General features: G+C 45.0%; 2 protein-coding genes across 3 annotated transcripts; one reads left to right on the forward strand and one right to left on the reverse strand.

Annotated features, from left to right (window-relative positions):
- Positions 1 to 9,869: 9,869 nt before the first annotated feature.
- LOC141192385 (uncharacterized) lies at positions 9,870 to 29,519 on the reverse strand. The gene is made up of 8 exons (XM_073661903.1): positions 29,316 to 29,519; positions 20,216 to 20,365; positions 19,907 to 20,086; positions 19,704 to 19,824; positions 19,523 to 19,620; positions 17,587 to 17,677; positions 12,093 to 13,023; positions 9,870 to 12,025 (listed from the first exon to the last, which is right to left on the reverse strand). The coding sequence occupies exons 1-8, from the start codon at positions 29,517 to 29,519 to the stop codon at positions 11,497 to 11,499; spliced, it is 2,304 nt and encodes a 767-aa protein (XP_073518004.1). The 3' UTR covers positions 9,870 to 11,496.
- Positions 29,520 to 48,815: 19,296 nt separating this feature from the next.
- On the forward strand, positions 48,816 to 62,627 carry LOC141192331 (gastrula zinc finger protein XlCGF66.1-like). Of its 2 annotated transcripts, XM_073661836.1 has the most exons (7): positions 48,816 to 49,157; positions 56,481 to 56,653; positions 59,457 to 59,606; positions 59,733 to 59,912; positions 59,996 to 60,119; positions 60,202 to 60,296; positions 62,190 to 62,627. In XM_073661836.1, exons 3-7 carry the CDS (start codon positions 59,529 to 59,531, stop codon positions 62,241 to 62,243), a joined length of 531 nt encoding a protein of 176 aa, XP_073517937.1. In that variant the 5' UTR covers positions 48,816 to 49,157; positions 56,481 to 56,653; positions 59,457 to 59,528; the 3' UTR covers positions 62,244 to 62,627. The 2 variants fall into 2 exon arrangements, with proteins under 2 accessions (XP_073517937.1, XP_073517938.1); XM_073661837.1 differs by lacking the exon at positions 48,816 to 49,157 and having other exon boundaries at positions 55,846 to 56,653.
- Positions 62,628 to 72,089: the final 9,462 nt, after the last annotated feature.

Consider the following 72,089-nt stretch of genomic DNA (forward strand, 5'->3'; position numbering starts at 1 on the left):
GCTACATATTTTCTTTTCCCTATTAAGAACTGCCAAAAATAAGAAGGAGAAGGATCTCTGATATACCCTGTATTAGACATAAAAAGGTCCTCATACACATTCTGTTAAAATTGTTAGATAGTGCAAGGGCAGCCAAAAATTAGAAGGAGGGATTTCAATATGGCTTAGAAGAGACGTAGAGGAGGGCCTCAGAAAACATTTGTATTCCAGTTGAAAGGAGTGGGACTCCTAGATTGGTAAAGCATATTCACTAAGTGCAAGGGCTGAAAAACATTTCCCCCTGGGGATTATACACATAGATATGTGTGCGTGTAAGAGATTTTTAGAGGTAGGCCTCTCAAAATGATGACGAAGGGCATCATACACACCCTGTAAAAAAAATAAGAGCGAGGGTCTCACGATCACCCTGTTGATATGGTGGATAAGGAGGAGGACACGGAAAATAATAAACCATGAACCGTATACACTTGTTTGAGTGGAAAAGGGGTGTATGGGAATGCACCAGAAAAAAAGGAACATTTTAATTGGATTTATGTTCTGCTAGTGTCATCCGGTGGGGTTGAAAAGCCTGTGCCAATCTAGATCTTGTTCATTTTGATATGAGTCAACCTGTCAGCCTTTTCATTTGACAGAAGGATGCACCTATCAGTTATTATGCCCCAGCGGCACTAAAAACCCACTCTGACAAAACCCTAGTGTCAGGACAGGCCATCACCTCCAAGGCGTAGAGAAACAGTTGATGCCACATGTCCAGTTCGGATATCCTATAGTTGTATGGCACAGAGGAATCATGGGGGATGCTGTTCCAAAACGTTTCCCTCCTTGTTAGAGTATCCCGTGCATTAGGGCACTGGGAGGGTCTAATGATACTGTCCCAGACCTTTGATAGTCTCCCCCTGCCTCTGTGTGACCTGGTTTGAGTCTCCTTCATCTCTGCTCCTCGGTTGTCAGATGGTAATTTTTGTACTAATTGTTCAACTAGGGACTTCTGGTATTGCACCATTTTACTAGCCCTCTCCATTGCAGGAAGGAGAGATTGAAAGTTCTGCTTGTAGAATAGGTCAAGAAGAGTGAACAACCAGTAATCAGTGTTGGCTAAACTTCGTGCAACGCAAGCGTCACGGGAAAGCAGCGGGACATAAAGTCAGCCATGTGTGCCAGATTCCCAACAGACTTCCCTGTCCTCACCAGGAGGACTACTATCCATCTCCTCCTTTTCCTCCTCGCTCTCCTCCTCCTCTTCACCCCATTCACGCTAAACAGATAGGATGAATCTGGTGTGGCTAGCACCCTCTGTAGCATAGGCAATCATCTCCTGTTCCTCCACCTCATTATCATCCCATCCAGAGAAGTTGACATGAGGCTGGGCTTGGTAGTATTACCCTGTCTTCATTCTTCCTCCATCTCCTCCTGGTTCACATGCAAAGCTTCCTCTATAATTGTGAGCAGCGAATGTTTGAGTAGACACAGAAGCGGATTGGTTACCCTGATTATGGCATCTTTGCCACTCACCCTCTTTGTCGATTCCTCAAAGTTTGGTATAATCTCACAGATGTCAGACATCCATGCCTACTTCTCGGTTGTTATGCGCGGAGGCCGAGCATGATGTAGCTGGTATTCAACTACAACTTTCTTCTGCTCACAAAGCTTTGCCAACACATGTAATATGGAGTTCCAGTGCGTGGTCACGTTGCACAACAGTCTGTAAGCTCGAACTTGAAAGCTGCTGCAGCACTGCCAGTCCGGCAACAGCTATGGCTGCCTTGTGGAAATGGGCGCACATGCGGTGTACCGTCACAAGTAGCTCAGGCAAATCGGGGTAGGTTTCAGAAAACGCTGAACCATTAAGTTGAGCACGTGGGCCAGGCATGGAGCGTATACGAGCTTGCCAAGTTTCAGAGCCACCACCAGGTTAAGACCATTATCACACACAACCATACCTGGTTGTAGGTTCAGTGGCGAGAGCCACAGATCTGCCTGGTCTGTTAGACCTTTCAACAACTCTGCAGTGGTGTGCTGTTTGTCACCTTAAGAAAAGAGTTTCAACAGAACCTGTTGCCGCTTCACTGAGGCAGTGCTTCCAGTTTGTCACTGATATGGACGACAATTTGGAGATGGAAGATGAGGAGGTGCAGGGACGGTCAGTCTTCTTTGTGCAGGGAACCAGGATGAGTCAGTGTTCAGCACCCGGCGCTTGGGGACAGTGCTAACTGTAGCGCTGATTCCCAGGCGCCGGTCCGTGTGATCCTGATGCTGCACACAGGCGGCACACGGTTGCCACAGACGGACACACGGATATCTCAGGTACCAGTTTTTCCGGTCCCGGAAATATAAGGACATGTGAAACCGGCCCAAGAGAGGATTCACACTATTTAGGCCCTGGCAAAGAGAAACTCCTTATCATGGCTGCCGGGTACACATGAATTGGCCAATTTAAGCACTAAGATTTCTCAGTTATTTCTACTTTCTACAGCAGTAATGCAATTCAAATTTCATATTTTTCATATTTGCATACTTAGCGTTACAGAGTACTACTTTATTTGATTGTTATATATGGAGATGGCTACTCTTAGTAAGCACCTGTACACACCAGTTTTCTATTTTGATAGTGACGGTCAGTCTTCTTTGATATTTGTAATAGTAACGTCAGGCGGGGTGGCAAGGTGAGGTTTTAAAACACCATCTTTTTCTTGGTCTCATGGTCTGGTATGGAGGGGTTTCTATCTCTCTCGTTTTTCTGCAAACGATTGTGTGGAATCCAAAATGTACTGTGGGTAACCCTTATCCCTGAATCTGGTGTTCATGTATATTCGCTGTATATTAGAATCTGTGACATTAGTACAGTTAGTTCTCAACCGTAAAAATTGACCCATTGGGTTTTCCTTTTTTTAGGGGATGAGGTGGTGGCTATCCCACTTCAATAGTTTATTAGTGCTTGTAGGTTTATGGTAGAGTGTCCCTAGGGTCCAATCCTGTTATTTCTAAATTAATACATCCTGGAAAGGAAACTGGTAAAAAAAAATCAGATGTAAATCTCAGGCCCACTCTATTGATGTTGAGTTCCCTGACAAATTCAAGAAACTGTTCACTCGTCCCTGACCAGATGATAAAAATGTAGTCAATATATCTATACTGTACCCCAATATATGGATGCCACCACTTTATGATCATCCCTGAATATTATGGTTTCTTCCCACCAGTCCAGGAATAGGTTAGCATACAAGGAGGTACAGGGGCTCCCCATCGCAGTACCCCTGAGCTGGTGGAAGTACTTCCTGTCAAAAAGAAAGAAGTTTTGAGTAAGAGGGAATTTTAGAAGATCCTCGATGAAGTCATTATGTCTGCTACACTCTATTGATCTTGATTTCAAGAAATGTCTTACTCCTCTGATATCATCCTCATGCGGAATATTACTGTACAAAGCCTCAATATCTAGTAAGGCCTGCTCCCCTACATGCCTGTATACATGCTCGAGGGTATACATGGAGGGGAGTAGGCAGAGGGAAAACCATTTTCCAGAGGGATTATTCCAACTGTAAAACCTCAAGCGGTACTGGGGGAACATTACATTGTGTGGGGGGCATCATACATACTAAATAAGGGGCATAATTGGGGCATTAAACTGTGTGGGGGGCATCATACATCGTGCATAAGGGGCATAATTGGGGCATTAAACTGTGTGGGGGCATCATACATCCTGCATAAGGGGCATAATGGGGGCATTACACTGTGTGGGGGCATCATACATCTTGCATAAGGGGCATTACACTGTGTGGGGGCATCATACATACTGCATAAGGGGCATAATGGGGGCATTACACTGTGTGGGGGCATCATACATCCTGCATAAGGGGTATAATGGGGGCATTACACTGTGGGGGCATCATACATCCTGCATAAGGGGCACAATGGGGGCATTATACTGTGTGGGGGGCATCATACATCCTGCATAAGGGGCATAATGGGGGCATTACACTGTGTGGGGCATCATACATACTACATAAGGGGCATAATGGGGGCATTACACTGTGGGGGCATCATACATCCTGCATAAGGGGCATAATGGGGGCATTACACTGTGGGGCCAGTAAAGGGGTCCTGTACTATGAGAACAATACGTTTCCACCTTCCTGTCTCCATAGTTGGGTCGTATGTATCTATTACAGGAAACAGAACAAAAACCTTATGATTCTTATAAAGGGGCAACACAAGACCCCCAAAAGAGTCTCCGTGCTGAAGGGGTTAATGCCCCCTGCGCCCAGTAATGGGGTCTCCACATACCTCCACCTGCAGAGCCGCCACCACATATATGGCTGCTCTGTGCCCACAGGAGCTGTGATGAGGTCACAGGAGGGGAGGAGTCAGGGGTCACATGATCAGGGGCCTCAGTGGATGCAGGACTCTGCTGTGCTGGTTGTCATGGTGCTGGATGAGCTGAAGTTTATGTGTGGGGTCAGGAGGGGTTTACAGTGTGGATGTAGCAGAGCCGCGTGTGTACGAGGTGTACGGAGCGGAGCCGCGTGTGTACGAGGCGTACGGAGCGGAGCCGCGCGTGTACGAGGCGTACGGAGCGGAGCCGCGCGGGTACGAGGCGTACGGAGCGGAGCCGCGCGGGTACGAGGCGTACGGAGCGGAGCCGCGCGGGTACGAGGCGTACGGAGCGGAGCCGCGCGGGTACGAGGCGTACGGAGCGGAGCCGCGCGGGTACGAGGCGTACGGAGCGGAGCCGCGCGGGTACGAGGCGTACGGAGCGGAGCCGCGCGGGTACGAGGCGTACGGAGCGGAGCCGCGCGGGTACGAGGCGTACGGAGCGGAGCCGCGCGGGTACGAGGCGTACGGAGCGGAGCCGCGCGGGTACGAGGCGTACGGAGCGGAGCCGCGCGGGTACGAGGCGTACGGAGCGGAGCCGCGCGGGTACGAGGCGTACGGAGCGGAGCCGCGCGGGTACGAGGCGTACGGAGCGGAGCCGCGCGGGTACGAGGCGTACGGAGCGGAGCCGCGGGTGTACGAGGCGTACGGAGCGGAGCCGCGCGTGTACGAGGCGTACGGAGCGGAGCCGCGCGTGTACGAGGCGTACGGAGCGGAGCCGCGCGTGTACGAGGCGTACGGAGCGGAGCCGCGCGTGTACGAGGCGTACGGAGCGGAGCCGCGCGTGTACGAGGCGTACGGAGCGGAGCCGCGCGTGTACGAGGTGTACGGAGCGGAGCCGCGCGTGTACGAGGTGTACGGAGCGGAGCCGCGTGTGTAAGAGGTGTACGGAACGGAGCCGCGTGTGTACGAGGTGTACGGAGCGGAGCCGCGTGTGTACGAGGTGTAGGGAGCGGAGCCGCGTGTACGAGGTGTCGGAGCGGAGCAACGTGTGTACGAGGTGTATGGAGCGGAGCCGCGCGTGTACGAGGCATACGGAGCGGAGCCGCACATGTACGGAGTGGAGCCGCACGTGTACAAGGTGTACAGAACGGAGCCGCGTGTGTATGAGGTATACGGAGCGGAGCCGCGCGTGTACGAGGTGTACGGAGCGGAGCCGCGCGTGTACGGAGCGGAGCCGCGCGTGTACGGAGCGGAGCCACGTGTACGTGGTGTACAGAGCAGAGCCGCGTGTGTATGAGGTGTACGGAGCGGAGCCGCGCGTGTATGAGAGATGCAATATCTGTCCATGTATTGTAAATATTAGTGATGAGCGAGCGTGCTCGCCATTGCTCGATACTTAATCAGTCATCGGGGTGCGCTCATTACTTGTTCGAGTATAAAACCAGATGAAGGAATGCGGCCGGCCAATCACAGTAATTCAAGTAGCCAACATGGCAACACGGCATTACCGTGTAAGGCAGGCAATCCCTGTGTGTTTAATGGTTGTCTCACATCCGCGAAACATGTGGGGCAGGAACTATGGCACCAGAGATATTTGATTGAAAATCCGAGCACCGCGATGATCTATTAAGTATCGAGCAGTGGCAAGCATGCTTGCTCATCATTAGAAAATATATGCTCCCAGCACATTAACCCCCGCGATGCTGCGATCGAAGTCTATCGAAGTCGATCGCGGCATTGCGGGGGCAAGGGGAGGTGATCGGCGATACTCACCTCCTCTTCCGGCTTCCAGCGCAGTCTGCAAAGGCTTCCCGGGTGTTGCCATGACGACCCGATGTCGTCATGACAACATCCGGGTCACAAGACAGCAGGAAGATTGTTTGGACATGCGCAGTGCATCTCCAAACAATCTTCTCAATGTGCACCGCTGACAGCCTGCATGGCTCAGGGATGGTGCTGCATTCCTGTGCCATGCAGGCGATCAGAGAAAAAAAAGTGAAAGTCCCAGAATGGGACAAAGTAATAAAGTGTATAAACTGTCTGTAAGTGAAAAAAAAAAATAAAAAATTGCAAAAATATTAAAAAAAAATAATCCACCAAAAATAAAAATATAATGTACCCATCAATAAATATTATTATTAAAAAAAAAAAAAAAACCAATAAAAGTACACATATTTGGTATCGCCGCGTCCGGAACAACCTGACCTATAAAATGTCCCACTAGTTAACCCCTTCAGTGAACACTGTAAAAAAAAAAAAAAAAAAAACAAAGCAAAAAACAATGCTTTATCACCATACCGCCAAACAAAAAGTGGAATAAAAGGTGATCAAAATGACGCATGTAAATAAAAATGGTACCGCTGAAAACGTCATCTCGTCCCGCAAAAAACAAGCCGACATACAGCTCCATCAGCCGAAAAATAAAAAAGTTATAGCTCTCAGAATAAAGCGATGCTAAAAAATATTTTTTTCTATAAAATTGCTTTTATTATGTAAAAGTGCAAAACATAGAAAAAACAATATAAATGTGGTACCGCTGTAAACGTACTGACCCGAAGAATAACGCTACCTCATCAATTTTACCACACACGGAACAGAATAAATAAAAAAAAAAAACAATTCCTGAATTGTTGGTTTTTGTTTATTCTGCCTCCCAAAAATCGGAATAGAAAGCGATCAAAAAATGTCACGTGCCTGAAAATGGCACCAATAACAACGTCAAGTCATCCCGCAAAAAACGAGCCGTCACATGACTGTCTGCCAAAATCTGGAAAAATTATAGCTCTCAAAATATGGCGATGCAAAAACTAGATTTTACAAAAAATGCGTCTTTTAGTGTGTGACAGCTGTCAGTCATAAAAACCCCATATGATTCTGGCATTGCTGTAATCACACCGACCCGAAGAATAAAGTCATCTAATCACTTATACCGCACAAGGAACGGCGTCAAAAATAAACTCTTGGGTTAGGATTGGGCTAGGGTTAGGGCTGGGATTGGGGCTAGGGTTGTGCTGGGGCTAGGGTTGTGCTATGGTTAGGGTTATACTAGGGTTAGGGCTAGGGTTGTGATGGGGTTGGGATTTTTTTCAAAAGTAAGAAAAAAAGATGACGATATGGCGAATAGTGTTGAGCGCAAGTGCTCGCTACTTGAGTTTGCATCGGGTGCTCTGGTATGTATTGAGTATTGTGGGTATTTGAGTGACATGCTCGAGTCTCTGCCCCATATGCTTCGCGGCCAAAAAAACTTTACGGGGATTGCCTGCCATGCACGAGCGATCCCCGCATGTTTTTTTTTTTGGGTGTCTAATAACCGTAATAACCGTGAAACATGCGGAGCAGGAACTCGAGCATGTCACTCGAGCACACGCTGTACATGGTGCATACCTGAGTACCCGATGCAAACTCAAGTAGCGAGCACTTGCGCTCAAGACTAATGACAACTTATTCAATATGATGACGTAATGTAAACAAATTCTGTGTCGTACCTCTGGGTTCAAAATGTTCACTATACACCTTAATAAAATCCTTGAGGGGTATAGTTTCCAAAATGGGGTCACTTGTGGGGGAGCTCCACTGTTTAGGCACATCACGAGCTCTCCAAACGCGACATGGTGTCCACTAACAAATTGAATGGAAAATCGGCTCAAATTGTTAGCGCACGCCATGTTGCGTTTGGAGAGCCCCTGTGCGCCCAAACATTGGAGCTCCCCCACAAGTGACCCCATTTTGGAAACTAGACCCCCCAAGGCACCTATCTAGATGCATAGTGAGCACTTGGAACCCCCAGGTGCTTCACAAATTGATTCATAAAAATGAAAAAGTGGAAAAAAAAAACACTTTTTCATTTTTATGAATCAATTTGTGAAGCACCTGGGGGTTCCAAGTGCTCACTATGCGTCTAGATAGGTGCCTTGGGGGGTCTAGTTTCCAAAATGGGGTCACTTGTGGGGTGCCAACCACCCTCGGGGCTTAAGGGGTTAAACATGCTTGAACATGCTTTTTGTTCAGAAATGGAGCTAGAGTGCATCACTTATAGTTTTCTTTGAAACAATTTTACCTCCTGATTCCAGGTCCTCCTGTAGCTTTCCTCAGATAATAGTTGGCTCTTGGACAATTTTTAGGATAATTTGTTTCACTCTTCGGTCTGAAATCTGGCTGTGGCAGGTTTATGGTGAAATGATGTTCTTTCAACTACCAGATTACTGCTGCAACAGCACTCACTGGAACCTTCAGTAGTTTGGAATTTTTTCTGTAATCAATACCATCAGTATATCTTGAACAATATGGTTGCAAAGGTACCGATATAAGACCAATAAATCAAAGGCCCTCCTATGTATCAAGCATAAATCCTACATAGAAGAAATTAGGAGTATACAGCCAAATAGAGATACAATATAAGAAATTGTATTGAGCAGAAATAATAAAAATATTAAATACCGAAAAATAAGTTGTACCAAGAATATAAACCTGACCTAGGGGGCATATATATTGTATGACAAATTTAACAAGAGGTAAGTGTAGATATATCTGGGAAATCACAGACACTATATACTTATTGCAGTGGGTAAGTATTGATAAATCGCATAGACAGCAGGTAGACACAACAGGGCATCAAAAAAATATGTATCACATATAAATACTAAATTCTGTATAGTTCCACTGTGTTAGAGTGAACAAATGTCACACCATCACCAATGCTAATAACAGATGCTTATCATCCTGTCATAGGATTTAAACCAAAGGAAACCCTGCCATAAACATGAATAGAAAATACCTAACAAAACAGTATATGTGTTGGTTAAAGTACATCAATAACCATCAAATCAATTATAATTACCCAAGGTCAGGACAAGTGGTCCAGAGTGCCCCTAACGCGCGTTTCGTGTTTGTAGCTTCCAATAATACACTCCCTAAGAACTGTTTACCAAACTCCCCTCCCTTTCACTTAATACTTATCCGCTTTTTAACCAGGTGCAAACTCGTCCTACAACGTGCCAAGTATTTCCTCAACAGAGAAGAACGCCTGCCACCCATCCAACTATACCCCATATGACGCATCACCTCATCCCTCCTTTTTAAATTATTTAACTAATTTTATCAAAAAGACCTATTTTTATCATTTTTTCTTAATAAATTGTCTTATGTTTAATTAACTCGAGTGTCACCCCACTTTTGTATATGCCTCCATTGAGCGCAAGTTCATAAGCATATTATTCTAACATTCCCTGACCACTTGTGGTAAGTTGTCTTACTTGCAGCAGGTTCAAAGAGGCATACCTACCAGCGCCACTGAATACCTAATACCATATGCTGTTAACCATTGGTGACTAATAAATTCTTACCGGAGTGTGGTACCCTCACCCTGCATTGTCTGAGTAGTGTTATGCCCACAGGAAAGGAGTACGGGCAATCAATGGGATGAGCTCCAGCATTTGCATAGACAGTCAGGCAAGCACATAACACTGCTGCATGGACAGTACATGCACACTCAGCTCTGCTATATATGCACATTTATATACACACACACCTCTGTTACATATGCACATTTGCATACACATACTGTATATACATTACCCCGTTTTGCAGTTTCTTCCAGGTGATGTGATTTGATTACATGATCTGGAAGGTCCTTGAGCTAGTCAAGTAGAAGGTTCTTCAGCTGCTAACTCAGGACATGCAGCCTCTGTGCAGATCCCGCTACTTTCCTCTCCTGGTCTGCACCAATCAGTTAGATAAGTGTGGGGCTGGAGGTGGAAGAGCAGTTCTCTCAGTGATCTGGAAGGACACTGTCGATAAGATGCACTCACTTATTAGCAAGATTTTTTTCTTGGTAAAAGTGTGTCTTATAGTCAAAAAAAAAGTTTTAAAGTAATTTCCCTTTCTCATCTAATTATATGCTTGTCTGTTATATGTTTTTGTACAATTTGTCAATAACATATATATTTTCTCCTCGTCTGAGTTATTTTTGATGGTCAACAAAATACGATGTTCCGGTAATTCTTTTTTCACACTTTAGGTACGATAATGGCTTCTCTCTGTGTGGAATTTTTGATCTTCAAAGAGGTTGTCCAGTACTTAGTGTGAGGACCTGGCCGCTTTCTAAATACTTTTCCAGCACTGAGCACCCCTTTTCATCAATCTTAATTTTGTATTTTGTTAGAAATTTGCTTGCTGTGTTTTGTTAGTGATTTGTTTGCTCATCAGTTCAACCTCCGGTATCTATTCCATTCAGTGACCATAGCTCCAAGACCTTGGGCCATTGTTCTCTCCGTCACCACAGGTAGTCTCACATGCAAAACCAGGGGAGGGTTCCACCTGAGAAAATATCTCCACTAAGGCACAATTAGCTGGGGGAGGGAGGGGTGAGCTCTTCTGCCGATTCAGGGGGCTGAACCCTGTGCAGGAGAAAGGGAAGATTCATTGCTAGTCGGACGGAGAGCTGGGTGGAATCACGGGCTGCGGTTGTGATATCCATCATCCAAAGGAGCATATGCTGTGACTGCCAATATACCGGCGGGAGATACAAAAAGCTGTGGGCCAACCAAAACTTGGGGGACAGTGGGTATCACCTGGTACGGGGCAGTGGAACTACTGATCACAGGTTGGAACTCTAGGACTAAGAGAATTGCCTGTTGGACATTTACCTGGAATTGCTGTTCACCATGGCCGGAAGGAATAAAACTAATTGCATCGATAACCTGCCTAGGTGATTATTAACATCCACAACCGCACATCTTTACTCTTAGACAACCCCTTCTCATTCCTCATATTTGGTCCTGTTAAAATGAAAACAATTATACAAACGTCCCATGCCTGTGCAGTTTCAGTGGTGTGAGCACTTGCGTTTCCGAGGCTTATGTGACATTTTTATGTCATCTGAGCTCTGCGGCCATTCACGCTGGCATCACTGTCCCCACCTTTGGACACATCGAACAATAAGAGGAAATCAGAAAGCAGCAGCAGCCCTGGCTTCTTGTTGATGTTCAATACGTCCGAAGAAGGGGACAGTGAAGCCGAATGAAGCTGATTGGGCGCAGGGCTCATGTGATGTAACAACTTCACATGTACCCTAGGAACAGAAGAGTTAAAACAGTTCCAACATTCTGAACATGAAAAAGGCTTTTCCCCTGTGTGATTTCTTTAAAGTTTATTAAGAGATGAATTCTGTGTAAAACATTCCCCACATTACGAACATGGAAAAGGCTTCTCCCCTGTGTGAATTCTTTGGTGACTAAGAAGAGAAGATTTCTTTACAAAACATTTCCAACATTCTGAACAGGAAAAAGGCTTCTCTCCTGTGTGACTTCTCTGGTGCTGAACCAAATTTGATTTCCATGTAAAATATTGCCCACATTCTGAACATGAAAAAGGCTTCTCCCCTGTGTGAGTCCTATGGTGAATAACAAGATCTGATTTCTGATTAAAACATTTTCCACATTCTGAACAGGAAAAAGGTTTCTCCCCTGTGTGGGTTCTCTGGTGTCTATCAAGAAACGATTTAAAATTAAAACATTTTCCACATTCTGAACAGGAAAAAGGCTTATCTCCTGTGTGGGTTCTTTTGTGGATATCAAGATGCGCTTTTCGGGTAAAACATTTTCCACATTTTGAACAGGAAAAAGGCGTCTCCTCTGTATGAGCTCTCTGGTGCTTAACCAAAGCTGATTTATGGATAAAACATTTCCCACATTTTGAACATGAAAAAGGCTTTTTGCTTGTGTGAGTTCTCTGGTGGTCAAGCAAAGTTGAAATTTGGTTAAAACATTTCCCACATTCTGAACATGAAAAAAGGCTTCTCTCCTCTGTGAGTTCTCTGGTGCTGAACCAAATTTGATTTCCATGTAAAATATTTCCCACATTCTGAACATGAAAATGGCTTCTCACCTGTGTGAGTTCTCTGGTGAATAACAAGATCTGATTTCTGGTTAAAACATTTTCCACATTCTGAACAAGAAAAAGGCTTCTCCCCTGTGTGGGTTCTCTGGTGTCTATCAAGAAGCGATTTAAAATTAAAACATTTTAAACATTCTGAACAGGAAAATGGCTTCTCCCCTGTGTGGGTTCTCTGGTGGATATCAAGATTCGCTTTCCGGGTAAAAAATTTCCCACATTCTGAACATGAAAAAGGCTTCTCTCCTGTGTGAATTCTTTGGTGCTGAAACAAATTTGATTTCCATGTAAAATATTTACCACATTCTGAACATGAAAAAGGCTTTTCCCCTGTGTACATTCTTTGGTGTATAACAATATTCCATTTCTGCTTAAAATATTTCCTACATTCTGACCATGAAAATGGCTTTTCCTCTGTGTGACTTCTCTGGTGTTTAACAAGACCTAATTTGTGGTTAAAACATTTTCCACACGTGGAACAAGAAAATATTTTCTTCGTTGTGTGAATTTTTGGATGTTTAAGAAAAGACTTTTCGAGGGGAAAACTATTTCCATATTCTGATTGTGAAAATGGCTTCTTAGCTTTACCAGTAGTTTGTTTTTTAATGCTTATTTTGTGACTTTGATTTTCCTTAGTAGTCGGTAATGAATCAGAAGACAGGACCTGTTTCATAGGATCAGATGACAGATCTTTGCTGTGAAGGGATGATGGTATATCTGCAGTAGTGGCATTCACTTTAGTTGTATCCTGTGGGATCTCAAGCTCAACTAATTTAAAAATTGAAGATGTCAGCTGTCCCTCTGATCTCCTGGTACAGTCATCTGCCAAGAATAAAACCAATTATTATTTTTGAATAAAATATCCTCGAATTTTATATTTTTGAACATTTCTACTTAAACTGTCAGTAGAAATGCCAAGTTATGTAAAAATATTGAATTATTCACCAAGACAATGACAGTTCACAGTATAAGGCCGGAGTAACACTACTGTATAACATGGCCAAGTGCTATGCAATAAAACATCACATAGCACTCGGCCCAGTGTTATTATATCGGCCAGCTCAGATCAGCGATTATTTACTCATGCTGATTCGACATGAGAAGACAATCGCAGTATGCTGTGATTAGCAGCGATACTCGATTCATTCGCACCCATACAAGTCTATGGGTGGAAGTGAAACAACGGACTGCACACGGATGTCAACCCAGTGCAGTCCGATATACGCCGGGTCAGACCATGGAGGAGATGGAGAAAATACTTTCTCCATCTCTTCTGCACCTGTGCTGCGATCATCTCATGCAAGAAAATCGCAGCACAGTAGCAGGACACTCGGCTCCTGATCGCTGAAGAGCAGGAACCGAAGGTCAATAGCATATCACATCTGATGCTCTTGTATCAGATACCATACGCTGGTGTGACTCCGGCCTAATAGAAAACATCATAGGATGAACCAGTGGAGCGTGGTGTTCAATTGTTTGTTCATCCTGCCTCCCAAACATGGAATAAAAAACCACCAAACAATATTATGTAGGCAAAAATAATACTAATAAAAACTGTTACTCATCTAAAAAAAAACAAGTCCCCACTCAGGTCCATCATCTGTCAATGGAAAAACAGAGGTTTCCCCATTATTAGTGGCTCAAAAGCTCTTGAAAAGCAACATGTACCCATAAACCAATCCAGAAATATCCACTCTCCCAAAGTATAGTCTCCCCCTCACTTCTGAGCCTTGCAGCGCGCCCAAACCACATTTAGCATCCATGTATTTGGCATTATTATATTGAGAAGAACCCACTTAATTTACGGTGTGTGTCTCCTGGAGCACAATCTGGGCACTATGTGTTGGGTAATGAAATGGTATATTTGCAATTTTCACTCTCCAACATCCACTGTGCACAAATTTCTGTAAAGTGGCTGTGAAGTCATAATAGTCACTACTATTCATTGAGGGTTATAATCTCCACAATGGGGATTTTTATTGCTCTCATTTACTACCATTTTGTCATATTAGGGCTTCTGCAAATGGTGTGTCCCATCTCCTCTGGGATCTGCTCCTGCGACGTCTGCTTCTCTCACCAGGAGTCGCCTTATTCATTCTGCAGGTGGCGCTGGTGATGGAAGAGACGTCAGAACCAGAAGCTCTGGGCAACGCAGGATCTGTCCAGCCACTAAGATTTGGGAGCCTGGGACCAGTAGTACCATCCAGTCTTGCAGTATGGGTGTGTGTGCTGTCCAGCTGGAGTAATCTGCTCCCTGCTTCAGCCAACTGGAAAGCACCGCACCCTACTAAAGCTGGAAGCATATTGCTGGAAGCTGCCAGATACAGCCTTGTTCTCCTCTGGTTCAGTCCTCTGTGCTCAGCTCCCGGCTTGTGTATTTGTTTCTTGTTGTGACCCCGGCACGTTGAATGACTACTCTTGTGACTTCTGATTTTGTATTTTCTCTGCCCTCCTCATTCTCACCCGGCTATCTGACTATTCTTCCCATCTCACTCCACAGAACAGAAGGTAACACAGTGGCCCAAGCCTAGGGGTCTCTGTGTAAGTCCATATCCACGTAGAGGTATTAAATGTTGATGGGCAAAACTGTGACTAAAGACAATAACACATCTACTGAAATGAATAAAAACTCAACAGTCTTCATCAGCAAAAAAAAATTGAGATGAGTAACTAGTGGTGAAACCTCTCTGGGGTAATGGGGCTCGGGGGCTCTTGGCAATCTAAATTATCAAAAAATGCCAATATTTTCTATCAGATTAGTTTCAAGAAGAAATATTAGACATCTAAATAGAACTTTTTATAATAGTGCAGAGCTGAGGTGTCTTAAATTTAGATCTCAGGCATTTGGAAGAGTCAATGGAGACCTTTTTTTAAAGACTATCAGGGACTTGCAGACTCACATACAGTTAGGTCCATATATATTTGGACAGAGACAACATTTTTCTAATTTTGGTTCTAGACATTACCACAAGGAATTTTAAACAAAACAATTCAGATGCAGTTGAAGTTCAGACTTTCAGCTTTCATTTGATGGTATCCACATTAAAACTGGATGAAGGGTTTAGGAGTTTCAACTCCTTAACATGTGCCACCCTGTTTTTAAAGGGATCAAAAGTAATTGGACAATTGACTCCAAGGCTATTTCATGGACAGGTGTGGGCAATCCCTTCGTTATGTCATTCTCAATTAAGCAGATAAAAGGCCTGGAGTTGATTTGAGGTGTGGTGCTTGCATTTGGAAGGTTTTGCTGTGAAGTAAACATGTGGTCAAAGGAGCTCTCCATGCAGGTGAAACAAGCCATCCTTAAGCTGAAAAAACAGAAAAAAACCATCCGAGAAATTGCTACAATATTAGGAGTGGCAAAATCTACAGTTTGGTACATCCTGAGAAAGACAGAAAGCACTGGTGAACTCATCAATGCAAAAAGACCTGGGCGCCCACGGAAGACAAGAGTGGTGGATGATTGCAGAAAATTCCATGGTGAAGAGAAACCCCTTCACAACAGCCAACCAAGTGAACAACACTCTCCAGGAGGTAGGCATATCAATATCCAAATCTACCATAAAGAGAAGACTGCATGAAAGTAAATACAGAGGGTTCACTGCACGGTGCAAGCAACTCATAAGCATCAAGAATAAAAAGGCTAGACTGGACTTTGCTAAAAAACATCTAAAAAAGTCAGCACAGTTCTGGAAGAACATTCTTTGGACAGATGAAACCAAGATCAACCTCTACCAGAATGATGGAAAGAGAAAAGTATGGCGAAGGCGTGGTACAGCTCATGATCCAAAGCATACCACATCATCTGTAAAACACGGCGGAGGCAGTGTGATGGCTTGGGCATGCATGGCTGCCAGTGGCACTGGGTCACTAGTGTTTATTGATGATGTGACACAGGACAGAAGCAGCCGAATGAATTCTGATGTATTCAGAGCCATACGGTGTGCTCAGATCCAGCCAAATACAGCCAAACTGATTGTCCATCTGTAGTATGAAACGACGACCAATGACCCAAAACATAAAGCCAAAGCAACCCAGGAGTTTATTAAAGCAAAGAAGTGGAATATTCTTGAAAGGCCAAGTCAGTCACCTGATCTCAACCCAATTTAGCATGCATTTCACTTGTTAAAGACTAAACTTCAGACAGAAAGGCCCACAAACAAACAGCAACTGAAAACCACCGCAGTGAAGGCCTGCAGAGCATTAAAAAGGAGGAAACACAGCGTCTGATGATGTCCATGAGTTTAAGACTTCAGGCCGTCATTGCCAACAAAGGGTTTCAATCAAGTACTAGAAATGAACATTTTATTTACAATTATTAAATCTGTCCAATTACTTTTGTTCCCTTTAAAAATAGGGTGGCATATGTTAAGGAGCTGAAACTCCTAAACCCTTCATCCAATTTTGATGTGGATACCCTCAAATGAAAGCTGAAAGTCTGAACTTCAACTGCATCTGAATTGTTTTGTTTAAAATTCAATGTGGTAATGTCTAGAACCAAAATTAGAAAAATGTTGTCTCTGTCCAAATATATATGGACCTAACTGTAAGTGAGGCAGGCAAATCCCACCACAAATCATACAAAAGGAAAAACTGTAAACAAATAGACATAGAATAAAAAAAAACATGTTTCACCCACATCAAGAACGTATGTATCGGCAGAGAACTACAACACTAAACCGTAGATGCACTCATGTAGTATGGACCATTGGAGCTACTATAAGTTCCGTTCAGGAGAGTAGAGAAAGTATTAGTGCCCCCATTTCAGGAGAGATTGTGCTAATCCGAATTCCTTGGGACTGAAAACAATGTACTTTATGACGTGGAGTGAATCCATGAAACCAGGGCTCAAGCCATGCCAACACATCTCCTGCAGGCGTGAATAAATGTATATTACAGCCAAGTTTGGCCGCAAAGACTGGACCTGGTCTTGTAGGGACCATATGAGCTTATTCAGCAGCACAGAATGGAGTATGTAGATTCATCCAATAAGATATCAGGGTTCTAAGAAGCCAACAGCATCATTACCCTCCGCTTTCTCTTAAAGGCCCATCATGATAATTTTTTATCAAGTGATTTTTAACTTTTCAGCTCATTCTACGTACGCTGTCATTTGGCTTTGTAGTTTACAGATCTGAGCAGGTCACGGTCAACGTCTTCCAATCCCAGGGGTAAGGGGATCCTTCAGGTTGTAAGTTCTATACAGGAGGGCTTTCAATGCCTGAAGTCATTTGAACAGTTTTGGGTCTAAGAGAATGTTGTGGTCTAGTGGCAAAATGGTGGTCACATGATTGTGATAAGATTGGACTACACAACCGATAAAACAGCTACAGCCGGTGACTGAGATAAATCTGTTATTTTCTGTATTTAGTGGTTACTACTCACCTGGATGGTCATATGTAGGAATCTCCTCTTTACACCACTCATCACCCCTTACATATGTCTCTGTAGTACTAATATGGGTCAGATCTTCACCCTGAAACAAATATTGTAATAGTCACAAACAGATAAGAAGTCATATCTATGATCAGCTCTAATCCTGCCATCTCCACCATTCTCATGACACAAATATAGAGCATATACAGTTATATGAAAAAGTTTGGGCACCCCTATTAATCTTAAGCTTAATGTTTTCTTAAAATTGTTTTTTTTGCAACAGCTATTTCAGTTTGATATATGTAATAACTGTTGGACACAGTAATGTTTCTGCCTTGAAATGAGGTTTATTGTACTAACAGAAAATGTGCAATCTGCATTCAAACAAAATTTGACAGGTGCATAAGTATGGGCACCCTTATCATTTTCTTGTTTTAAATACTCCTACCTACTTTTTACTGACTTACTAAAGCACTTTTTTTGGTTTTGTAACCTCATTGAGCTTTGAACTTCATAGCCAGGTGTATGCAATCATGAGAAAAGCTACTTAAAGTGGCCACTTGCAAGCTGTTCTCCTGTTTGAATCTCCTCTGAAGAGTGGCATCATGGGCTCCTCAAAACAACTGTCAAATGATCTGAAAACAAAGATTATTCAACATAGTTGTTCAGGGGAAGGATACAAAAAGCTGTATCAGAGATTTAACCTGTCAGTTTCCACTGTGAGGAACATAGTAAGGAAATGGAAGAACACAGGGACAGTTCTTGTTAAGGCCAGAAGTGGCAGGCCAAGAAAAACATTAGAAAGGCAGAGAAGAAGAATGGTAAGATCAGTCAAGGACAATCCTCAGACCACCTCCAGAGAGCTGCAGCATCAACTTGCTGCAGATGGTGTCACTGTGCATCGGTCAACTATACAACGCACTTTGCACAAGGAGAAGCTGTATGGGAGAGTGATGCGAAAGAAGCCGTTTCTGCAAGCACGCCACAAACAGAGTCGGCTGAGGTATGCAAAAGCACATTTGGAGAAGCCAATTTCTTTTTGGAAGAAGGTCCTGTGGACTGATGAAACCAAGATTGAGTTGTTTGGTCATACAAAAAGGCGTTATGCATGGTGGCAAAAAAACACAGCATTCCAAGAAAAACACTTGCTACCCACAGTAAAATTTGGTGGAGGTTCCATCATGCTTTGGGGCTTTGGGGCTGTGTGGCCAATGCCGGCACCGGGAATCTTGTTAAAGTTGAGGGACGCATGGATTCCACTCAGTATCAGCAGATTCTTGACAATAATGTTCAAGAATCAGTGATAAAGTTGAAGTTATGCAGGGGATGGATCTTTCAGCAAGACAATGATCCAAAACACCGCTCCAAATCTACTCAGGCATTCATGCAGAGGAACAATTACAATGTTCTGGAATGGCCATCCCAGTCCCCAGACCTGAATATCATTGAACATCTGTGGGATCATTTGAAGAGGGCTGTCCATGCTCGGCGACCATCAAACTTAACTGAACTGGAATTGTTTTGTAAAGAGGAATGCTCAAAAATACCTTTATCCAGGATCCAGGAACTCACTAAAAGCTACAGGAAGCGACTAGAGGCTGTCATTTTTGCAAAAGGAGGATCTACTAAATATTAATGTCACTTTTCTGGTGAGGTGCCCATACTTATGCACCTGTCAAATTTTGTTTGAATGCAGATTGCACATTTTCTGTTAGTACAATAAACCTCATTTCAAGGCAGAAACATTACTGTGTCCAACAGTTATTACATATATCAAACTGAAATAGCTGTTGCAAAAACACTAATTTTTATAAAACATTAAGCTTAAGATTAATAGGGGTGCCCAAACTTTTTCATATAACTGTAATACTGGTGGATAAAACAAGACTTTCACAGCCGTCTACACATCATAGGGAAGATCTCATGACACCTTCTCTCCATCTACCTGATGATCCTGAGGAACATTGGGATCTTCTTGTTTACAGTCCTGTGGAAGAAGAGAACGGGGACATCTCTCTGGTGTTGTCCTCTTACTGGATAGATCTGGAGGAAACACATACAGGGACTGAATTCATTCTTTCCATACAAATAATTATAGGCCGTGTGTATTTTGTCCTGTCTATTACCTGATGATGTGAGGGGCTGGGGAACCTCCATGACATCCTTGTACAGATCTTTGGGTCCTTCTAAATACTCCCACTCCTCCATGGAGAAATAGACAGCGACATCCTGACACCTTATAGGAACCTGACATATAAAATGATACCGTCACCCCCCGATCCCTTCATAGTGTTACTGTATAATGTCCCAGCATTCCCAGCAGTGTCACCTCTCCAGTCAGCAGCTCAATCATCTTGTAGGTGAGTTCTAGGATCTTCTGGTCATTGATGTCCTCATGTATCAGGGGGTGAGGTGGAGGTCTCGTGATTGGGCTCAGGGGTCTTCTCCATCCCTCAGACACAGGGTCCTGACAGCGCTCACTAGAGGTCTTCTTCACTACTGTGTAATTCTGGTTATGGAGAGACACATTAATAAATCTCCCTCCAGACATTTCCAGAGTCCTCACCTCTCCAGTTCTGTCCATCTGTTATTCCCATAGATAAGAATGATGTAATGTGACGTCATCAGAATCTCTCACCTCTCCAGTAAGCCGGAAGAGGATCTCCAGGGTGAGGTGTAATATCCTCTCCGCCATCTTGTCTCTGTCCATATCCATCTTTGATGGATCAAAAAGGAAAATTCTCTTATATAGGAGATCTTCGCTGAGAGGATCCAATATTGTAAAGACCTTAATGAGACGAAGATGAGCAGATGTAACATCATAAAAATCCTGTGTAATAATACAATTATTGGAGGTAATAAGGGAAAGATATGAGATTTATTATTTTACACTATTTAGCTTTCTTCTTTATATCTACATATATAAAGCAGTAAATCTGTGTGTGGAGCCCATAGAATACAAAACATTTTTCATCTGGTTTGAGTGAAATTTTGCGCTGCCGTCTTTAACATCAGACTAAAAATACTGCAAACATGAAACCTAAAAATTGTTCACCTTGACAAGATTTGTCCCCAGAATTTAGGCTCTATAGAAATAAAGAAAAAAATGGGTGTCTGTGTGTTTAATGTGATGCACCCCCTGGGCCGTGGGGTACTCAGTAGACGGGCCGGTTGGTGCTGGGGATGTCACGGTGGCAGTGACCTGGTCCGTGACCCAGGGCGGTCAATTAAAGGGAAAGTAAAAGGGGAAATAAAGTTTTTAGAGATAATGTTCGTGACGCCACCTGTGGCATGCGGCTATATGGGGCCGCCGCTGCGGTGCAGATCCTCTGGAGCTGATGGTCACACAGCAGAGTTGGTTCAGCTCTCCACAGGCAGAGCTAAGCTCCAGGGCAGTATATGTAGAATTGTGGAGGTGGATGTTGTTGATACGGTGTAATGCAGGTGATACCGCAGATAATGACCAGTCCACAGCTTAATGGCGGTTTCCTTTTATCTTTACTTGCGGTAGTTAGGCAGACCGGGGCACGGGTACTAGCTGGTAGTAGAGGTCCAGGCGGCCTGGAAGCAAGTTGGGGATCCACCTCGCCATGTAGAGTTGTAGGCCTTCCCTCTGCGCTATTCTCTTTGGCCCTGCTACTTGAAGCTATGCTGCGGCCCTTGTCCCTGAGTAAAACGTCTCTTCCTTACCCGTATGGCAGACAGCTCGGGCCTTCCTTAAGTGTCGCTCCCACGTGGCGGTGCTGTGCCCTATCGTGCTGCTGTGCCGCCGGGCGTCTGGTGGGGCCAGGAGACCTGCAGTCTCCTGCCCTCCGGATTCGGCTGCTGGGCCTTCAGTGCCCCACAACCACGGACTCCGGTGTCCGGTTCCTTTGCGCTTCTCTCTTCTGGGGCGAGCTTGTACACAGCTCCCTTCCCCAGGTCCTTCCTCGTCGCTCTCCTGTCTCCAACTCCTCTCCACTAACTCTTTCTAACCCCGCCTCCAGATTCCAATTTGAAGGGGAGGAGCTCCCCTTTCTGGTTTGGAGCCAGGAAAGTGTTGTATACTGGTAAACCAGGCATGGCATTACCCCCTGTGAGGGAGGCAAGGCCACAGTGGCAACTGGACCACTGGGGTGCCACAAATGCCAAACCACAGTTTTTGCCCAAAGGGTCTCAAAGAGTTAGAGACTGCATCCAAGGAGTCACTCTTAAAGGTGCAGCAATCATATAGTCGCAAGGGGGGGAAACCTGATAAGTTGGTCTAAAGTCTGTAATTATAGCAACGGCTGTTGCAGAGGTAACTGGGGCCTCATTTTTGAGAATTGCCTCACAGTAAGATCTTTTTGGTTGGCTATAGCAACCAGATTGTAGCTTTCAACAATGAAGCTGCTGAGGTAAAATGAAAGCTGAGCACTGATTGGTTGCTATGGACAACTAGAAGAGTCTTACTGTGAGGAAGTGATACACTGTATGCTTTATATGTGTAGATTCAATTATTAGATAGCTGAGACAAATAAAAAACGCAAGTCCTGGCTTGAAGGGAAACAGATGAGACAGGCTGAATCAAAGGCAGCTAAAACATCTGAACACACATCATCTTCAGGAGTGTGCCTAATAGCCAGGTGTCCATGTTTAAATATTCAACTTCATCCAAAACCCCTCCCCAGACTAGGAGGCTCATTCCCATTCCTAGAGGTGAATTGACATAGTGTATATAGAATGGAGTCTGTCTACAATAATGTACTGCGCCTGCGTTAATTCTCATGAGCTAGAGGTTCGATAATGTCCATCCCCTAGTGTGCATGTCCGGAAGTGACGCGCTTTAACTGAAACTCCAGATAAACTGATTGCTGCCGCTCCACTCATATCCGTGACTGCGCATGTCCGTAGTTATGTGTTACACACCAGAGCGTATCTAGGAACATTGTCGGAGATTACGTATGCCTGGATGTGTGCTTTCCACTCTGAAGAGCATCCCAGTCTCCTATCTGTGACTGCCCATGTCCAGAAGTATATGTTCTACGCCGAAGTGCATAATGAATTTGTATTGCATTCCACCAATATAGAAAAGTCCTGTCTCTGAGATCAGCATCATGGGAGATTAAAAACAAGTATTGGGTCACGGTTCCACCCCTCACTGTGTCCGGGATGCAGTTACTGACAGCTCAGCCGTCCAATCATGTACAGGGGCATGCTGAAGCTGTCGGTACTTTGATTGACAGCTCGGTCATCCAGTCAGGTACAGGGGCGTGCTGAAGCAGTCAGTGTGTTTATTGACAGCTCGGCTGTCCAATCTGAGACTGGGAGGCACCGGCTATCTTCAGGTGTTCATTATTCCAGGTGACTGCCAGGCTACTTAACTGGGCTTTTTCTGCCAGACGTACATTCACGTAGTGTGAGGTTTGTGGCTCTGTGCCTTAGTGTTCTGTGTATTGATCTTCTGATGCCTGACCCCTTCTGCTCTGATCCGCTATCCTTCTGGTATTCTGACCAATGGACTGTTACCTGACTATGCCTTTGCCTCTTCCCTCGGTTTATGACGTACCCTCCTGGCTTTTGACTTCGGACTCCTTGACTATTCCTTCTCATGGCCTGGCCGTGAAAAGTGACTCAGCGTCACATATTGCACAGCCTCACATCATGCAATAGGCTTTTAGATCTACTTCATCACTACAAAAAATATTGGATGATGGCCCACAGTATATTCCTAAATGGTCAAATTTGAACCCTATTGCATAATTAGAGATACACAAGGATCATCATACTTGTTAATTACTATATAGTAAATATAGAATATATCTCGATAAAGTACAACAAAATGTGAACCCCATTCACAGGGAACTGAGTAGCAATGGGTAGAGTATAAAATCCAAAAATGTAATCCAGGATGGGGCTGTATTCACACAAAACAGGCATATGAAATTTGCTCATTGAGTCCCTTCGGGACTAGTGAATACAGTCAGGAGACCCACTCACTTTCCTTTTTGAGGATACATCTATTGTGACCAACTCCTCTTACATTGGGTTTAACCACCTCAATGATGCAATTGGAGATGTCTTCGGTTTCACTGTACACTGGCTCCGGTGCTCAGGAAAGACATATTGGAGCTAGAGAGGGTACAAAGGAGGGCGACTAAGGTAATAAAGGGAATGGAGGGACTAGAATACCCAGAGAGGTTGTCAAAATTAGACCTATTTACGTTGGAAAAGAGAAGGCTTAGGGGAGACCTCATAAACATGTATAAATACATCAGGGGTCAGTACAGAGATCTCTCCCATGATCTGTTTATACCAAGGATGGTGACAAAGACGAGGGGGCACACTATGCGTCTGGAGGAAAGGAGGTTCCTGCACCAGCATAGAAGGGGATTCTTTACGGTCAGAGCCGTGAGACTCTGGAACTCTCTGGGAGAGGAAGTGGTGATGTCCAACTCACTTAATGAGTTCAAGAGAGGCCTGGACGCCTTTCTTGAGAACAATAAAATTACATCTTATGCTTAGTGATAGTTAATTAATCCAGGGATTTAATCTGACTGCCAGATTGGAGTCGGGAAGTGAATTTTTCCTCAATGATGTAAATTGGCCTATACTGCATGGGTTTTTTTTGCCTTCCCCTGGATCAACGCTGCGGAATAGCTGCAGTGCACAAGAAATAGGCTGAACTGGATGGACGCTTGTCTTTTTTCGGCCTTATAAACTATGTAACTATGTAACATGTACACTGTTCATGTGTCTCGATAATGGGGTGTCCCGACCATGGCGTATATTGGTCAAATGCTCCCCCACCCTCCTCATAGATCCCGTCTTGGTCTTGTTGCCTACATTATCTAGGGAGCAGGTGCATATGGCCATATATACCCATCCTGAGGTTTTACAGTTGGATTAATCCCTCTGGAAAAAGGTTTTACCGGCGGAGGAACTCGAGAAAGATTTATATGCACTCATCCAATTACATGTACAACATTCTCCACATCTAAAAAAAACTACAGATTCTTCTATCCAGCCAAGTCCCCTTGCGTGCAGGTTTTTTATAGACACTATGCACTAAATGGTCCCTAATTGACCGACTCTTTCTGGAAGTTATTGTGGGAATAGGTCCCACAGCTCCCTTCAGGTCCAGGTCGGCCACAAGTACATCCTAGTGTTTTGTTAAGATATTAAAGATTTGGTTACTCAGTTCCTATTACTCGTGTTATCCCATCTTTTTCTTGGTCTCTTGGTTAGGTATGGAGAAGAGTCTGTCTCTCCCGTTTTTCTGTACACAATCGTGCGAAATCCAAAATGTACTGTGGGTAACCTTTTGCATTAATCTTGTGTTCATGTCTATTGTCTGTATATTAAAATGTGACATTTGAACACGTCCTTCTCGACCATAAAAATTTGCCCTTGAGTATTCTTTTTTTCAGGGAGATGGGGTGGTGGCTATCCCACTTCAATAGTTTATTAGTGCTTGTAGGTTTATGGTAGATGAATGTCCCTAGGGTCACATCCAGTTCTTTCTTGATTAGTACATCCAGGAAAGGCAAGGGGTTATAACTAAACTCCGTTGTAAATCTCAGGCCCACTCTATTGATGTTGAGTTTCCTGACAAATTCAAGAAACTGTTCACTCGTCCCTGATCAGATGATAAAAATTTTGTCAATATATCTATACCACACCCCAATATATGGGTGTCACCACTTATGATCATCTCTGCATATTGTGGTTTCCTCCCACCAGCCCAGGAAAAAGGTTAGCATACAAGGGGGCACAGAGGCTCCCCATCACAGTACCGCTGAGCTCGGGGGAAGTACTTCCTATCAAAAAGAAAGAAGTTATGTGTAAGAGTGAATTTTATAAGATCCTCCATGAAGTCATTATGTCTGCTACACTCTACTGATCTCCATTTCAAGAAATGTCTTACTCCTCTGATACCATCCTCATGCGGTATATTATTGTACAAAGCCTCGATATCAAGAGTATTTATGTAGGGGAGCAGAAAAAGGGAAAACCATGTTCCAGAGGTTTTATTCCAACAGTAAAACCTCAGGACTTATTCCAACTGCAGGATCTCAGGCGGTACTGTGGGAACATTATACTGTGGGGGCATCATCCATACTGCATAAGAGTCATAATGGGGGCATTACACTGTGTGGGGGCATCATACATACTGCATAAGGGGCATAATGGGGGCATTACACTGTGTGGGGGCATCATACATCCTGCATAAGGGGCAAAATGGGGGCATTACACTGTGGGGGGGCATCATACATCCTGCATAAGGGGCATAATGGGGGCATTACACTGTGGGGGGGCATCATACATCCTGCATAGGGGGCATAATGGGGGCATTACACTGTGTGGAGGCATCATACATCCTGCATAAGGGGCATAATGGGGGCATTACACTGTGGGGGGGCATCATACATCCTGCATAAGGGGCATAATGGGGGCATTACACTGTGGGGGGCATCATACATCCAGCATAAGGGGCATAATGGGGGCATTACACTGTGTGGGGGCATCATACATCTTGCACAAGGGGCATAATAGGGGCATTACACTGTGTGGGGGCATCATACATCCTGCACAAGGGGCATAATGGGGGCATTACACTGTGTGGGGGCATCATACATCCTGCATAAGGGGCATAATGGGGGCATTACACTGTGTGGGGGCATCATACATACTGCATAAGGGGCATAATGGGGGCATTACACTGTGTGGGGGCATCATACATCCTGCATAAGGGGCATATTGGGGGCATTACACTGTGGGGCCAGTAAAGGGGTCCTGTACTATGAGAACAATACGTTTCCTCCCTTCCTGTCTCCATAGTTGGGTCGTATGTATCTATTACAGGAGACAGAACAAAAACCTTATGATTCTTATAAAGGGGCAACACAAGACCCCAAAAGAGTCTCCGTGCAGAAGGGGTTAATGCCCCCTGCGCCCAGTAACGGGGGTCTCCACATACCTCCACCTGCAGAGCCGCCACCACATATATGGCTGCTCTGTGCGCACAGGAGCTGTGATGAGGTCACAGGAGGGGAGGAGTCAGGGGTCACATGATCAGGGGCCTCAGTGGATGCAGGACTCTGCTGTGCTGGTTGTCATGGTGCTGGATGAGCTGAAGTTTATGTGTGGGGTCAGGAGGGGTTTACAGTGTGGATGTAGCAGAGCCGCGTGTGTACGAGGTGTACAGAGCGGAGCCGCGTGTGTATGAGGTGTACGGAGCGGAGCCGCGTGTGTACGAGGTGTACGGAGCAGAGCCGCGTGTGTACGAGGTGTACGGATCAGAGCCGCGTGTGTACGAGGTGTACGGAGCAGAGCCGTGTGTGTACGAGGTGTACGGAGCAGAGCCGCGCGTGTACGAGGTGTACGGAGCGGAGCCGTGCGTGTACGAGGTGTACGGAGCGGAGCCGTGTGTGTACGAGGTGTACGGAGCAGAGCCGCGTGTGTACGGAGCAGAGCCGCGTGTGTACGAGGTGTAGGGAGCGGAGCCGCGTGTGTACGAGGTGTAGGGAGCGGAGCCGCGTGTGTACGAGGTGTAGGGAGCGGAGCCGCGTGTGTACGAGGTGTACGGAGCGGAGCCGCGTGTGTACGAGGTGTAGGGAGCGGAGCCGCGTGTGTACGAGGTGTAGGGAGCGGAGCCGCGTGTGTACGAGGTGTAGGGAGCGGAGCCGCGTGTGTACGAGGTGTACGGAGAAGCGTGTACGAGGTGCACGGAGAGGAGCCGCGTGTGTACGACGCATGTGGAACTGCGCGTGTGCGAAGCGTGTGGACTTCGGTGATGACACCGCACCTTTCCAGGGACATGACAGCTGATCAGTACAGCTGTCATGTGCCCCTAACAGCCACAGGTGGAGTCCACCCATGGCAGTTAACATGTTACAGGGAATCTGTCACCCCCTGGGACCTATCTGACCTCTAATATGGGGATACAGGTGATAGAAGTGTGAATCTATACTCACCTGTATGTCCCATATTAGAGGTCTACTTGCTGTGTAATAGCTTTTTATTAAATTAGTTTTGGCAAGCTTCACGTCTGGGGAACGCGAAGAAATCCCCGCCTATTAGCTTCATTTCCATATCCCCCCTCCTCCCCGGCACGTCACAGGGGCCTGACCCAAGGTAGTAAAGGGGTTAATATCAAATAATTATAAAAAAAATAGAAAAGTGTTAGAAAATATTTGTTTTTATTTCTTTCATATCGGCATCGAAGAAAACCAGCTTATGGATCTATTCCAGCCTGGGTGCCGGGTTATCTGGGCCCATTCCATCCGGTGTTGTTCATATGGTGCGAAATCCCTTCCCAGATCCTCTGAATTCCTACATGGGATGTAAATTCCCTCAGGACCGACCCGCTGAATTCACGGCTTATCAATCAACATTTACATTTTGTTCATATTTATCCGGAACTTTGGAAAAGCGTCTAAATGGTTAACATTTCTGATGAATTGTATCATTTATTTCAGTTAAATGTGCAATATAGATTTTTGGCAATGTTCACACTCTGCATCTGAGGCTGAATGGTCCACAATGTACATTATATAATCATTGTCATAGATCATTTTATAGAGAAATTCAAGGAACTGGTGGTATATATACGTCCAGTCACATCACGTGCCACAATAGTCGACATAAATGAGAGCAGCTGCGCCCTGTTGCTTATCCTCGGTCAATACTGTGTTTAACCAGCAGGATAAGGGGGCGCCAGAGGGCTGCAAGGTCTGACCAAGTTTTCCTGACAAAGTCAGAAGCTCCCTGTCATCTCCACCAGCTACAGGAACCTTTCCTTGCAACCAGAAAAAATGCAAAACCTGTCCTTTTATAACGACCACAGACAAGATGAAGATCCCCAATTCACATCAGGACTATAAGATCCCAGGTACGTTCAGCTGTATCACATCTAATGTAGTGTACTTAATTATATGTACCAAATGTCCAGCTGGGGGTCTGTATGTAGGGGAGACAGGGCAAAAATTATCATCGCCACACAATAAAAGAAAAAAGAATAGATCTGCCTGTAGCCAAGCATTTTTGTTCCCCTGATCACAGCACAAAAGCCATGAAATTACTGGTATTAAAAGGTAACTTCAAATCTCAAAGAAAAAGAAGAATCTCAGAATATAAACTGATGGTGACCTTTAACACTTTCAGAACAGGAATGAATGTGTCGCATGGATTTATGTCATTCTACATCAACTAAGGAATGTGCTCCTCAGACTCAGACCTGTGAGGTCATCACAACACTGGACACAGGACAATAAAACCTTCACACTCCTTATCTACAAAAATATTTATAGCCAGAACTGTTTATCTCTTTAATAATAACTCTGCTTTTCATCACCTGTCTTACCTATTGCATAATTTGTGTGTCTTAGGCTGTGTGCACACGATGCGTTTTTTATGCGTTTCCACAGCGTTTCTGCGGCTGCGGAAATGCATTAAAAACGCATGGTAGAAGGGCAACAATGTTCCCCAATGATAATCCGCATGTGCTGTGCCCATGCTGCGGATTTTTCCGCAGCGTTTATGCTGCGCTCAAATATCCGCAGCATGTCCATTAATTTTGCGGAAACGCGGCGTTTTTGCCGCCATTGACTTGCATTATAACGCGCCAATTCCGCAAGACTGCATTTGTACTTGCGTTATTGGCGCGTTCTAATGTGCGGATGGTACCCGGGTGTGGAGGACAGGAGACCCTCCTCCACACCCAGGTACCATAGAAACTGTAAAAACAAGAATAAAATAAAAAATAAAGATATATTCACCTTCTGACGGCCCCCGGTCTCCTTCCCTCTGCTCGCGTGCAAGACTGAAGGACCTTCGGTGACGTCACAGTCATGTGACCGCAGGCCCTTCAGTGCAGTGTCTCGCGATATCCCGGCAGCCAGGAACAAGCCAGGAACGAATGAGGCAGCACACGTCGGGGCATCAGAAGATAAGTGTACCTTTATTTTTTTATTTTTAAACATTCTTATACGGTCACACTATATAAATCCATGCCGGTTGCATGGATTTATATAGTGTGACCTAGTTGTCAAGCACTTTCCAAGTGATGCTAAAATCGCCTGGAAAGCGCTTGTCAATCCGCATGCGGAAACGCATGTGAATCCGCATGTATTACGCAGGAAAAACACATGTACAATCCGCATGCGTTTTTTCTGCCAGGGAGATGCAGAAATGATGCAGAAATTTTCTGCTTCATTTCTGCATCGTGTGCACATACCCTTATTGTGTATAAATATGTGACTCTTCAGATTTTGTGGTATACTAGCCTGATGAAGAGAGCTGAGTAGTCTTGAAAGCTTGCAATTTGTTACCATCTTTTCAGTTAGCCATTAAAAGGTATCAACCACTGAGGACTCTCAAATCTAAATATTTTTCTAGAGAAATTCATAAACATTTTGAAATCTAATAGATAGATAGAGTGGAGACACGAGGGTCAGTGGGTGGTCTCATCTTTAGAAAATCATATGGACCAGGGCTCATCCCATTGAACGCCCGATCTCCTTTCCCGTGGGCCAGACACTACTCAGACCAGACAGAGTGAGGGTAACACAGTGCGGCAATAATTTATTGCACCAACACCAGCCAGTCACATACAGTACAGCCCCAGCAAGTACAAAAGATGGTGCACATGACATAGTCTCACCTTTCCACTGGCTCTGAGCATCCAGGGCTGTGACTTTGGAGCATCCAGGGCTGACTACCCCATCTATTGGCCGGCAACCAGAGACGAGGTAGTGGCAAGCTTAGGAAGCTGAGTGAGTGCAGTGAGGTACGTGGCCAGGTGACCTGATTGTCCCAACCTGGATTCTCCAGCGTCTTTGAGGGTTCAGTGATGGTCAGTGGAGCAGATCTGTGTTCCTCCAGCTGGTCGGTGGCTTGCTGTAGAGTGTGTGGGAAAAGAGGCAGATCCTACTTTTCTAGGTCACACCTCGTATTCAGGCATTTTTTTCTACAGGATTGGGAGAAAGTCATCTCTCATTGTCGAAGTGTTCATAGTTTGACCTTCAATATTTGCAGAACAACCTTGAACTCACTAATACAACAGGTAGACAGCAAAACTAACAATGATCAATCTGTCAGTTATCCTGTGCCTTTGTTCCACGAGGACAGCAGGACAATAAGCTGTAGGGGGCACTATAATCTGTACACAGCAGCCATTCAAGATTCCAACAATTATTTACATCTACAACTAGAGTCAGCGACAATAGCTCCTGTCCCTGTGCCCACTACTAACTGCATTTGGCAGAATTAAGAAGAAATGCTGTGTCCTCACATAGATATATATATATAAATATTCAACTATATACAGTACAGACCAAAAGTTTGGACACACCTTCTCATTTAAAGATTTTTCTCTATTTTCATGACTATGAAAATTGTACATTCACACTGAAGGCATCAAAACTATGAATTAACACATGTGGAATTATATACTTGCATGCTGGTTCAGTATGCCTTCAATTTTGAATAAATCTCCAAAAGTGTCACCAGCAAAGCACCCCCACACCATCACACCTCCTCCTCCATGCTTCACGGTGGGAACCAGGCATGTAGAGTCCATCCGTTCACCTTTTCTGCGTCGCACAAAGACACGGTGGTTGGAACCAAAGATCTCAAATTTGGACTCATCAGACCAAAGCACAGATTTCCACTGGTCTAATGTCCATTCCTTGTGTTCTTTAGCCCAAACAAGTCTCTTCTACTTGTTGCCTGTCCTTAGCAGTGGTTTCCTAGCAGCTATTTTACCATGAAGGCCTGCTGCACAAAGTCTCCTCTTAACAGTTGTTGAAGAGATGTGTCTGCTGCTAGAACTCTGTGTGGCATTGACCTGGTCTCTAATCTGAGCTGCTGTTAACCTGCCATTTCTGAGGCTGGTGACTCAGATAAACATCTTAAGAAGCAGAGGTGACTCTTGGTCTTCCTTTCTTGGGGCGGTCCTCACGTGAGCCAGTTTCTTTGTAGCACTTGATGGTTTTTGCAACTGCACTTGGGGACACTTTCAAAGTTTTCCCAATTTTTCGCACTGACTGACCTTCATTTCTTAAAGTAATGATGGCCACTCGTTTTTCTTTCCTTAGCTGCTTTTTTCTTGCCATAATACAAATTCTAACAGTCTATTCAGTAGGATTATCAGCTGTGTATCCACCAGACTTCTGCACAACACAACTGATGGTCCCAACCCCATTTATAAGGCAAGAAATCCCACTTATTAAACCTGACAGGGCACACCTGTGAAGTGAAAACCATTTCCGGTGACTACCTCTTGAAGCTCATCAAGAGAATGCCAAGAGTGTGCAAAGCAGTCATCAAAGCAAAAGGTGGCTACTTTGAAGAACCTAGAATATAAGACATATTTTCAGTTGTTTCACACTTTTTTGTTAAGTATATAATTCGACATGTGTTAATTCATAGTTTTGATGCCTTCAGTGCGAATATACAATTTTCATAGTCATGAAAGTAAAGAAAAATCTTTAAATGAGAAGGTGTGTCCAAACTTTTGGTCTGTAGTATATATATATATATATATATATATATATATGTATATATATACACACACACACACACACACACACATATATATCTATATATAGATATGGACATAAAGTTCAAGTACAGTTGAAACCAGAAGTTTACATACACTATATAAAAAGACACACATGCATGTTTTTCTCACTATCTGACATGAAATCAGAATAAACCTTTCCGGTTTTAGGTCAATTAGGATTACCATAAATTTTAATATTTGCCAAATGCCAGAATAATGAGAGAGAGAGAGAATGTTTTAAGGAATTTTTATTACTTACTGCAAAGTGAAAAGTTTCCATACATTTCATTAGTATTTGGTACCATTGCTCTTAAACTGAATGACTTGGGTCAAGCGTTTGGGATATCCTTCCACAAGCTTCTCTCAATAGTTGGTTGGAATTTGGGCCCATTCCTCCTGACATAACTGGTGTAACTGATCCAGGTTTGTAGGTCGCCTTGCTCGCAGCCTTTTCAGCTTTCCCCATAAATTTTCAATAGGATTTAGATCAGGACTTTGTGATGGCCACTCCAAAACATTGACTTTGTTATTCTTAAGCCACTCTCTGGCAGTATGCTTCGGGTCATTGTCCATTTGGAAGACCCATTTCCGCCCAAGCTTTAACTTCCTGGCTGATGTCTTAAGATGTTGCTTCAGTATTGTAGCATTGGCGTCTCAGCCTCCTGCCAGGCAGAGACGCCGTCCCTCTCACCTCCCCGCTCACTGCGCGGCATCCTCCTGCGCTCCTCTTCCTGCTGCTGCCGGCGCGCGCAGCTTCCCGGGCACTGTGCTTAGGGTGCGCGCGCACTCCCTCTCTCTTAAAGGGGCCACGCGCGCCGTCCTAAAGAGTCCCCGGCCAATAGCCGAGGGTCCTCCCATATATAAGGCTCCTCCTCCAAAATGGAGGTGCCCAGGCAAAAGTTGATGCACAGCATACTTACCTCTGCTTCAGCCCTCAGGTCCAGTTGCCAGCCTGACTACTGTTCCAGTCCGCCAGTCTGACTACTCTCCAGCCCGACAGTCTGCCTGTCAACTATATACTTGTGGAGATCGATAGCGTGGGTCGGAATGAAGACAAACACGATATTTTTGTATTAACAGGGTATATTGCAGCAGACAAGCATATGTTATAGCAGGCAGGAATAGGCAATAAGCAATCAGTAACCAGTCTATGGAAAACGGTTGTAATATCAGTACAAACCGATAGATGTCCCAGGTGCACAGTCCACAGGATCCAGTGCCCGGACCAGGCTCCTTGCAGGGAGCAGGCTGAACTGCAGGTGTATGCAGAGTGGGTCTTTGCACACAGATGAAAGTCCAGATAAACGGCAGGCAGGTAACAGGTGGGAGATCAGTTAAACAGTCTATGGAAAACGGTTGTGATGTCAGTACAAATCGTTAGATGTCCCAGGTGCACAGTCCACAGGATCCTGAGCCCGGACCAGGCTCCTTGCAGGGAGCAGGCTGAACTGCAGGTGGATGCAGAGCGGGTCTTTGCACACAGATGAAAGTCCAGATAAACGGCAGGCAGGTAACAGGTGGGGAATCCCAGTGTAGAGAAGCAACAGGCAAGATGCAAGTCCTTCAAGCTTGGCAGCAGGTAAGATACAAGATACACAAGCAAAGTATAATTGGCCGGAGTCTCTTTATATATATAGCACACAGGAAGCAGGAGATATCAGACAGGAAACAAGATGGCCCCCGAGGCTGTCAATTCCATTTTGGACAAGGGCAGAACCAAACAGAACATGTACCTACAGCTCCATCTTGGACAAGGGCAGAAACCGGACAGAACAGACACATGACTCAGATCCTTACATTACACCCCCCTTAAAGGGTGTCCTCCGGACAACCTTGGAGCCGGTTTGTTGGGATATCTGCTGTGGAACAGTTTAATCAAACGAGTAGCGTGGATGTTCTCCCGAGGTTCCCAAGAATTCTCCTCCGATGGATAGCCTTGCCATTTCACTAGGTACTGGAGCCGTCCTCTATAAATGCGAGAATCGATGATCCCCTCCACGATGAATTCCTCTTGTCCGTCAATAACAACTGGATCGGGTGGAACAGGTATGCGTCCGGAAAAAGGATTTGGTACTACCGGTTTGAGCAGAGAGACATGAAAAACAGGGTGTACTTTCAAAGATTTTGGCAACTTGAGTAGACAGGCTACAGGGCTTACCAATTTACCGATTTTGTATGGCCCAACATACTTCTGCCCCAATTTAGACGTTGGAGTTCTTAGTTTTAAGTTCTTTGTTGAAAGCCAAACCATGTCTCCTACCTTGTATGTTGGTGCTGACTTGCGGAACTTATCTGCTGCCTTCTTATATCTTTCTTGAGCTGTAGCCAGCGTTTCTTTTAAGACCTCTAGATTTTGCCGAAGAAGAGTAATCCGATCGGCTACTGCGGGTACGGCTGTATCTGTTGGAAACCGTGGAAGAATGCTGGGATGATACCCCTTGTTAGCAAAAAACAGAGACTGTTTGGTGGACGCACTCTGTGAATTATTATACGTGAATTCGGCCATCGGAAGTAAGTTTACCCAATCATCCTGCAGATGACACACGTAACAACGCAGATACTGCTCCAATGTCTGGTTTGTCCGTTCCGTTTGACCGTTAGACTGCGGATGAAAAGCAGATGACAGATTTACCTTAATGTCCAGAGCTGCACAAAAGCTTCGCCAAAATCTTGAAGTAAATTGGACTCCTCGATCTGATATCACTTCATCAGGAACTCCATGTAGGCGAAAAACCTCTTTCAAAATAAGATCCGCTGTCTGTTTCGCTGTTGGTAAGCCGGTACAGGGAATGAAATGAGCAGCCTTGGTTAAGCGGTCAACTACTACTAGGATAGTGTTCTTTCCTTTTGACATAGGCAACTCAACAATAAAATCCATTGAAATAGACCCCCAGGGACGGGATGGAATAGAAAGGGGTTGCAACAGTCCGGTAGGTGAGGAGCGAGGAACCTTTGATCTTGCACATACCTCGCAAGATGAGACGTAATGCTGAACGTCTTTCCGATAAGTTGGCCACCAGAAGAAGCGAGATAAGAATTCTTGAGTCTTCTGAACTCCTCTATGACCAGCAATCTTAGAGTCATGCATTAATTTTAGCACCCTTAATGTAACCGTTTCCGGAATATACAGGCGTTGTCCCTGGAACCAAAGTCTATTTTTCAAGGTTAGATTTACCTGGCTGGACGGTTGAATCAGGAACGGGTCTGCAGCGTACGCCTCCCTGATAGCTGTTAATAGATCTTGATTGTGTAACAGACCTATAAAGTTGTCTTTCGAGAGTATGGTTCTTGGAGGTGCAGCCGGGTTTATATCAACTGAATGAATTCTGGATAATACATCTGCTTTCCCATTACGAGAACCCGGCCTATAGGAAATAATAAAATCAAACTGATTAAGAAAAAGATTCCACCGAGCCTGTCTGGGTTTTAGACACCTTGCCGACCTCATGAATTCAAGGTTACGATGGTCCGTAAGTACGACAATTTGTTGGGATGCCCCTTGTAGCAAATGTCTCCATTCTTTAAATGCCGTTATAATGGCCAACAATTCTTTGTTTCCAACGTCGTAGTTTCTCTCTGCAGGTGATAACTTCTGTGAAAGAAAAGCACATGGATGCAAAAGATCTTTCTCACCTGTTCTCTGTGAAAGTACAGCCCCTATAGCACAGTCCGAGGCATCTACTTCCACTATGAAGGCTCGATCCGGGTCCGGATGTATGAGAATGGGAGCTGATGTGAATTTAGACTTCAACCTGTCAAATGCTGTCTGCGCTTGTGGCGACCAGACCAACAGCGTCTTTTTCCTTGTCAGTTGGGTAATGGGTGAGACAATCTCCGAAAAAATTTTAATGAACCGTCTGTAGAAATTGGCGAATCCAATAAATCGTTGCACCTCCTTTAGTGTATTGGGAATTGGCCACTCCTGAATGGCTTGAGTCTTGCTTGAATCCATGCTGAGACCCTGAGGAGAAATAACATACCCCAAAAATTGAATTTCCGACTTGTGAAACTCACATTTCTCCAACTTGATGCACAACTGATTTTGCCGTAGACGATCCAACACCATTCTCACATGCCGCTGATGATCCTCAAAGTTGCTGGAAAAAATTAAAATGTCATCCAAATAAACCACAACAAAAATATCGAGTATGTCTCTAAATATATCATTTGCCAAGTGTTGAAAGGTAGCCGGTGCATTACGAAGTCCGAAAGGCATAACAAGGTACTCAAAATGTCCGTAACGTGACTGGAAAGCTGTTTTCCATTCGTCACCAGGGCGAATCCGTACTATATTGTATGCTCCACGAAGGTCTAATTTTGTGAAGATTTTGGCATGTCGTATCCTCTCAAGTAATTCAGGAATTAGTGGAAGTGGTTAAGAATTTCTGACCGTAATTTTGTTGAGCTCACGATAATCGATACATGGTCGAAGTGAGCCATCCTTCTATTTCACGAAGAAGATTGGGGCACCAGCTGGAGAGGAAGATGGTCGTATAAACCCCTTAGTTAAATTCTCATCGATATACTCTTTGAGAGCTTTTAGTTCAGGTCCGGCCAGAGGATAAATGCTACCGAACGGAATCGCGGCGCCAGGTAAGAGTTCTATGGGGCAATCATACTGCCGGTGTGGTGGCAGCTTGTCCGCGTTTTTTTTTTATCACATACATCTGTAAAATCTTGATATTCCATAGGTAGTTTTAGATCACTTACACATGCTGACCCAATTAAAGCTGATTTCCTGGAAGACATCTGCCGTTCTGGAAACTGCAATTCCTTTGTTGCCCAGTTGATAGTAAGGTTTTGTAATTGTAGCCACGGTAAGCCTAAGATTACAGGAAAGTGGGGAGAAGAGATCAGCAAAAACGACAGTCTTTCTGCATGGTCCGCCCCCATACGAACCTTCAATGCTGCTGTTTCATGGTCAACAGGCCCAGATGCTAACGGGGACCCATCCACGGTCTCCATTAATACCGGTCCGATTCTCCTCTGTGAACGTATACCTTGTTTTTTAGCGAATGCGATGTCCATGAAATTACCACTGGCTCCAGAGTCAACCATAGCAGAACTAGTAACCCAGCCGGACTGAATCTTTATCTTGAGAGGAATGTAACAGTGTGAATTTTTCTTAGAGCTCTCCGAGGCCGAAGTAGTGGAGCCTACTGAAAGAACGGCTGCATTCACGGGTGAAGAGGTTTCAGAAGCACAGTCGGAGAAATCGTAATCCTGGTCGGTTTCTTTATCCCGAGGAGGACTTTGATGAGAAATTACTGAGGCATCGTCTGAGACATCGTATTCGATCACTGCAGCTGTAGTCCTGCGAATTTTACTGGGACAATTTGAAATAAAGTGACCAGATTTTCCGCAATAGAAGCATAAATTTTCTCTGAAACGATGTTCCTTGCGTGCGTCAGGACGAGTTCTTTGAATTGCATCCACCTGCATAGGTTCCGACTCCACCTGAAGAGAGGACTTATTCTGAGTTTCTCTGGAGGGAGGAGAAAAAGATAGTAAGTTCTTCCGATTAGCATCCGCCCATCTCTCTTGCCGACGTTCTGTGAGACGAACATCTATCCGAATACAATGATTGATAAAGTCTCCCAGGGCAACAGGTGACTCCCCCCATGCCAGCTCATCCTTAATTGCAGCGGATAAACCCCTCCTAAGCACTGCATGTCTTGCCGAATCGCACCACGTAGTGTCCAGCACCCACCTCCGAAACTCCATTGCATATTCTACGACAGAGCGCTTTCCCTGTTGGAGTGTCAATAATGCGGCTTCTGCTGTGGCACTCCGATTGGGGTCACCAAACATTTGACCCATTGCAGAAATAAAGTCTTCCAGTGAATTTAAACACATATCATCAGTTTCAATCAGAGGATTTGCCCAGGCAAGAGCTTTGTTAGTTAACAGCATTATCATGGTTAATACTTTCGCTCGTTCAGTTGGGAAGTGAGCTGCCTGTGAAGAAAAATACAGTTGACACTGATTTAAAAACCCACGGAATTTTTCTCCACCAAACCTGAATGGCGGGAGTTTAGGGAAAGCCGGAGCCGGAGTTGGCATTGCTACTGGAACCGGAGCTGCAGTCTCATGAGTTGACAGGCGATTTGCTAATGCGTGGATGGACGAGTCGGCCACATTAGCATTATGAGTCATTTGAGTCTCTATTGCTGCAAGTTTTGTTTTAGTAGCCTGCAGGTCCCCATGAAGTCCTGTGATATATGAGCATATTTTCTTTAGACACACGTCCACAGTATCTGACCCAGCGAACTCCATTCTTTTGAGGCTTGTGTATTCTGTCAACTATATACTTAATACTTGTGGAGATCGATACCGTGGGTCGGAATGAAGACAAACACGCGCTCCCTCTCTCTTAAAAGGGCCACGCGCGCCGTCCTAAAGAGTCCCCGGCCAATAGCCGAGGGTCCTCCCATATATAAGGCTCCTCCTCCAAAATGGAGGTGCCCGGGCAAAAGTTGATGCACAGCATACTTACTTCTGCTTCAGCCCTCAGGTCCAGTTGCCAGCCTGACTACTGTTCCAGTCCGCCAGTCTGACTACTCTCCAGCCCGACAGTCTGCCTGTCAACTATATACTTGTGGAGATCGATAGCGTGGGTCGGAATGAAGACAAACACGATATTTTTGTATTAACAGGGTATATTGCAGCAGGCAAGCATATGTTATAGCAGGCAGGAATAGGCAATAAGCAATCAGTAACCAGTCTATGGAAAACGGTTGTAATATCAGTACAAACCGATAGATGTCCCAGGTGCACAGTCCACAGGATCCAGTGCCCGGACCAGGCTCCTTGCAGGGAGCAGGCTGAACTGCAGGTGGATGCAGAGTGGGTCTTTGCACACAGATGAAAGTCCAGATAAACGGCAGGCAGGTAACAGGTGGGAGATCAGTTAAACAGTCTATGGAAAACGGTTGTGATGTCAGTACAAACCGTTAGATGTCCCAGGTGCACAGTCCACAGGATCCTGAGCCCGGATAAGGCTCCTTGCAGGGAGCAGGCTGAACTGCAGGTGGATGCAGAGCGGGTCTTTGCACACAGATGAAAGTCCAGATAAACGGCAGGCAGGTAACAGGTGGGGAATCCCAGTGTAGAGAAGCAACAGGCAAGATGCAAGTCCTTCAAGCTTGGCAGCAGGTAAGATACAAGATACACAAGCAAAGTATAGTTGGCCGGAGTCTCTTTATATATATATAGCACACAGGAAGCAGGAGATATCAGACAGGAAACAAGATGGACCCCGAGGCTGTCAATTCCATTTTGGACAAGGGCAGAACCAAATAGAACAGGTACATACAGCTCCATCTTGGACAAGGGCAGAAACCGGACAGAACAGACACATGACTCAGATCCTTACACTGCCTTCCGTTCTACCCGCCAGTCTGTCTATGGGCAAGTCCGCCTGCTTACCAGGAAGCACCTGCCAGTTACCTGCCTGCCGTGCCTTCTAGCCCGCTTACCTGGGAGCACTCGCCTGTTACCGGCCTGTTACCTGCTAGCCTACCTGGAGGCTCTGCCATCACTTGCCGTGACCACCCGCCTGCTAACCTAGAGACTTCAGACTGCTTGGCCGTCACTTGCCGTAGCCTACCTGGAGGCTCCTGCTGTCACTTGCCGTGACTACCTGTCTGTTAACCTAGAGACTTTAACCTGCTCTGCCGTCACGTGCCGTGACCACCTGTCAACTATCTAGAGACTTCTGCCTGCTTGTTGTGTCCATCCGCTATACCGGTCAGCCCCAGTCTTCTGACCCGTGGGAGCCACCTGCTCTCTTACAAGGTCATCCCCAGAGTAGTACCTGGTCCCTCTGCTCGGTCCCTCCCTGGTCACGGAGTCGTTAGCCGCCGTATGACCAGGGTCGGTCTGAGTTGATACTTAGTTACGCCCCTCCTTGCACCGCGGCACAGAGGTTCCACCACCCGGATCCGTAACAAGTATTGCCACATAATCTTCTTTTCTCATGATATCATCTATTTTGTGAAGTTCACCAGTCCCTCCTGCAGCAAAAAAAATCTACAACATGATGCTGCCACCCCCGTTTTACAGTTGGGATGGTGTTCTTATGCTTCCAAGCTTCTCTCTTTTTCCTCCAAACGTAACGATGGTCATTAAGCCCAAAAAGTTCTATTTTAGTTTCTTCAGACCACAGGACATGTTTCCAAAAATTAAAGGAGTTGTCCAGTACTTTTTACTATGGCACAAATGTATTTACCCTGTTAAGATAAGGGTTTTTGTAAATACCTTTCGTTGTCCTTCTGGCCTGTGAGCGGCGCTATCGCTGGCCGCTCACAAGCATCGCGTGACCCCCAACTTCAGCCAGCTCTTCCTTCTACTGATGTCACGTCAAGTGAGGCGAGACATCAGTGACACGGTCCCCGCTTTGGATGCCGGGCCTATGGGCAGGGTTACCCCGCGGGTCACACCCAGCATCCACTGCGTGCTTTCCCAATGAGGAGAGGGAAAGAGAGCGGTGGATGCTGGGTGTGACGCGCGGGGTAACCCCGCCCACAGCCCATCACTCACTGTGGAACGCAGCACTGAGTCACGCCCGGCTGCAGCCAGAATTTGACGTGACATCAGTGGATGTCAGAGCTGGCTGCAGCCGGGCGTCACGTGAGCAGCCAGAAGGACAAAGAAAGGTATTTACAAAAACTTTTATCTGAACAGGGTAAATACATTGGGGGACATTTGGGCCATAGTAAAAAGTACTGGACATCTTCTTTAAGGTCTTTGTTACTGTGCAGATTTGCAAACATTAATCTGGCTTTTTTATGTTTCTTTTGCAGTAATGGCTTCTTCCTGGCCATGTTGATACATGGCAGAGTGGCTTTTCAGCCTATGTTGATACAGTACTCATTTCACTCTGGATATTGACACAATCTTACCAGCTTCCGCCATCATCTTCACAAGGTCTTTTGCTTTGGTCCTTGGGTTGATATGTACATGTCGGACCAAAGCATGTTCATCTCTGGGACACAGAACCCATCTCCTTTCTGAGCGGTATGATGGCTGGACATTCCCATCTTGTTTGTACTTGTGTATAATTGTTTGTACAGATGAACGAAGCACCTTCAGGTATCTTGAAATTGTACCCATGGATGAGCCAGACTTGTGCAAGTCCACAATTCCCTTCCTGATATCTTTGCTTATTTCTTTAGACTTTCCCATGATGCTACACAAAGAAGCAGTGTGTTTCAGGTGGGCATTAAAATACATCCACAAGTGTGTCTCTAATTAACTTTGCAGTAATAAAAATGCGATAAAACATTCTCGCTTCCTAATTTTTCTGCCATTTGACAAATATTAAAAATTATGGCAATCCTAATTGACTTAAAACGGGAAAGGTTTATTCTGATTTCGTGTCAGATATTGAGAAAAACATCATATGTGTCTTTTTATATAGTGTATGGAAACTTCTGGTTTCAACTGTACATAGAACTTTATTCACACAGATACAGTTAAAACCAGAAGTTGGGCCCCACTTTATGTATATCATTTGATCTCATTGTTTCCTTATTGTCTTAATTAATTCACCTAGACGGGCATTTTATAGGTAGCTTTTAGGCGGGTAGCTACCTTCTGTCCTACAATCATCATGATTTTATTATGTCTTGTTAACATCTTAGGCCAAATATTTCAGGCCTTCTTGCCCCTTTTGGGGCATGATTAATTTTTACATATTACTGACTTAGACATGTAAACATTAGTTTATCTTAGATCTCTTACTATGATTTTTTATATATTTTTAATCATGATGTCCATTAGATACATATATACCCGCAATTATGTGCTCACTTGCCCTATATTGATTATTTTATATTGATACGCTGTTCCCCAGCACATGTCACTTTATCTTGTAAATTTTGTTTGAATGTTAGTACAATAAACCTCATTTCAAGGCAGAAACATTACTGTGTCCAACAGTTATTACATATATCAAACTGAAATAGCTGTTGCAAAAACACCAATTTTTATAAAACATTAAGCTTAAGATTAATAGGGGTGCCCAAACTTTTTCATATAACTGTAACTTTAAAGGGCATTTTCATAATTTCATTCTTATCCTTTCCTACTCTTTCCTGCCACCGGCACTGGTGCCTGCCCATTCATATAACTTTAATTAGCATCTTCACTTTCACCACACTCATCAGTGTATTCACTTTCCACCAGTGAGAGGCTAGGCAGCTTTATTTATTCTTTATTTTTCATATTTACACAGTGATTTATTACACATCATCACGTTTCTCATTAGATATAATCCCCTCAGTGTATCATTGTGCATCATTTTCCCTGCAACATGGCCCCCCTTAAATTATTCTAATATATTCATAACTCATCATTTCATAATCTATAATTCATCATACACCTACATCGTTTCCTATTGAGTTCTCCTTTTTGTATTATTGCATCATTTCATCTACACGACCCTTAGTAATCCATTGATTTCAATCCGCATCAATCTGCATCACAGAGACAGTGTGCATGGGCCGCTTTCGATGCCTCCAGGACTTCTGATGATGCTCATCACATGACCCGCTTGTGTTCCACGCTTGCGGTCATTGGGCGCCGGAAGGAAGATTCCCATTCGGAGAAGCTGGCACAACAGCGTCATGCATCCATTAAGTCTCACATGAGTCGGGCACTCTGGGACTCCCATTGGCCACCTTTGAATTTAAATATTTGAGTCATCCCTCACTCTGACACGCCCCCGGAAGAAGCTGGCGGTAAAACGCGCGTCGGGGTGAGGGGATGCAGCTGGTGACTACTTCCACCATCCAGGATTACTACGCTCAGCCTTACATACAAGTGTCACCTCTAGATTACCCTCTGATTATACCTATAGGCATTTGCCATTCATATCCCTAGGCTCCCATACCAATGTTGCATCTATGCCTCACTTGTTCACTACACGGACACTGATCCTAATCACTTAGCATTATCCCTGTCAGGTCTATACTGTATGCATTTGCATTTGATATTTGTACTCTTTCTGGTTTGGGATTTTTTGCTATCTAAGGCCTCTTTCACACTTCCGTGTTTCTAGTACGTGTGGTGACAGTTTCCACACGTAGACCCATTCAAATCTATGGGTCTGCGCACATGTCAGTGTGTTTTCATGGGATGTGTGCTCCACAAGCTGACATGTCCATTTTTTGCACATGCACGGTCCGCAAAACGTCCCACATGGATGACATCTGTGTGTTATCAGTGTAACACGTATCGGCGCCTGGGAATCAACGCTACAGTTTGTGCTGTTCCCAAGCGCCGGGTGCTGAACACTGCCCTCATCATAGTTCCTGCCGACACTGGGATCAGCACCAGCAGGGACAATGATGAGGGTAGTAGGGTCTGCTCCCCCAGTGTCCACCAGTGTAAAAATAAAATTAAAATAATAAAATTCATATAGTCACCTGTCCAGAGATGTCCCCCGCTGTAATCGTCTGACCGCTGACGCTGAGGAGCCGAGGAGAATGAGCCACTCCAACGGGCCACGGAGCTGCGCTCAGGAGCGGTGTCCTGCCACTCAATGAGCGCAGCTCCGGAACAGCTCGCTGGAGCGAGTCATTCTACCCGGCTCCTCTGCTGAATGTCCCTCACTACCAGCTCCCCTATGACAACTCCTCCTGCCAGGGGAGAAAGAAATGGTAAATGGCATGGCTAAAATTTGCCTCAACATCCGTCCTTCTTTCTATTCTTCAAAAGTTGGGAGGTATACACACACGGCTCCGCACGCTTCATACACGCGCGGCTCCGCTCCGCACGCCTCGCACATACGCGTATCCGCTCCGTACACCTCGTACACACACACGGCTCTTCTCCGTACACACATGCGACTCCGCTCCGTACACACATGCGGCTCCGCTCCGTACACCTCGTACACACACACACGGCTCCACTCCGTACACCTCGTACACACACGGCTCTGCTCCGTACACCCGACTCCGCTCTGTACACACGGCTGCACTCGGTACACCTTGAACACACGGCTCTGCCCTGTATACACGGCTGAACTCCGTACACCTCGTACACACACGGCTCCGCTCCGTACACTTCGTACACGCGCGGCTTCGCTCCGTACACCTCGTACACGCGCGGCTTCGCTCCGTACACCTCATACACGCGCCGCTTCGCTCCGTACACCTCGTGCACGTGCGGCTCCGCTCCGTACACCTCGTACATGCGCGGCTCCACTCCGTACACCTTGTACACGCGCGGCTCCGCTCCGTACACCTTGTACACACGCGGCTCCGCTCCGTACACCTCGTACACACACACGGCTCCGCTCCGTACACCTCGTACACACACGGCTCTGCTCCGTACACCCGACTCCGCTCTGTACACACAGCTGAACGCCGTACACCTTGTACAAACGCACGCGATTCCGCTCCGTACACATGTGGCTACGCTCCGTACACCTCGTACACGCCTGGCTCCACTCCGTACACCTCGTACACACGGCTGCGCTCCGTACGCCTCGTCCACACGCGGCTCCGTACACACGCGGCTCCGCTCCGTACGCCTCCTACACGCGCGGCTCCGCTCCGTACGCCTCCTACACGCGCGGCTCCGCTCCGTACGCCTCCTACACGCGCGGCTCCGCTCCGTACGTCTCCTACACGCGCGGCTCCGCTCCGTACGCCTCCTACACGCGCGGCTGCGCTCCGTACGCCTCCTACACGCGCGGCTCCGCTCCGTACGCCTCCTACACGCGCGGCTCCGCTCCGTACGCCTCCTACACGCGCGGCTCCGCTCCGTACGCCTCGTACACGCGCGGCTCCGCTCCGTACGCCTCGTACACGCGCGGCTCCGCTCCGTACGCCTCGTACACGCGCGGCTCCGCTCCGTACGCCTCGTACACGCGCGGCTCCGCTCCATACGCCTCGTACACGCGCGGCTCTGCTCCGTACACCTCGTACACACGCGGCTCTGCTCCGTACACCTCGTACACACGCGGCTCTGCTCCGTACACCTCGTACACACGCGGCTCTGCTACATCCACACTGTAAACCCCTCCTGACCCCACACATAAACTTCAGCTCATCCAGCACCATGACAACCAGCACAGCAGAGTCCTGCATCCACTGAGGCCCCTGATCATGTGACCCCTGACTCCTCCCCTCCTGTGACCTCATCACAGGTCCTGTGGGCACAGAGCAGCCATATATGTGGTGGCGGCTCTGCAGGTGGAGGTATGTGGAGACCCCATTACTGGCCGCAGGGGGCATTAACCCCTTCAGCACGGAGACTCTTTTGGGGTCTCTGTGTGGTGTGAACAGTGAGGTAACAGCTGTGGACAGAATGCGGCTTAGCTGGTTCCCGTTCACATTAGATACAGTCAGATGGCTGCAGGATGAGAGGACAGTGGAGAATCCGTAATCCGCAGCCTATAAACCATGGAGATGTAGGGCAGTTACCTGAGGCCGGAGTGAATGCTCCTCACAGAGATGAGGCGGGGGGTCTCTCTATAAATGTCTGGCGTCAGTGCCCCCCGCGCCCCTCACATCGTAGCCGGGGGTCAGAGTTCGGTGCTGAATGAATAATGTTATAGCAGATTATTGACTTCTGAGTAATAACAAAAACCTCCTGATGTGACAATGGGTGAAACACGCTGAGGAGACTGAGCACAGGTCAGCGAGCTCAGTAATAAAAACCCCCGGACACCTCAATGTGAATACTGTAGTACAATATGGGGGGTCACAGTGATCACCTGGAGCTCAGCAGGAGATATCTGCATCTCAGTAACATAGACCCTGGATACCTCCATGTGAATACTGTAGTACAATATGGGGGACACAGTGATCACCTGGAGCTCAGCAGGAGATATCTGCATCTCAGTAACATAGACCCCCGGATACCTCAATGTGAATACTGTAGTACAATATGGGGGGACACAGTGATCACCTGGAGCTCAGCAGGAGATATCTGCATCTCAGTAACATAGACCCCCAGATACCTCAATCTGAATACTGTAGTACAATATGGGGGACACAGTGATCACCTGGAGCTCAGCAGGAGATATCTGCATCTCAGTAACATAGACCCCGGATACCCCAATGTGAATACTGTAGTACAATATGGGGGGACACAGTGATCGCCTGGAGCTCAGCAGGAGATATCTGCATCTCAGTAACATAGACCCCCAGATACCTCAATCTGAATACTGTAGTACAATATGGGGGACACAGTGATCACCTGGAGCTCAGCAGGAGATATCTGCATCTCAGTAACATAGACCCTGGATACCTCCATGTGAATACTGTAGTACAATATGGGGGGACACAGTGATCACCTGGAGCTCAGCAGGAGATATCTGCATCTCAGTAACATAGACCCCCGGATACCTCAATGTGAATAATGTAGTACAATATGGGGGGACACAGTGCTCACCTGGAGCTCAGCAGGAGATATCTGCATCTCAGTAATAAAGACCCCCGGATACCTCAATGTGAATACTGTAGTACAATATGGGGGGACACAGTGCTCACCTGGAGCTCAGCAGGAGATATCTGCATCTCAGTAACATAGACCCCGGATACCCCAATGTGAATACTGTAGTACAATATGGGGGGACACAGTGATCACCTGGAGCTCAGCAGGAGATATCTGCATCTCTGTAACATAGACCCCGGATACCTCAATGTGAATACTGTAGTACAATATGGGGGGACACAGTGATCACCTGGAGCTCAGCAGGAGATATCTGCATCTCAGTAACATAGACCCCGGATACCTCCATGTGAATACTGTAGTACAATATGGGGGGACACAGTGATCACCTGGAGCTCAGCAGGAGATATCTGCATCTCAGTAACATAGACCCCCGGATACCTCAATGTGAATAATGTAGTACAATATGGGGGGACACAGTGCTCACCTGGAGCTCAGCAGGAGATATCTGCATCTCAGTAATAAAGACCCCCGGATACCTCAATGTGAATACTGTAGTACAATATGGGGGGACACAGTGCTCACCTGGAGCTCAGCAGGAGATATCTGCATCTCAGTAACATAGACCCCGGATACCCCAATGTGAATACTGTAGTACAATATGGGGGGACACAGTGATCACCTGGAGCTCAGCAGGAGATATCTGCATCTCTGTAACATAGACCCCGGATACCTCAATGTGAATACTGTAGTACAATATGGGGGGACACAGTGATCACCTGGAGCTCAGCAGGAGATATCTGCATCTCAGTAACATAGACCCCCGGATACCTCAATGTGAATAATGTAGTACAATATGGGGGGGACACAGTGCTCACCTGGAGCTCAGCAGGGGATATCTACATCTCAGTAACATAGACCCCCGGATACCTCAATGTGAATAATGTAGTACAATATGGGGGGACACAGTGCTCACCTGGAGCTCAGCAGGAGATATCTGTATCTCAGTAACATAGACCCCGGATACCCCAATGTGAATACTGTAGTACAATATGGGGGGACACAGTGCTCACCTGGAGCTCAGCAGGAGATATCTGCATCTCAGTATCTGTGATTGGCGGATGCAGCTTAGCGGCTGAGTAACAAAGAGACAATATACCGGGAGCTACAAGGAGAGCAGCACAACGTATCAGCCGTGTGAGGAATTGCTAGAATAGGAGTTAACCCTTCTGTGTGGATTCTTGAGCCTCTGTAGGTAATAGACATTTATAATAAAATGTATTGAAGGGGCAAGAAGCAATAGATCAACAAGAACTCGTCATCCACATGAATAGTGACTGACGCTCGCTGATTGCTAGTTGTTCAGGGCTGGAATTGAGGTCAAAGTGCAAAAATAAGGGATGATTGTCTGTGGGATTTATACATGGGGAATGTTTCCATGTGCCATGAAGATGAATGTACAAGTTGGAACGATCTCTGACTACCTATGCTCTGGGAAGGAGCTAATAAAGTGCCCCAATAAAGTACAGCAATACTCACCTATAGAATAATAATATACTGTTTATTATTTTTATTATTAGTATCCAAGTCTGATACTAATAATAGTATCATACTGTGTGAGACCATCATACTGAGCTAGATGGGCACACAGGAGAACAATTCCCTTGTGATGAGTCAGATAGGGGTAAGTAGGTGAGAAATACAGACCATTGGTCTCTCTGAAGGAAAAACCTACAAACAGGGACGCCAATGCCCAATAGAATAAAATGTGTAAACCTTTATTAATTTCAACAAAGAACAAATAGACTCACACAAATATTAAAAAGAGGACCAGATGCAGAGTATGGTAAGTCACTCAGAAAGTGATTAAGACCTTTTCCTAGATGTAGCCCAAGTAAAGTGCTATACATGTGGATAAGGGCTGAGAGACTGAACCACTAATGGACACAGAGACATGGGAAGCAAGATGAAATAGACTTTCCAGCTCAAGCAAAGGGTGGCCACAACCTTATATGCACTTGTGCACATTAGACTGAAAAAACCTGAAGGACTGAACTGGAATGTAAATTGGTGTGCATGCAGCATGTAAGAGCATGTTCACACATGGCCACTAACCAGAAAAAAAGACAGAAACACAATACACAAATACCCTGAAATAAATAAATAAACCACAATAGTGCATGAAAATAATAAAGGGTACTTAGTTAACATAATTTTGATCAAAATAATGCGAAAGCCTTATGTGTAATGTGCACAAGTGCATATAAGGGTGTGGCCACTCTTTGCCTGAGCTGGAAAGTCTATTTCACCTTGCTTCCCATGTCTCTGTGTCCACTGTTTTGGTTCAGTCTCTCAGCCCTTATCTACATGTATGTCACTTGACAAATGGTAAGGTTTTTAATATTAGAGTAAGGACTGTACCATAAGGGTCGCTACGACGAGGCGGGATGGCTTTCACATTATTTTGGTCAAAAATTATGTTAACTGAGTACCCTTTATTATTTTCATGCACTATTGCGGTTTGTTTCTTTGTTTATTTATTTATTTCAGGGTATTTGTGTTTTGTAAGAAAATCCTTACTGAGAGCTGGAAGAGCCGAGAAAACAGTGTAGACAATTTCTTCAAAGCAGAGAATGAAGTTTATTCAGAGGTACGTGGCAGAACAGTTCAGAAAGCAGGCAGGGAGAATATACTTGACACGCGCAGGTGTCTAGACGAGCGACACAGCATTAGGATATCTGGCGATGGTCTGGCCATGGTGTGGCTTCGGTCTGGCGATGGTGTGGCCTTGGCGGTGGACTGCCTTGGCGATGGACTTTCATGGACTGCCTGTAGACTGGCGATAGAATGGCCCTGAACAACAGTATCAGAGCCTTTTTATGCATAGCTTAAACAAAGGAACTACATATTGCGGCAAAAGGCTTATACATGATAACATCATACTGCAGGGAGGACGTGCATTTTAGAACACCAATGTGATAATGCAACATGACAATATTTATGAGTATTTTTACCAAACTCCATTAGAATCTATAAATTCTCATGTCGTTACTTAAGTAATGACTAGTGTTGAGCGATACCTTCCGATATCAGGAAATATCGTATCGGATTGGATCGGACCGATACTCAAAAAGTATCGGATATCGCCGATTCCGATACCGGAAACCAATGCAAGTCAATGGGACACTAATATCGGAATGAAAATAAACCCTTTCTTTCCTTGTAGGTTAATTCTACATGAAGTAAAACAACTAAGAATAATGTAGAATGTATTATGCGAAAAGCCAGCAATTCATCAGCGGCATACACCGGTACCCGACAATTTACAACAGAAAGAATAGAGCACCACACATAGATTAGATAGATAGAAACATGTCAGTCACATATATATGAAGTACAGTGACAGTGTTGCTTACTGTACTTGTCATTTAGTGTAAAGGATTTATTAAAAAAAATAATAGTGTTTTCATGCACCGTCTCTTTAAAAAAGCCGGCCGGCAATTCAGCAGCGGTACCCGACAATTTATGACAGACAGAATAGAGCTTCACACATAGATTAGATAGATAGAAACATGTCAGTCACATATATATGAAGTACAGTGACAGTGTTGGTTACTGTACTTGTCATTTAGTGTAAAGGATTTATTTAAAAAAATAATAGTGTTTTCATGCACTGTCTCTTTAAGAAAGCCGGCCGGCAATTCAGCATCTGTACCCGACAATTTAGAATAGAAGGAATAGAGAATCACACATAGATTAGATAGATAGAAACATGTCAGTCACATATATATGAAGTACAGTGACAGTGTTGATTACTGTACTTGTCATTTAGTGTTAAAATAAAGGATTTATTTAAAAAAAAATTGGCGTGAGGTTCCCCTTAATTTTAGTCTCTAGCGGAGGTTAAGCAGACAGCTGGGGCAGATGTTTGAAGCCTGGGAAGGGGGTAATACCCACGGAGCTTCCCAGGCTACTAATATCAGCCCCCAGCTGAATACATAGCCTTTACTAGCTATTAAAATGGGGGACCCCCCCCCAAAAAAATGACGTGGGGTCCCCCCTAATTTAATAGCTAGCAAAGGCTAGGCAGACAGCTGGGGGCTGATATTAATAGCCCAGGAAGGGAGCCATGAATATTGACCCCCTCCCAGGCTAGAAACACCAGCCGTCAGCCGCCCCAGAAATGGCGCATCCAGGCATGCTTGCGCTCCTCAGCGTCTCTCTGTGACGGCATCCAGATGAGCCGACAATGAAATCGGCTCACCTCAGGCACGTCACTGACAGCGTGGGAGAATTCTCCTGCACTCAGCGCTTCAGCGTGAGAATTTTCCCACGCTGTCAGTGACATGCATGAGGTGAGGTCATGTCCAATGAACTCAGCTCACCTCATGCACGTCACTGACAGCGTGGGAAAATTCTCACGCTGAAGCGCTGAGTGCAGGAAAATTCTCCCACGCTGTCAGTGACGTGCATGAGGTGAGGTCATGTCCAATGAACTCAGCTCACCTCATGCACGTCACTGACAGCGTGGGAGAATTCTCACGCTGAAGCGCTGAGTGCAGGAGAATTTTCCCACGCTGTCAGTGACGTGCATGAGGTGAGCCGAGTTCATTGGACATGACCTCGGCTCATCTGGATGCCGTCACAGAGAGACACTGAGGAGCGCAAGCAAGCCTGCTCTTCTCAGTGTCCGCGGGATGACAGGCTGGATGGCAGCGTTCTGCTGCGGTCCAACCTGTCATCTCGATGTAGCAGAGCTGGAGCTGTCCTGGGAACCATGGAAAGGTAAGGATAAGGTTGCTTTATTATTTTTCTTTTATTGCAGGAGATCGTTGGCTTCAGCTGGAATGGGCGTGATGGTAAGTATAGTTTAATTTAGAACAATAAAGAATTGTGTCTTTATTTCAATTAAAGGACTTTATTCTGGGTGTTGTGTTTTTTTAAAATACTTTACTAGAAATTCATGGTGGTCATGTCTAATATTGGCGTGACCCCATGAATTTCGGGCTTAGGGCCAGCTGATAATGCCAAGCTGGCCTTAACCCCTTTATTACCCAGTGAGCCACCGCACCAGGGCCCTGGATGAGTTGGGTACAGCGCCAGAAGATGGCGCTTCTATGAACGCGCCATTTTCCGGGGCGGCTGCGAACTGCAATTTGCAGCGGGTGGGGCCCAGAAAGCTTGGGTCTCCCTGCGCTGCAGATTCCAGCCCCCAGCTGCCTAGTTGTACCTGGCTGGACACAAAAACAGGGCGAAGCCCCACGTATTTTTTTTTTTAATTATTTCATGAAATTCATGAAATAATTAAGAAAAAAAGGGCTTCCCTATATTGTTGTGTCCGGCCAGGTACAAATAGGCAGCTGGTGGTTGGGGGCAGCCCGTTCCTGCCTGCTGTACCTGGCTGGACACAAATATAGGGCGAAGCCCCACATCAATTTTTTTTTAATTATTTCATGAATTTCCTGAAATAATTAAAAAAAAATTGACGTGGGGCTTCGCACTATATTTGTGTCCAGCCAGGTACAGCAGGCAGGAACGGGCTGCCCCCATCCACCAGCTGCCTATTTGTACCTGGCCGGACACAACAATATAGGGAAGCCCTTTTTTTCTTTATTATTTCATGAAATAATTAAAAAAAAAATACGTGGGGCTTCTCCCTATTTTTGTGTCCAGCCAGGTACAACTAGGCAGCTGGGGGATGGAATCTGCAGGGCAGGGAGACCCAAGCTTTCTGGGCCCCCCCCCCCCCCCGCTGCAAATTGCAGTCCGCAGCCACCCCGGAAAATGGCGCGTTCATAGAAGCTGGATGCTGTACCTGGCTGGCATACAAAAATATGGCAAAGCCCACGTCAACATTTTTGGGAAAAATTAATTAAAAAATAAATAATAATTTAGGGACTGCATCTTTATTAACTCCTCAAATGTTATTTAGTGTTAAAATAAAGGATTTATTTAAAAAAAAAATTGGCGTGGGATCCCCCATAATTTTAGTCTCTAGCGGAGGTTAAGCAGACGGCTGGGGCAGATGTTTGAAGCCTGGGAAGGGGGTAATACCCACGGAGCTTCCCAGACTACTAATATCAGCCCCCAGCTGAATACCTAGCCTTTACTAGCTATTAAAATGGGGGACCCCCCCAAAAAAATGACGTGGGGTCCCCCCTATTTTAATAGCTAGCAAAGGCTAGGCAGACAGCTGGGGGCTGATATTAATAGCTCAGGAAGGGTGCCATGAATATTGACCCCCTCCCTGGCTAGAAACACCAGCCGTCAGCCGCCCCAGAAATGGCACTTAGCCTCGCTCTTCCACGCTGCCCTGGTGCGGTGGCAGGGGGTAATAGGGCTGGGGTTCATTTCAGCGCCAGCTGCCATGAAGCCCAGGTTAGTAATGATGGGCGTCTATAAGACACCCCCATTACTAACCTACAAAGTGTTAAAAAGAAAAAACACACACTACACCCAGAAAAAAATAATTTATTTGAAATAAAACACACCATTTTATTTAATTCTTAGTTTACTAAAAAAAAAAATAGTTACCTGTCCACGTTCCTGCGCTGATCTCCCATGCACAGCTGTCACATCTGGAGATGGTGACAGCTGTGCATGGCTGCTGTAAGCTCACGCTGCCGGGAACACGTCCGCTCCCGGCAGCGGGAGCCACTGACTGAGGTCACCGGAGTGCATTCAGGCAGCGCAGCTCCGGAGACCTCCTTTACGGCACTGCTGTACCGTGGGAATTTCTCACGATACAGCAGGGCTGTAAAGCAGCTAACCGGAGCAGCGCTGCCTGAACTCCGGTGAACCCGCTTATGCAATGACGGGGCTGCTTTACGGCCCCGTCATTCTAGCGGCGGCGGCTGTTCAGAGCGGTCACATTCTATGTGGCTCCTCTGAACTGGAGATCTTCGTGGGACACTCGTGGACTACTACGGAGGGGTAAGGATAAGGTTGTGGTTTATTATTTTATATTTTATTACAGGAGATCGATGGCTTCGGGGAATTAGGTGAGTATAGGTGTAGTTTTTTATTTTTTACTTTATTTTAGGTGGCGATCGGCAGGGACAGGTAATGTATAAACTAATTTACTGTAGGTAACCACTGGCCACCAATGACATGTATTTAAAATTTATTGGGGACCATGGGTCAATTTAAATAGCAGGATCAGGCTGATGGGAACTACTGCTCCCATCGAGCTGATCCTGCTGGCACGAGTGGACGGGGGACAGACATAGGCCGATGGGAGTAGTAGTGTCACATCGGCCTATGTCTGCCTGCACGCACACACCCCCAGACATCGCACAGACACAGCGCACACCCGCACACACCCCCAGACATCGCACAGACACCGCACACACCCGCACACACGCCCAGACATCGCACAGACACCGCGCACACACACCCGCAGACACCGCGCACACCCGCACACACTCGCAGACATCGCACAGACACCGCGCACACCCGCACACACTCGCAGACATCGCACAGACACCGCACACACTCGCAGACATCGCACAGACACCGCGCACACCCCCGCAGACATCGCACACACACTCGCAGACACACGCACAGACACCCACACACACTAATCATGACGGGCTGATGGTCTGGGAGGTGAGGCTGACCTGTGCGGCCGTGGGAAAGTTCATGTGAGTTCATGCAATGCAGTCAAGCATGAACTCACATGAACCCTCCGAGGGCACCGCGGCGACTTCAAATGAACAGCTGATCGGCATCACCTGATACCTCAGCTGTTCATTTGAAATAACCGGCGGGAAAGCGCAGCACAGAACGGGAAAGCCGGCGGTGAAGTCTTTTCACTGCCGGCTTCCCCGCCCGGGTCCTTCGCTCCCCGCTCCTTGGTGCTGCGCTCCCCGCCCGGTCTTAACTTACGATCAGGATGGGAGGTGGCGAGGGGAGCGGAGGATCGGGGTGGGAGGCTGCGGGGAAGCAGTATGGGGCTGTGTGATTGTTTAAAAGCCGGCGGCTATTTACCGCCCGCCGGTTTTTTACCGCGCGCCGGCTTTTAAACAATCAGGAGAATTCTCTCACGCTGGGATGGCATTCTGATGACAGGCTGGATCTCAGCTGAGTGCTGCCATCCAGCTTGTCATCGTTCAGAGACACTGCAGAGCGCAGGCATTATGGGAACTTCCGATTCCGGTATTCGATATTGTAAAAGTATCGGAATTAAGTATTGGAATTCCGATACCGCGAATATCGGCCGATACCCGATATTTCAGTATCGGAATGCTCAACACTAGTAATGACAGTTTCCTAATAATTCTCGACATATTGCCAACTGTATTGTCCTAATTTCCATACCACAATTACAAGGACATTATTTACTACCCTAAGGAATTGGGCCAAAAAATGGCAAATGGGGTTCAATGCCGATAAATGTAAGGTCATGCACATGGGAAAGAAAAACAGCAGTCACCCATACATCTTAAATGGGAAACCTTTGGGGAAATCTGACATGGAGAAGGACCTGGGCGTCTTGGTTAATAGCAAATTAAATTGCAGTGCTCAGTGTCAGGCAGCAGCTGCGAAGGCAAATAGAGTCATGGCATGCATCAGAAGAGGAATAGGGGCATATGATGAGAACATTGTTCTTCCTCTGTATAAAGCGCTGGTAAGGCCGCACTTAGAATATTGTGCACAGTTCTGGGCTCCGGTGCTCAGGAAAGACATATTGGAGCTAGAGCGGGTACAAAGGAGGGCGACTAAGGTAATAAAGGGAATGGAGGGACTAGAATACCCAGAGAGGTTGTCAAAATTAGGCCTATTTACGTTGGAAAAGAGAAGGCTTAGGGGAGACCTCATAAACATGTATAAATACATCAGGGGGCAGTACAGAGATCTCTCCCATGACCTGTTTATACCAAGGATGGTGACAAAGACGAGGGGGCACACTATGCGTCTGGAGGAAAGGAGGTTCCTGCACCAGCATAGAAGGGGATTCTTTACGGTAAGAGCCGTGAGACTCTGGAACTCTCTGGGAGAGGAAGTGGTGATGTCCAACTCACTTAATGAGTTCAAGAGAGGCCAGGACGCCTTTCTTGAGAGCAATAAAATTACATCTTATGCTTAGTGATAGTTAATTAATCCAGGGATTTAATCTGACTGCCAGATTGGTGTCGGGAAGTGAATTTTTCCTCAATGATGTAAATTGGCCTATACCGCATGGTTTTTTGTTGCCTTCCCCTGGATCAACGCTGCGGAATAGCTGCAGTGCACAAGAAATAGGCTGAACTGGATGGGCGCTTGTCTTTTTTCGGCCTTATAAACTATGTAACTATGTATGTAACACTACTTATTTACTCTTACATTGACCTGCAGCTGTTGCTATTAACCTTTGTGTATACTAACCATACCTGCTAATGGCACTGACATCATTTTATGATTCCCTTGTGACTAGGACGCACAGGAAATGCATCTCATTAGCTCAAACTTCTGAACAAGATGGCTGCTAGGTTTAACATGGCTGTTCAGAATATTAGGACTTCTCATTCTCTTACATGTTTCTGTCTTTGTTTTTGTCTGTTTGGTGGCCATGTGTGAACATCCTCTTACATGCTGCATACACACCAATTTACATTCCAGTTCAGTCCTTCAGGTTTTTTCAGTCTAATGTGCACAAGTGCATATAAGTGTGTGGTCACCCTTTGCCTGAGCTGGAAAGTCTATTTCATCTTGCTTCCCATGTCTCTGTGTCCATTAGTGGTTCAGTCTCTCAGCCCTTATCCACATGTATGTCACTTAACAAATGGTAAGGTTTTTAATATTAGAGTTAGGACTGTCTCATAAGGGTCGCCGTGATGAGACGGGATGGCTTTCGCATTATTTTGATCAAAATTATGTTAACTAAGTACCCTTTATTACTTTTATGCACTATTGCGGTTTATTTATTTATTTCAGGGTATTTGTGTATTGTTTCTGTCTTTTTTTTTTTAATTGATATCATATTGTGTGCCAGGAGGAAGACATCAGATAGTACTTTCTGAAGGAAAGCAAAGATTGGCAGTGGGAATCCAGATTACATGCAGGGGGCATAGCTCTGGCCAGGAGGCCTACTTAAACGGTTCGGAACTCTGCCGAGTGGGAACAGAAGACCAATAGGCCTAATTAAGGGAAGAAAACTTCACTAAGGTGAGCAGCAGGATGAGGTCCTTCGCTCAGGCCAGGAGGCCTACTTAAACGGTACAGAACTTTGCACTGAGGAAGCAGAAGACCTAATTAAAAGGGATTAAGTTAAGGAAGGATTCCTTATCTTAGACAAATAGAATTTATGGAAACAATTGTCTATAGTAGACAGGAAGCTACAGTGTTGCCAAACTGGGACACCAGTTCTCCTACGGAGAGCTGAAGATGCAATGCTTCAACAAGAAGTGTGTGGCCCTCATCAGATGAACTTTGAGAGTATCAGTGAGGAGTTGTACCAATGCACCTCAGCCAGTGAGGTCCTCACAAATAAACAGGGAGCTAACAGTAAAGGAATGTGCACACGATCCGGACAGGCAGCTCTTTGGACGCAGTATACTTTATGATGCATCCAAAGCACTGCGTTATATGAACGCAGGTGAATCCCCATGTGTTCATTGAACCATGTGTATTCACTGCATTCAATACATTGTAGTGATCTAATTTCTCATGTGGAGACTAGCGACTCCACATGAGAAATTGATATGCTGCGGTCTGGAAAGATGTGCCGCATGTCCATGTCCGCGGGTGATCCGCAGGTGCACGGAGACTCATAGTGGACATGAGATTTCTACAAATCCCATCCACTATGCTGTAACATCTCTCCGCTGCTTGTTTGACACTGCATTAGTATGCAGCGTCAAACCCGCAGCGGCTCCTGATCGTGTGCACATACCCTAACTATGAGGGGCCATAGCGACACGTCTCGCCCTATATAGTCCCCACAGGTGATGATGGGCCTTCCCATAATGATTTTCTGGACTGTTGTAGCTTGTAACAAAACTTATGTGCCACCACATGTAACCGGAAAATCTTGACTCTGCATAGTGTAGAAGAAGCATTCATAAAGTGTTGTGCCTGCTATCTGATGTATATGCTTCTCATCAAGTTCTTGTTAAGTAAAGAAAAGTTTTTTGATTTTTGGACTTTGGTCTCCCTCATTCATCTCCATACCATCTGGTCCTGGCCTGCCAAGTACAATGACAGCATGCGATCTGCAGAGTCAAGAGATATGCCAAATACATATATATATTTTTTTCCTTTTGGGGTTGAGGGGCCCAATTACAGCTATTGCTGTGGGACCTGTGATTTCTATCTACACCACTGTGTACAAGATGTGTAAAGGATAATAGTGTATTATGAAGTTGTTATGGACGTGACTTAACTAACATTGTGCAGTGAGTAATACCATCTGGACCTGGCCTGTCAAGTACATCGGTAGCATGCGGTCTGCAGAGTCAGGAAATATGACTCCAAAATGCCAAAACTGATTTATTTATTTTTTTCACATTAAACCTTTTTTTTAAACAACTCTGCTTAGTGCGATCATACAGCAATACAAGCCACTGAAGGCTCCGGTAATGCACTGTACTACTGTAGTGCTGTGTACTATCACTGCTTGTCATGTAATACTAACGGCCCCATACACATGAGATAAGTGTTGGCTGATCGGTCATTTGGCAGACGGCTATCTCTCCTGACTCCCCCATACACACAAATATTCCAGCTTTCCTGTGAACTGTATGAGGGTCGCCTCCAGATTCCTCTAGCGGAGGATTATCTACAGGAAGAACAAACGGATTAGCATCTGAAATTCAGTATGCCAAATCCTTCTCTGCCCTGGCATAATCTGTCAGGAGGCCCCCAAATACATTATATTGTTGAACAAACCACCGAAATTAGTGCTTTCATCAACTTTAGGCTAATGTGTCTGGGGGCATTAAAAGGTAACTTATTGGACGCTGCCTCTGGCCTGGCCTAATAGACATTCGTACATTACAGGCCCAGACACCATTATTAGGCATTTAAGTATCGTAGTAACTAGGCAGCCCCCTGCTATCGAGTACTTGGGGGAAGGGGCATTGAGCTGAATTCTACCAAACCCTCTTAGATGCCATGTTTGCTTTTGACAGCAGCAAGTGGGTAAGCTGCCAGGGTTTTGTGCAGCCACACCTGTGCGATCCCTGCGACGTACATCTATGTCCTGATGCTCAAAAGAGTTATTTTTTTAAAAAACAAATGTTTAACGTATTAAAAAATAACAAAATGTATCTTATGCGTTTTGCATGTTTTTTTTTATTGTTACATGAACTGATGGTGCCAATTTTCTTTTGAAACATTTTAATATCTTTTTTTCTGGTGTTTTTCTTGTAATATAAGGCCAGAAATAAACCCCATAAAACACTGTACATGGAGACTTTGGCATCAAATCATTTCTGTCTGCCCTGTTTGTGCAAATAAAAAATCTTTTATAAAATCCTCAAACTTCTGTGTGTAAATCAGAAATGAGATGTAACATGATATAAGATTACAGTCCGGGGAAGACAGGAAACGTTCATATAGACGGCCAGTGGAGATGTAGTCAGTGACGGACTCTGGCCGAATATGTTTCTAGAGCCGTAGTAGAAGATGAAGATGTCGTCCTCATCATGAAGTAGTTATTTCTCATGTCACGTGTAATGAATATCTCCTGCAGTATTGCTAATGCCGATTCCAGTGTTGGTAAATGAGATGAGAATTGGCAATACGGAAGATGAGTCTATGAGAAACGTATTCAGCTACAGACTCCAAGGAAGAAACTGCTTGTTGTCTGTGGCCTAAAATATATAGGTTTTATTAGCATATATAAAGAAGAAAGCTAAATTCTTTAAAATAATAAATCTCCTCATATGTTTCCTTTATTTTCTCCAGTAATTGTATTATTACACAGGATTTTTATGATGTTACATAGGCTCATCTTCTTCTCATTAAGGTCTCTACAATATCGGATCCTCTCAGTGAAGATCTACTATAGAAAAGAGTTTTCCACATTTACCAATCAAGGATGGATATGGACAGGGACAAGATGGCGGAGAGGATATTACACCTCACCCTAGAGATCCTCTTCCGGCTTACTGGAGAGGTACGAGATTCTGATGACGTCACATTACCTCATTATCTATGGGAATAACGGATGGACAGAACTGGAGAGGTGAGGACTCTGGAAATGTCTGTAGTGAAATTTATTAATGTGTCTCTCCATAACCAGGATTACAAAGTAGTGAAGAAGACCTCTAGTGAGCGCTGTCAGGCCCCTGTGTCTGAGGGATGGGGAAGACCCTTGAGCTCAATCATGGGTCCTCCACCTCACCCCCTGATACATGAGGACATCAATGACCAGAAGATTCTAGAACTCACCTACAAGATGATTGAGCTTCTGACTGGAGAGGTGACACTGCTGGGAATGCTGGGACCTTATACAGTAATGCTATGAAGGGATCGGGGGGATGATGGTATCATTGTTTGTGTCAGGTCCCTATAAGGTGTCAAGACTTCACTGTCTATTTCTCCATGGAAGAGTGGGTATATTTAGAAGGACACAAAGATCTGTACAAGGACGTCATGATGGAGGTTCCCCAGCCCCTCACATCACCAGGTAATAGACAGGACTAAATACACATGGCCTATAATTATCTGTATGTAAAGAATGAATTCAGTCCTGTATGTGTTTCCACCAGATCTATCCAGTAAGAGGACAACACCAGAGAGATGTCCCCGTCATCTTCCACATGACTGTAAACAAGAAGATCCCAATTTTCCTCAGGCTCATCAGGTAGATGGAGAGAAGGTGTCATGAGATCTCCCCTATGATGTTTAGACGGCTTTGAAGGTCTTGTTTTCAGTCTTGTTTTATCAACCAGTATTATATGTTTTATACTTGTGTAATGAGAACGGTGGATATGGCAGGATTAGAGCTGATCATACAACCCCTGGCAAAAATTATGGAATCACCGGGCTCAGAGGATGTTCACTCAGTTGTTTAATGTTGTTGAAAAAAAGCAGATCACAGACATGGCACAAAACTAAAGTCATTTCAAATGGCAACTTTAGGGCTTTAAGAAACACTAAAGGAAATCAAGATTAAAAATGTGGTACTCAGTAAGGGTCATTTTTTTTTAGACCAAGCAGAGGGAAAAAATTATGGAATCACTCAATTCTGAGGAAAAAATTATGGAATCACCCTGTCAATTTTAATTTCCCAAACTAACACCTGCATCAAATTAGATCTGCTCGTTAGTCTGCATCTAAAAAGGAGTGATCACACCTTGGAGAGCTGTTGAACCAAGTGGACTGACATGAATCATGGCTCCAACACGAGAGATGTCAATTGAAACAAAGGAGAAGATTATCAAACTCTTAAAAGGAGGTAAATCATCGCGCAATGTTGCAAAAGATGTTGGTTGTTCACAGTCAGCTGTATCTAAAGTTTGTATTTGGTCCAGATAACATGGGAAGGTTGTTAAAAGCAAACATACTGGTAGACCAAGGAAGACATCAAAGTGTCAAGACCGGAAACTTAAAGCAATATGTCTTCAAAACAGGAAATGCACAACAAAACAAATGAGGAATGAATGGGAGGAAACTGGAGTCAATGTCTGTGACCGAACTGTAAGAAACCGCCTAAAGGTAATGGGATTTACATACAGAAAAGCTAAACAAAAGCCATCATTAACACCTAAACAGAAAAAAACAAGGTTACAATGGGCTAAGGAAAAGCAATCATGGACTGTGGATGACTGGATGAAAGTCATATTCAGTGATGAATCGCGAATCTGCATTGGGCAAGGTGATGATACTGGAACTTTTGTTTTGTGCCGTTCCAATGAGATTTATAAAGATGACTGCATGAAGAGAACATTCAAATTTCCACAGTTATTGATGATATGGGGCTGCATGTCATGTAAAGGCACTGGGGAGATGGCTGTCATTACATCTTCAATAAATGCCCAAGTTTACATTGATATTTTGGACAGTTTTCTCATCCCATCAATTGAAAGGATGTTTGGGGATGATGACATCATTTTTCAAGATGATAATGCATCCTGCCATAGAGCAAAAACTGTGAAAACATTCCATGAAATAAGACACATAAGGTCAATGTCATGGCCTGCAAATAGTCCGGATCTCAATCCAATTGAAAATCTTTGGTGGAAGTTGAAGAAAATGGTCCATGACAAGGCTCCAACCTGCAAAGCTGATCTGGCAACAGCAATCAGAGAAAGTTGAAGTCAGATTGATGAAGAGTACTGTTTGTCACTCATTAAGTTCATGCCTCAGAGACTGCAAGCTGTTATTAAAGCCAGAGGTGGTGCAACAAAATACTAGTGATGTATGGGAGTGTTCTTTTGTGTATTTGTTTTTCATGATTCCATAATTTTTCTCAGAATTGAGTGATTCCATAATTTTTTCCCTCTGCTTGGTCTGAAAAAAATTACCCTTACTGAGCACCACATTTTTAATCTTGATTTCTTTTAGTGCTTCTTAAAGCCCTAAAGTTGCCATTTGAAATAACTTTAGTTTTGTGCCGTGTCTGTGATCTGCTTTTTTTCAACAACATTAAACAACTGAATGAACATCCTCCGAGCCCGGTGATTCCATAATTTTTGCCAGGGGTTGTAGATGTGACTCCTCCATCTGTCTGTGACTTTTACAATATTTGTTTCAGGGTGAAGATCTGACCCATATTAATACTACAGAGACCTACAGTGCCTACAAGTAGTATTCAACCCCCTGCAGATTTAGCTGGTTGACACATGCGGAATTAACTTGGCATTGTGACATTTGTACTGTAGATCAGCCTGGAAGTGGGAAATGCACTGCTGCAAATATTGTTTTTTTTGTTTGTTTGTTTGTTTGTTTTTTTTAAAACGTTAAAAGTTAATTCAGAGTGTCATTTGTTATTCAACCCCTCAAACCACAAGAATTCTGTTTGGTCCCCCTAAAGTATTAAGAAGTAGTTCAGGCACCAAGAATAATGAGCTTCACATGTGTGGATTAAAGATCTCTTTTGCCAGCCTTTTCTGACTATTTAAGACCCTCCCCAAACTTGTGAACAGCACTCAGACATGGTCAACATGGGAAAGACAAAGGAGCATTCCAAGGCCATCAGAGACAAGATCATGGAGGGTCACAAGGCTGGCAAGTGGTACAAAACCCTTTCCAAGGAGTTGGACCTACCTGTCTCCACTGTAGGGAGCATCATCCGTAAGTGGAAGGCTTATGGAACTATTGTTAGCCTTCCACGGTCTGGACAGCCTTTGAAAGTGTCCTCCCGTGCCGAGGCCAGGCTTGTCCGAAGAGTCAAGGCTAACCCAAGGACAACAAGGAAGGAGCTCCGGGAAGATCTCATGGCAGTGGGGACATTGGTTTCAGTCAATACCATAAGTAACGTACTCCACCGCAATGGTCTCCGTTCCAGACGAGCCCGTAAGGTACCTTTACTTTCAAAGCGTCATGTCAAGGCTCGTCTACAGTTTGCTCATGATCACTTGGAGGACTTTGAGACAGACTGGTTCAAGGTTCTATGGTCTGATGAGACCAAGATCGAGATCTTTGGTGCCAACCACACACGTGACGTTTGGAGACTGGATGGCACTGCATACGACCCCAAGAATACCATCCCTACAGTCAAGCATGGTGGTGGCAGCATCATGCTGTAGGGCTGTTTCTCAGCCAAGGGGCCTGGCCATCTGGTCCGCATCCATGGGAAGATGGATAGCACGGCCTACCTGGAGATTTTGGCCAAGAACCTCCGCTCCTCCATCAAGGATCTTAAGATGGGTCGTAATTTCATCTTCCAACAAGACAACGACCCAAAGCACACAGCCAAGAAAACCAAGGCCTGGTTCAAGAGGGAAAAAGTCAAGGTGTTGGAGTGGCCTAGTCAGTCTCCTGACCTTAACCCAATTGAAAACTTGTGGAAGGAGCTCAAGAATAAAGTCCACATGAGACACCCAAAGAACCTAGATAACTTGGAGAAGATCTGCATGGAGGAGTGGGCCAAGATAACTCCACAGACCTGCGCCGGCCTGATCAGGTCTTATAAAAGACGATTATTAGCTGTAATTGCAAACAAGGGTTATTCCACAAAATATTAAACATAGGGGTTGTATAATAATTGACCCACACTTTTATGTTTAAAATTTAATAAAATTCAACTGAGCAACATAACTTTTTGGTTTGTAAGATTTATGCTTCTGTTCATAAAACCTACTCTCGTTTGCAGTTTGAAGGCTCTAACTTATTTGCATCTTATCAAACCAGCTAAATCTGCAGGGGGTTGAATACTACTTGTAGGCACTGTATGTGAGGGGTGATGAGCGGTGTAAAGAGGAGATTCCTACATATGACTACCCAGGTGAGTAGTAACCACTAAATGTAGAGAAGTCACAGATTCTTCTCAGTCACCGGCTGTGGCTGCTTTATCGGTGGTGTAGTCCGGCCGTATCACAATCGTGTGATCACCATTTTGCCACTGGAGTATAACATTCGCCTCCATCTGAAAATGTTCAAGTGACTTTGTAAATTGTGAAAGCCCTTTTCTATAGAACGTACAACCTGGAGGATCCACCTACCCCCTGGGATTAGATGATGCTGACCATTACCTACCCAGGTCTGTAAACTACAAAGCCAAATGACAGCGTATATAGAATGTGCTGACAAATTAGAAAATCACTTGAAGAAAAATATTATGATGGGCCTGTAAGAGAAAGCGGAGGGTAATGATGCTGTTGGCCTCCTGCAGGAGATGTGTTGGCATGGCTCGAGCCCTGGTTTCATGGATTCACTCCACGTCATAAATTCCATTATGTTTTCAGTCCTAAGGAATTCAGATTACCGCACAATCTCTCCTGAAATGGGGGCGCTAATACTTTCTCTAAACTCCAGTTTAGTGTTGGAGGTCTCCCCCCAAACATACGTTGTTGTTGGGGATCTAACCTAGAATAAAAAAATTTTTTTTTTGACAGGCTGTGGTGGGATCGGCCTGCCTCACTTTTGTGAGACTCTTAACTCCCTGATAGTCTTTGAAAATAGGTCTCCATTGCTTTTTCCAAATGCCAGAGATCTAAATGTAAGACACCTCAGCTCTGCACTACTATAAAAAGTTATTTTTAAATGTCTAATATTTCTTCTTGAAACTCATCTGACAGAAAATATTGTCCCTTACGATAGTTTAGATTGTCAAGAGCCACCGAGCCCCATACTCTAATTACCCCAGAGAGGTTTCACCACTAGTTACTCATTTTTTACTGAAAAAGACTGTTGAGTTTGATCATTTCAGTAGATGTTATTCTCTATACTCACAGTTTTTGAGTACAGTAGTTAGTGCCCAAAATACTCTGATTTAACCCCTTCCTGCTGCCAGTTTTGTGTTCCTAATCAGGCCCCATTTTTCTAATCTAACGTGTCACTTTATGTGGTGATAACTTTGGAATTCTTCACAAAGGATAATAGGAAACAAATACACCTTACAAATTGTTTTCCAACTTCTCTTGAATCTGACAATCCCCTATATACGGTTGTACACTACTGTCTGGGCACATGGCAGGTTAAGAAGGGAAGGAGCGACATTTAGCTATTAAGAATGCAGAATTTGCTGGAATAGTTTGCAGACACAATGTATTGGGGACACTGTTCATGGTCACCTGGCAGCTCAAAAGATGGCTACCGCAAACAGGTTTGGCGCTATCTACTCCATTTTCCAGATCCCAGGGTTTGCCTTGCTCATCACTTATTTAACACCTCTACATGGATCTGGACTTACACAGAGACCCCTAGGCTTGGGCCATGGTGTTACCTGCTGTTCTGTGGTGTGACATGAGAAGAAGAATAGTCAGGTAGCCGGGTCAGAACCAGGAGGGCAGAGAAAATACAAAATCAGAAGACACAAGAGTAGTCAGTAAACGGGCCGAGGTCACAACAGGAAACAAATACACAAGCCGGGAGCTGAGCATAGAGGACTGAACCAGAGGAGGACAAGGCTGTATCTGGCAGCTTCCAGCAATATGCTTCCAGCTTTAGTAGGGTGCGGTGCTTTCCAATTGGCTGAAGCAGGGAGCAGATTAGTTCAGCTGGACAGCAGACACACCCATAGTGCCAGACTGGATGGTACTACTGGTCCCAGCAACCCTAATCTTAGTGGCTGGACAGAGCCTGCGCCGCCCAGAGCTTCTGGTTCTGATGTCTCCTCCATCACCAGCGCCACCTGCAGGATGAATAAAGCGGCTTCTGGTGAGAGAAGCAGACGTCGCAGGAGCAGATCCCAGAGGAGATGGGACCCACTATTTGGAGAAGCCCTAATATGACAAAATGTCAGAAAACCAGAGCAGTAGAAATCCCCATAAAGTGACTCCATTTTGGAAATTATAACCCTCAGTGAATTAATCCATAGCAGTGATTATTTTGACTCCACAGGCACTTTTTGAAAATTATCACACAATGGATGTTGGAAAGTAAAAATTGCACATTGGTCGCTTTTTTACCCAACACATAGTGCCCAGATTGTGCTCCAGGAGACCCACACCGTAAATTAAGTGGGTTCTTCTCACTATAGTAATGCCAAATACATGGATGATAAATGTGGTTTGGGCGCACTGCAAGGATCAGAAGCGAGGGGCAGATTTAACTTCGGAAAAGCGGATTTTGCTCGAATTGGTTTATGGAAGCCATGTTGATTCTTAAGAGCCTTTGAGAATCTAATAATGTGGAATCCTCTGTTTGACTTGAGTGGGGGCTTGTTTTTTTGTGGGATGAGTAGAAGTTCTTATTGGTATCATTTTTGCCTACATAACATTGTTTGGTGGCTTCTTATTATAGGCATTTTTTGGGTCTGGTTGAATATCTATTTTATATACCCTCTTTATAATAGACAGAACTCCTTTCCAGTATTTGCCTAACTCCCGGCATTCCCATAGCGTATGTAATAGGCCCGCAGCATCCATGTTACATCTTGGACATTCAGCAGCAGTCCGGTATCCTATGTTACATAGGAATCTAGGCGTCTTATATTTCCTATGTATTAATATGATCTGGGAAAATCTCTGCGCCTCATGTAAAGATAACTGGGGTACCAGTTCTAATCCCACTCCCCATTGATCCTCAGAAATTGGACCTATATCTCCATCCATTTTTGTCTAGCTGGAGAAGGAAATATTTTTAAATAATTATCAAGAAGAATTCAGTAAATATCAGAAATACGACCCTTAGTATTTCCCTTCTCTAATACCAACTTAACAAAAGTATTATTTTCTACCCAAAAGGGCGTCCATCTTGATTGTGCATTAAATGAATGCCGAAACTGTAGATATTTATACAATTGTTTATTTGTCATCCCAAATCCCCCCTTTAATTGATTAAAGGACTTAAGTATCCCTTCACACAATGTGTTTTATATCGTATATATGTTTTATATCGTATATATTCCTTTATCCACCCAACTCCGGAATCCCTCTAATTTATAGACCTCTGCATATTTATTATTAAACCATATAGGTGTAGATTCATTGCAGTCTCCTATTTCCATTATATCTTTACCCCTATCCCAGACCTTGTAGAGTAGAGCAAGTGTAGGGTATAGTGATTTCTTGTGTGCGAGGTCATTCAGTTCCGCTATATGAATAGGAATATTCCACGGTGTCCTGAGGTAATTAACCCCTTAATACTATTTGGGTTTTCAGCGCTATGCCACCCACCCAAATGTTCCAATTGCACTGCCATATAATATATTAGTGCATTAGGAATCGCCAATCCACCAGATTCCTTGTCACTTTGTAGATATTCACATTTTATCCTAGACGATTTATTTTTCCATATAAGAGAACGAAACTTGCTATGAATTTTCTGAAAATGGGAATTATGGATCCAAATAGGGGCATTATGCAGAATGTACCAATATAATTTTTAATAAGTTCCCTCTTCCTACAGCTGATAATGGTAATCTCCACCACGCATCGATTTTCTTTTTAAGCTTTTCCAGAAGATATAGAATCAGTGCAATGTAATCCGGAGATCTTTTTGTTATATTTATACTCGGTATTAGAATTTCTCAACTACAGTTATATGAAAAAGTTTGGGCACCCCTATTAATCTTAAGCTTAATGTTTTATAAAAATTGGTCTTTTTGCAACAGCTATTTCAGTTTGATATGTGTAATAACTGTTGGACACAGTAATGTTTCTGCCTTGAAATGAGGTTTATTGTACTAACAGAAAATGTGCAATCTGCATTCAAACAAAATTTGACAGGTGCATAAGTATGGGCACCTCACCAGAAAAGTGACATTAATATTTAGTAGATCCTCCTTTTGCAAAAATAACAGCCTCTAGTCGCTTCCTGTAGCTTTTAATGATTTCCTGGATCCTGGATGAAGGTATTTTTGACCATTCCTCTTTACAAAACAATTCCAGTTCAGTTAAGTTTGATGGTCGCCGAGCATGGACAGCCCTCTTCAAATGATCCCACAGATGTTCAATGATATTTAGGTCTGGGGACTGGGATGGCCATTCCAGAACATTGTAATTGTTCCTCTGCATGAATGCCTGAGTAGATTTGGAGCGGTGTTTTGGATCATTGTCTTGCTGAAAGATCCATCCCCTGCGTAAGTTAAACTTTATCACTGATTCTTGAACATTATTGTCAAGAATCTGCTGATACTGAGTGGAATCCATGCGTTCCTCAACTTTAACAAGATTCCCGGTGCCGGCATTGGCCACACAGCCCCAAAGCATGATGGAACCTCCACCAAATTTTACTGTGGGTAGCAAGTGTTTTTCTTGGAATGCTGTGTTTTTTTGCCACCATGCATAACGCCTTTTTGTATGACCAAACAACTCAATCTTGGTTTCATCAGTCCACAGGACCTTCTTCCAAAAAGAAATTGGCTTCTCCAAATGTGCTTTTGCATACCTCAGCCGACTCTGTTTGTGGCGTGCTTGCAGAAACGGCTTCTTTCGCATCACTCTCCCATACAGCTTCTCCTTGTGCAAAGTGCGTTGTATAGTTGACCGATGCACAGTGACACCATCTGCAGCAAGTTGATGCTGCAGCTCTCTGGAGGTGGTCTGAGGATTGTCCTTGACTGATCTCACCATTCTTCTTCTCTGCCTTTCTGATGTTTTTCTTGGCCTGCCACTTCTGGCCTTAACAAGAACTGTCCCTGTGTTCTTCCATTTCCTTACTATGTTCCTCACAGTGGAAACTGACAGGTTAAATCGCTGAGACAGCTTTTTGTATCCTTCCCCTGAACAACTATGTTGAATAATCTTTGTTTTCAGATCATTTGACAGTTGTTTTGAGGAGCCCATGATGCCACTCTTCAGAGGAGATTCAAACAGGAGAACAACTTGCAAGTGGCCACTTTAAGTAGCTTTTCTCATGATTGCATACACCTGGCTATGAAGTTCAAAGCTCAATGAGGTTACAAAACCAAAAAAAGTGCTTTAGTAAGTCAGTAAAAAGTAGGTAGGAGTATTTAAAACAAGAAAATGATAAGGGTGCCCATACTTATGCACCTGTCAAATTTTGTTTGAATGCAGATTGCACATTTTCTGTTAGTACAATAAACCTCATTTCAAGGCAGAAACATTACTGTGTCCAACAGTTATTACATATATCAAACTGAAATAGCTGTTGCAAAAAGACCAATTTTTATAAAACATTAAGCTTAAGATTAATAGGGGTGCCCAAACTTTTTCATATAACTGTATTTGTATTCGTGTATGTTCTAATATGCTCGAATTAGGGATATCCTCAAATGGTAGAATAACCGACTTATCCCAAATAATGGACAGTCCTGACCATTCACCAAACTCACCAATAATGTTCAGAATAGGATCAATAGACTTCTGGATATCACCTATAGTAGAAACCAGAAGTTTCCATACACTATATAAAAATACACATGTGCATGTTTTTCTCAATATCTGACATGAAATCAGAATAAGCCTTTCCCGTTTTAGGTGAATTAGGATTACCATAATTTATAATATTTGCCAAATGCCAGAATAATGAGAGAGAAAGAATGTTTTAAGGAATTTTTATAATTTACTGCAAAGTCAAAAGTTTACATACATTTCATTAGTATTTGGTGCCATTGCCCTTAAACTGAATGACTTGGGTCAAACTTTTGGGATATCCTTCCACAAGCTTCTCACAATAGTTGGTCGGAATTTGGGCCCATTCTTCCTGACAAAACTGCTGTGTTATGCACACGCCCGGGCTAGAGCGGCGTGTGCATGTGATTGGTAGTGATTCCACTGGACCGTGCCGGAGAGTGAATACCTGGAGGGGCGTAACTAAGTATCTGCCCGATCCGACCAGGGTCGCACGACGGCATACGACGCCAGAGCACCAAGGAGGAACCGAGCAGAGGGACCAGGTGCTACTCCAGGACAGACCCCGGACACGGCTGTTGACCCACACAGGGGAATACAGGAACAGACTGGTAGACTGGCACACAGACTGGGATGCAGGCAGGCGGATATGCAGGCAGGCGGGTATGCAGGCAGGCGGGCAGGCAGGCGGGTAAAGGTAAGCACAGATAGAGTGCAAACGGGGAGGCACTAGCAGGTAGGAACACAGGCGGGATAGGACCCAGTACACACTGGGACTCAGGAACAATACAGGCAGAGAGGTACAGGCAAGCACAACTAAAGTGCAGACAGGGCTGAGCAGGGAGGACAGGGCTCTGTTCACACTGAACAGACAGGAAGGGAAAGGCAGAGCCAGACACCCACAGGGTACTTGCAGTGAAGTAGCGAGTGGACCACAAACTCACAAACGGGAGTACAGAGACAACAGGCAGGAGTTAGGTACAAGTTCAGACTCTGCAGAAAAAGGAAGGGAACGGGCATAGAGGCAAAACAGGTAAAGGATAGGAGAGAGTTCAGACTGGAACTGAGTGTACGGAGGAGACCGACACTGCAGCGGGATACAGGAGCGGGTCTGGGAATACTGCCCCCAGAGAGGCGGGACGAACAGGCAAGGAGCGTGTTCAGACAGGACAGACAAGATACAGGACACAGTTCAGACACGGGAGCTGACACCGCAAGGCAGGAGAAATACAGGACTTAGTTCAGACACGGGAACTAATACCGTAAAGCAGGAGACAAACAGGACTTAGTTCAAAAACGGGAACTAATACCGTAAAGCAGGAGACATACAGGACACAGTTCAGACACGGGAGCTGACACCGCAAGGCAGGAGAAATACAGGACTTAGTTCAGACACGGGAACTAATACCGTAAAGCAGGAGACATACAGGACACAGTTCAGACACGGGAGCTGACACCGCAAGGCAGGAGACATACAGGACTTAGTTCAGACACGGGAACTAATACCGTAAAGCAGGAGACATACAGGACACAGTTCAGACACGGGAGCTGACACCGCAAGGCAGGGAACATACAGGACTTAGTTCAGACAGGCCTGGAAATAAGCCTCCAGGAAAGGCGGACAGGGAAACAAAGACGGGACCTGGCACCTTCAGAGTGCAAGCACACACTGAAAGAAACACATATGCTCAGGCAGGGATAGAAGGGAGCTGCTGAGCTATATACCAAGTGACAGACAGCAATAGGCTGAGGACGCACAAGGGGTGTGACCCACAGCAGGTACAAAAGACAGGAAGTGATCGGGCGCCGCCCTTAAGCAGCAGAGACAGACACAAACAGACAGCATGGAGGGAAGCCAGAGAGACACTCTGGACAGGAGATCAAGTGCGCTCTCTTGCACAGTGGGAGATGGACCACCATGCAAGGACGCCGCCAGGTATGTTACATGCTGTAACTGATCCAGGTTTATAGGTCGCCTTGCTCGCACCTGCTTTTTCAGCTTTGCTCATAAATCTTCAATAGGATTGAGATCAGGGCTTTGTGATGGGCACTCTAAAACATTGACTTTGCTATCCTTAAGCCACTTTGTTACCATTTTGGCAGTATGCTTCGGGTCATTGTCCATTTGGAAGACCCATTTCCGCCCAAGCTTTAACTTCCTGGCTGGTGTCTTCAGATGTTGCTTCAGTATTGCCACATAATCTTCTTTTCTCATGCTACCATCTATTTTGTGATGTGCATCAGTCCCTCCTGCAGCAAAACAAACCCACAACATGATGCTGACACCCCCGTGTTTCACAGTTGGGATGGTGTTCTTAGGCATCCAAGCTTCTTCCTTTTTCTTCCAAATGCAACAATAGTCATTGTGCCCAAAATGTTCAATTTTAGTTTCATCAGACCACAGGACATGTCTCCAAAAATTAAGGTCTGTGTTCCTGTGTGCATTTGCAAACATTAATCTGCCTTTTTTATGTTTCTTTTCTAGTAATGGCTTCTTCCTGGCAGAGTGGCCTTTCAGCCCATGTTGATACAGTACTCGTTTCATGGTGGATATTGACACAATCTTACCAGCTTCCGCCATCATCCGCTGCTGTTATACGTGTGTGACACATGAAGGGATTGCCTAACAAACAGGCAATCCCCGCATATGTCACAGCTGTGTAACAGCCGCGACACATGCAGACGCGGTTGCTTCAACTGAAATGCCGAGCACGCCGAAACTACTCGGCGTGTAC

Source organism: Phyllobates terribilis, unplaced genomic scaffold (genome assembly GCF_046119375.1).
Source record: "Phyllobates terribilis strain yellow unplaced genomic scaffold, ASM4611937v1 Scaffold_60__1_contigs__length_8166268, whole genome shotgun sequence".
Classification (NCBI taxonomy): domain Eukaryota; kingdom Metazoa; phylum Chordata; class Amphibia; order Anura; family Dendrobatidae; genus Phyllobates; species Phyllobates terribilis.

Excerpts from the sequence above, each read along its gene's own strand:
- LOC141192385 (XM_073661903.1), bottom strand. The coding sequence starts at position 29,519 with ATGTTTAAAAATAAAAAAATAAAGGTACACTTATCTTCTGATGCCCCG. Across the intron at positions 19,825-19,906 it reads TTGAGCTGCTGACTGGAGAG|GTTCCTATAAGGTGTCAGGA; the intron begins GTGACACTGCTG and ends TTTATATGTCAG. Across the intron at positions 19,621-19,703 it reads CCAGCCCCTCACATCATCAG|ATCTATCCAGTAAGAGGACA; the intron begins GTAATAGACAGG and ends TGTTTCCTCCAG.
- LOC141192331 (XM_073661836.1), top strand. The coding sequence starts at position 59,529 with ATGGATATGGACAGGGACAAGATGGCGGAGAGGATATTACACCTCACC. Across the intron at positions 59,607-59,732 it reads TCTTCCGGCTTACTGGAGAG|GATTACAAAGTAGTGAAGAA; the intron begins GTACGAGATTCT and ends CTCCATAACCAG. Across the intron at positions 59,913-59,995 it reads TTGAGCTTCTGACTGGAGAG|GTCCCTATAAGGTGTCAAGA; the intron begins GTGACACTGCTG and ends TGTTTGTGTCAG.